General features: G+C 41.8%; 1 pseudogene; it reads right to left on the bottom strand.

Annotated features, from left to right (window-relative positions):
* Positions 1-36,289: 36,289 nt before the first annotated feature.
* On the bottom strand, positions 36,290-46,197 carry LOC144252203 (purine nucleoside phosphorylase LACC1-like; annotated as a pseudogene).
* Positions 46,198-72,089: the final 25,892 nt, after the last annotated feature.

Here is a 72,089-nt window from a genome sequence, read left to right as displayed (position 1 = left end):
CTTTGTCTAGAGTGAAAGCAGTTTTTATTTGCACTAAACCATTGAAGAACATTGTCACCTGATTAATCATTTCATAGATCCAGAGTTTGCAGACAGGACTCTGGTTTCTTCTGATGCCCTCGCAGAGCTAGTGCAGGACAGCAAACAGCTCCTGACTCTATGGACCTTTCAGTCTCCCCTGAAACTTAAGGACTGGCCTGCTCAGTCTTAGGAGGAATGTCGTGGGAAGTTCCTGTGTTTCATGCACTACCAGGTCTGTGGTAGGCATGCACTCAACCTAAAGATTGATTACCTCATCAAGTGATCTAAATAATATGTCTCCAGGAGATAAATGTGTGCAGAAATAGATAAAGGCAAAGAGAAATGTGAGGGAGGAGAAGAACATCTGACTCATCTTCATTCATGTTATAGAAACATTATCCTAGATTTTTCTTTGAATCACTGACAGGCCCTAGTCTCAGATTTTATACTTAGAATTCTGAGTTTTGATTGAATAAATGAAGAACATCTTTTCAACTAAAAAGCTGAAACTGCTATATGTAATTTCTTCTAAAGATGCTTATTTTTTGTGTACTCTATACAGTTATGTCTTTTTTACTTATGGTGTAAAACATGTAATATGAAATTTGCCATGTAGCTATTTTAAGGGTATATATACTCTATTGATGTTATGTATATTCTTGTTGTTGTAAAAAACTTTTCTAAAACATTTTTGTCTTATAAAACCAAAACTCAGTGCCATTGAATATTAATACTTCCCTTCCCCTGCCCCAGACCCCCGACAACCACCATCTGACTTGCTGTTTTTGTTAGTTTGACTACTTTAGATACATCCTATGAGAAAAACCATATGGGATTTGCCTTTTTTATGACTGGTTTACTCCATTTATCATAACATATCCTAGGTTCATTCAAGAACGACAGAATGTCCTTCGTTTTAAAGCTGATATTCTGTTGTGTGTAAATACCACATTCTCTTTGTCAACCCGCAAGTGTTTGCATTGCTTCCACAGGTTGGCAATTGTGAATGATGCTGTGATGAACATGGGTGTACAAATACCTCTCAATGTGCCTCTTTTAATTAGTTTGGATATAAACCAGAAAATGGAATTGCCTGAGTAGATGTAATTCTATTTTAGTTTTTTGAGAAACCTCCGTATTTTGTTCCATAGTGGCACTAATACCTCACATTCCCAGTGATCTGATTTATCTTCACCCACACTTGTTACTGTCTGATTTTTCTATGGCTATCCTAATGGGTTTGAGGCAGTAATGCTGTAGTTTAGATTAGAATTTCTCTACTGATGACTGAGTGAGTTTGAACATATGTTTATTTACTTTTTGGCCATTTGTGTATCTTCTTTAGAAAAGTATCTAATTCCTTGCTCCTTGTTAACTGGGAATTTTGCTGTTCAATTATAGGGATTTTTAAAATATATTTTCTGGATATTTAACCCTTGTGAGATATAGGGTTAACAATTTTTTTTTTCATTCTGAAATTGCCTTTTGACTCCTCTGTTGGTTTTCTTTTTCTTGCAGAATTTTTGATTATATACTTCCTGTGTCTGGTGTGGTTTTGTTGATAATGCTTTTGATGTCATATCCAAGAAATTAATCATTGCCAAATCCAATTTTGTGAAGCTTTTCCCCTATGCTTGCTTCTGAATTTTTATATTTTAGGACATTCTTCATTCTGTGCTATTTTTTTTTTTGTAGTGTAGAGTTCAGGTCCAAATTCATTCTTTTCCAGATGAATATTAATTTTTCCCAGGATCAACTATTGGAGAGAGATCTTTTCCATATCGCATAGCCTTGTTTCCTGAGCAAGTTGTTTTTAATTTGTAAGCAGATAACGAAATGAGCATAGAAATGCTTGGATGAACATAACACTTTTTGTTTTGGTAAGAGTTTGAACTTCTAAGAGCTTCCCTGTGTTGCTTAACATGGCAAAGAACCAGAACTGTTAGCCTAGAACTTTATTTTTGTGCATAGTTTATTTTTCAGTTGTTACAAATGAAACTCCTTAGTAGAATTGATTTTGACCTCCAACAGAAGAGGATCAATTAGATTAAATTTATTTAACTTTGACAGTTTCTGTATTATTTTTGTTTTATACCATAATTCTGAAATTGGAGTTTGTAATAGCCTTTATAAGATCAGTTAATACATTGTATATGGCATGAATTAAATGTGCTCTTTTGTGTATATATATTGGTGGGGGAGGGGATAAAACCAATTAATTTGTTGTATATTCCCCTAACTCCCACTTGGTGTTTAGCAGTGCATTAAATGAGAGATTAAAGAGATACTTGTCTTTTAAGAAGTAGATGGTTTAATAGAGGTGGTGCATGCATTTAATTATGATACATTATACAAACTAAATATCAAGAACTTCATACAGATGAAGGATGGGTTCAGAATAGAAGATGTTCTATCTGGTGAGGTCCCTAGGAGAGGTCTCTTGAAGAAAGGAGTTTAGCTGATGTTTGAAGGGTATTGAGAGCTATAACTGCATGATAATAGCTGATAGTTATTAAGTGTTTACTGTGTCATCACACACAGTTTTCTAAGTACTGAAATAACTGTTAACTCATTCTTCATTTAACAAATTGTTAAAACTTTTTAATCATGTGATATAGGTGTTATTATCTTCTTTTATTAAGGGGTAAACAAAGTCATAGAGATCACAAACTTACCCAATGTCACCCGTCTGGCAAGTACAACAAATTAGGACATGAAGATCTGTAGTCTAACCTCAGGGTCCATATTGCAACCACCTTGTAACACAGCCTCCAGGACTTAGTCTGTCCAAGACAGATAGACATAAATTTAAAATCAGGGTCAGAAAAATATGAGGAATCAATGGAATCTGACAGTGAAGGCAAATCTGTAGTGTGCTATACCAAGAAAGTTGGTAGGAACAGATATTAGACATAACCATTAGGGCAAAACGATAGGACTGTAAAAACTACGATGTACTTTGTTCTTAAATTTGGAGAGTGATGAAGAGACATAAAAGCTATTTTCCAAAGAGAGTGATGTGTTCAAAGACATGTTTTATGAAAATTAAATGGAGCAGTGTTTAGAATGCTGGGAACTCACTGGATATCACTTATGGTCATTTGATTGTGCGCATATTGGTGAAAGAGAAACTGAGACTCAGAGAGACTAAGATAAATTACTTCCCCATATCCTCCAAGTAGGGAAAATGAGACGAGACCACAAGGCACTAAAGCACTAGTTTCTATGGATCCAAACTTCCTGCCTACACACACACACACACACACACACACACACACACACACACAGAAGTGACTTGTCTTCAGTAATAGAGCGCCTATGAGGTGATTTCAGTACCTCAGGGGAAGAATAACAAAGGTCTCTTTTCATACAAAACAGTCCTAGATGGTCATCAGTGTCTTGGAACTTAGATAATCATCTTATTTTCACTGTCAGGTGAGTCTGGAAATTGGAAAAAGAAAAACTAACTAGGAACACACTGGAAGTATTAACAAATTTTTTTTAAAGGGATAAGAAATTAGCAAATAATTTAGTTTTGGTCCAGATGCCAGTTCAGCAGGACAGATAGATATGTACAAACAGCAGGGTGCATGTGTTGGAAGAAGTTCAGAAAGAAAGGAAGATGTAGATTTGGAAAGTGATATTCTCAGAGAAGTAAAAAAAAAAATTCATACTTTCTTTTGAACTTAATTGAAGGATTTTATCAGATCAAATCAACATGGCTCTATTTTTAAAGATTAGCTTAACAACCAGTCCCACCCAAATTGCAGATTGTTGAGCAAAATAAGTGTTGTGACTGTTTTAAATTACCAGATTTTGAAGTGATTTGTTATATGCAGCAATACAAAGTTGAAGCAGCACATAAGAATCTGTTTTTGGTTATTGTATGTGATAATTTCTAATTTTTGACCTGTAGTTTCTACTATTATTGCAGTGAATATGAATTATTTATATAGGCAAATGAATGAGACATTGAGGGAAAAAATGTATTTCCAGATGCAGCACAGCACTGTCAACACCTCTCCAAAGTGTTATAGTTAATTTGCTGTGCTGAGCCATCAACAGGTCTAGGGGGTCAAGAATAAATGGTTTTAGCAATAGAAAAGGGTTAAATTAAAAATAATAATAATTATTAAAATATATCAATATACATATATGAAGAATTAAAATTAATCATTACCGTGTTCCTTTGTACTATATACTGTCTCATTGTGGAGTCACTTAAAAATATGAGGGTACCTGTATGATATAACTATAATTAATTCATTCCTATGACCGTTGGCTATTCCTGTTCTCACTGTTAAACTAAAGTAGCAGAAAAATTATGTCTTATGATCAACACGCATGAAAAACATCTATTTATTTATTCATCTCCTTTTAAATAATAACTATAGAAACTGATAAGATTATTCCTGCAGTTGTCACACAAGAGCCTATAGATAAACTTAATATTATAAATTAAAGTGAACATGATATCAGTATGACAGGGAGTACATATGCTCATTAGATTTGAGTGTATTAAAAAAAGCAACAATATGTTAGGGATTGGTAAAATTATATTATGGAGGCAATCAATATAAATGTGGCAGTTTGGCTAGTGAGTAATTAGTATAAATAATGCTGACTTCATTTTAAATACTCAAATACTGAAGGAAATTGTGGAATCAATGGTTGGAAGCAGATGGATCATTTAATTTATTTCTCAATTACGCCGACACATTAGTTACAGGAATTTTCATGTCATCTATTTTTTATGGTCCATTTTATAGCCATGTTTATTGTTGTAATAAATAAATACATTATATCCTCTTATTAGAGCAGCAATGAAAATTTTTTTTATCAAAACACTCACATACTCACATAATGGAAGTAACTTACGGGGAACATTAGAGAGAATCTTTACCTAACACAAGAATAAGGCCTGTGGGTGGTTGATGCCAAAGAGAAGAATATGGTCAAAAGAAATGGGTAACATTTAGCCTTTTCAAAGGGGTGATTAATACTTGAGAAAATTTAAATCCCACACAGTCCTTCTAATAACCTGGGCACATTTATAACTGTGAATGTTTCCCAGCAACAAATTAGTGTTTCACACTACCATCTGGGATACAGATAGATTATAAAGTTATTTTCTCCATTTTAGACCTTCCCTACAATTGGTGATAAGAATTGTAGGGAAGGTCTAAAATGGTACCAATTAGGCTGAGTGGAAACATCCATAACAACTTGATATTTTAAAGCTTTATTCATGTTTCTAAGAGTATGAGGTATTTACTTATATGGAAATAGATGGTTTGTCCTCTCTTCTCAGAGACTGTCTATTAGGGTATGGTGGGAATGATTTTTCTATCAAACTTGTGGTATATGCTTTCTGAACACCTACAATTTTCCTAATACTATATTAGGGACTCATCCAATTTATTGTGCCCTGTGTTAACAGGGATTTACAGAAATAGAAGTCAATTTGAAAAACATTCTCTTTGGTTGATTGTCATTATTCAAACACAAATTTGAGTGGTCATTCTACTCATATATGATTTTCCTTGGCTATTGTAGCTTTGATTAATTGTTCACATGGGTGTCTTTTTTTCTATGACTTTTTTCTTTAAATTGTCTAGATGAGCCAATTTTTTTCAACTGTTAAAGACTTTAAGTTGGAATCAGATATAGGGAAGATGGACAGGTGGCACTACCAAAAAAAGTAGGTGTTTAATTCCAGACTTCCAGACCTTATTGAAAGTAATAAATAGTATGATAAAAGCTACAAAGGGAAGGTTCTCAGTTTCTATGTGTCAGTATAATAGGCAGATGTAACATGAAACAATGATATTTCAAGTGATACATGAAGAATGCATTACGCAATGAGGGAAAGAGAGGAGAAGAAAAGAGAACTATAGCCTTAGGAAATATTGTGTATGAAGATCATGTATAAATGAGGGACTTTCTAGTGTGGGAAGTGTGACCATGGAGAGGAGTAGGGGTGGGGGTGTCTTGTGAGTGGAGGTTGCTGGAACATACAATGAAATAACACACACCATAGATCTAGTATGGGACCTATTAGTGAAAAGGTGAGTTATATATATGTATGTATGTGACACACACATATATACATATATATTTTATATATACATAAATATCCATATATAAATACATATAAATAAACTAGTCTATGGAGGAAATAATAACTAAGAACTCATATATATATATATATATATATATATATATATAACATCTATTCACAAAAGTTTTGTAAGTCATAAATCATTTTCTTTCTATAAAAGTGAATTATGTAAACATGGAGAGAGCCACAACTTTGAGTCCTAAGAGAGAAGTTAGGGAGATGTCCAAGTGAGAATTTCTGTGGGCAAGCACAATTGTCCCTAATACTTACAATTCTTGAAAAGTATCAGGTTCCAGAAGAAAGTGGGCCTTTCCAGCCACCTCTGTACAGAAAGAGGCTGGACTAGTCAGTTTTGTATTAATATTTAAAAATGAGCACTTCACCATTGCTTCGTCTCTGAAGTCTCAGAGCCACCTTTTCTGCTTTCCTGAGTTCTAGTGGACGGATAACAGGAAGCAAGAGCGATGATTCTGATGAATGTTCAATTGTGGGAGTCGGGATGAATCGCCTGAGAGTGATTCTGGCGTACAACAGAGAAAATGCCAGAAGACGCCCAACAAGCTAGCAAGGGAGGAAAATGCTCCGAAGGGAGTGCCAGAAGCAGTTTACTCAGAACAGACTCAGAGACAATTATACCTGCTGGGAAAAGCAAGTACTTGTGGAAAGCAAAATAAGAAGGTATGAGGACCCAGGAAGGAAAGAGTGAGTTATCTGGAGCCACAGGATGCTGAAAAGGAAGTGTCTCCAGGCATAGGAAGAGACCAGCATCCCTGAGGAAGAACCTGCCTGTGATGAGAAGCAAAACATGGTGAGCTTTTGCATTCAGGAGCAAGGCTGTGATCTCCTGAACTCCTGACCATCAGGTGTATTAGCAAGTGAAAGGAAGAATTCACAACATTAAAAATTTAGGGATCATTGTTCTTACTACGTGCTATATATTCTGTTAGCATTGTTCTTGCTCTGTGCCCAGCAGCCTGTTAGATATTATAGATTTGTTGAGCAAGAATTATACTTAATGCCTGTATCTGTCTATGTATCCATATGCTTATTTTCAAAAACAAGTATTTTCAGATATTCTCTGTGTTGAACAGCACTACTTTTCCTTTGCTCCAGGTGGGACTACCAAAGAATATAGGTGTTTAATTCCAGACTTCCAAACTTTTTTCTCTGCATTTACACCCCCACACACATAGGGTTCCACTCTGGGAATCTCTCATCTGCTTTGCTCCATTACTATGTGTCTGGAAAAGCCCACCTTAATCTGTTTTCTGTTGAGTACAGGCCCCCAGCTGCAAATTCCCATCCTGTGTTTACCCTGAATCAGTCACCAAAACATTTGCAAAGCCCCCTGAAACAATAAGATCTATTTCCAAATATCTATATCCAATGTTTTTGGCTATTTGAAAAATAAAGTTTGTTAAATTCAATTTTTTATTGGATTCAGTCAAGAGGATAAATATACAATCTAATGATAAATGATTAGAATTACTGACAAATATGTCTTTATTTTACTGTTTTTCTTCCAGATATTGTTTTTTCTTTAAAGTGCACATTATTCATTGCATTCAGGTCTCTGGGTGGTTGGTTGTCAAGTGCCATGCCTCTGCAGAAAGGAACATTACTGTGGGTCAAAGCAAAACTGGATGAGTTCTGAATAAGTTTGCTCGGCATAGGGATTCTTTTACTTCACAAAGGATTGGTATGTAATGCCAATAGAATGACAGAGAAAGACAAATTTCAAGTCTATATTTAGGGCACACTGGAGGGTTTAAGAAGGATGTTGTCCCAAGAATCAGTGGCTGGGGAAGGAGAGTTAAGAGAAGATTTAGTTTTTATCAAAATCATTTGCAAATTTTTTTCACACATCCTGGGTACACTGTGTGACTCTAATCCCTATTTTACTTGGTGATGAAAACCATCACATTATTACTGCTAGTTATGTAAAGGCAACTTTGGCTTATAATGTATACACAAATGTATGACTAAATTATTCAAATCCAAATTACTCAGAATAGGTTGCAGAATTCCTTAGAGAAAAAGAGGAAAAGAATCACTGACTTGTACAATATAAAAATCAAAAGAGTCAAGAAACAGAAACTGCCTTCAGATGATGGGGTTGGTGGAGGGAAGACTTTTTGTTATTAGGAAAGAGATGGTGCTTGGAGCCCATCCCATAGTGCTAGTCTATAGCCCCACCAATTGGGATCTCCACACTGTCATTCATGCCATTCTCTGATCACATTTCACATTGCACAATGACACTTGTCCACTGTCATGTTGACAACTATCACTGCTGACATTTTGCACCTGTAGCTATCTTTTATTTCCCATCATTGTATAGGAATTGAACCAGCAGGCATCTTTTGAAACAGTCTATTGGATGACTTGCAAATACATACTGTGCTCTAGGTACCTGGAGCCTCACAAGTACATAATTAGTCTTTTGCTCATACATTTGAGTCTTGCCTGTTCTGGTTAAATTTTCTGTGTTGACTCCCCTAATACATCCAGCTGACAACTATCATTCTTGTCTTATATTTTAGAAAACAAACTAATAGTTCCATTCTTCAGACACATTTTATTGTATGTTATATCATTCTCATGTTATGGATATCATTTGAATTTTCCCAGGTATATATGGATCATAAACCTTAGCTAAATTCAATACAAATCTTAGGGATTCCATAAAATCAAAGGGCCATGTCTTAAAAACAACTATAAAGTTTTTAGATATTCACAGTTGTAATTTCACTTGTGTTTAAAAAAAATATCCTGTATGGTAGGATTTTATAATTATTCCATTTTAAAGATGAAAAGAATAGGGTCCAAGATTAAACAGCCAGCAATAGTTGGGAAATTCTGAGTGTAAATCTTTCTACTCTCCTTTGGTGCATTTTATATTTTTATTTTCATCTTTATGCCAATAACAAGGATTGAATCATACAGATGCCCACTAACTGTGATTATATTACAGGACATGAAGTACTTTACATTCAGTGGTTAATTAATAATGATACTTGCTGGGGATACAAAGATTAAACAAACAAACTGTCTCTTCTGCCATCAAAATATTTGCTGTCCGATAGAATCCTGTAAACAGACAGACTCTAGTGCTAACATATAGGGTAATGAATGAGCATAAAGAATTCTGGGTGGATCACAGATAAGGATAGTGATTATCTCACCCACTCCAGGAGAATTAGCTAAGGCTTTACCAAGGACTTTACAATTTGCCTGGATTTGAAGGATTAGTAGGAGTTTAACAGGTGAATAAAGATAGCTGAACATTTGCTTCAGGGAGAAAAGTATGCCCAAAAGACTGAGTTGAAGATTTCCCTCTGCTCTCTAAGGGCAACAAGAACATTTTTGTGTCTTAATCTTAGTGGCCTGATGTAGAAGTACTTTATAAGAGGAGACCAGGGAGATAGGAGCAGAGGAAAGAAATTATGTTTTGAGTCTAGTCATTAATTCTATATAATCCTATATTAATCCTGCTTTTCACCAAGGTACCTCCAAAGCTCATTAACAAAGGGAGGTGGTTACTCTAAGGAGAGACATAAATAATCGCCTTTTACATTTCTGAACCCTATGGTAGGTGGGTCACAAATTTTTTAAAATTAAATTTATGTCCCCAAAGTATAATGTGAATAAAGTACATTATTCTCCTTTTGCCAATGGCTAATCTGAGTCCAAGGGAAGTTATGCACTTGCTTCTCATCCTAATTCTAGTAGATAATGGAGCTTGATTCTCTCCTAGAATCCAGTTCAGAAACTTCTCCTGAGTCTGTTGGCAATCAGTAGGGTACAGATACACATACACACATGCAAGGGGACCTAATTGTGGAGAATTTAACAACAAAGTTTCAAACTGCATAACCAAGAACTAATGGACTTGAAGTAAAAAAAAAATCAAAATATATAATTAGAGCTAATGATTTCTACACTTTTAGATAATAGTAAAAGTGGTAAGAAAATTGTAGTTAGAACATAGAAGATGAGCAGTTTTAATCAGCTACACATAATTGCCAATCAAAAGTGAATCAAGAAAGAAGGTGAATTAAAATAAATAGAAAATATATAAAATTTGATGATGCAGCTAAAGTAGTGCTTATAGCAAAATCTATAGTCTAAATTGCTTATATTGGAATAAATGAATGGTCACAAAACAGTGATCTCAGCTTCATTTTCAGACACTAGAAAATGAAAATTAAATCAAACCTAAACTAATCAAAAGGAAGAAAATTATGAAGATAAAGGCAGGGTAGAATAGAGATGAACAAATTAGAATAATTTAAATATTATAAATATAGAATAATTTATATTCTATATAATAATTCTATTATAAATAGAATAATTTAAATATTACTTAAACAAGTAATAAGTTGATAAACATGTAACCATACTGGTAAAGGAAACTAAGATACATCTTACCAATATAAAAGATGAAAGAGCTGATATAACTAGACTACATACATATTGAAATGTTTATAAGGATATATTATAAATGAATAGCTACTGGTCATTTTAAAATTTAAATTGTGAACATAATTTTGTTTTACACATCTTTTTGCTGATTTCTTATAGGATACAATTGTGGTTCTCAATAATGGTCTGTATTATGGTTAGATTTTTACCTATTTGAAAGCATTCTAAACATGATCAACGCTATGCTTTTATGCCTCAATGAAACAATTTTACCACTGAGGGTACCATAGCTCTATCATTTCTGAGGTATGTTTTAGCACCTATGACTACTATTTGAAATATCATTTTTGAGACTAATAAGCATTTTTATTTGGTAGATAAAACATGTGACTTTTCCTCTTAGGAATGGATTAGAGCACATTAGAGTATCGTCACTAAGTTGTTCCCCACAACTGCAGCTGAAACTTACTGTTGTCAGTGGCCACCCTCCTTGCCTCATCCCCTTATTCAGTACATTAGACAGCCTAAAAGAAACATCTCGTTTCAGAAAGCTTTCCCATTGGTTTATGAAATAAGACTGATTTGCTTTACACCTCACTAGCAGTAATGTTTTAAAAGCAAAGGGTGACTTGAATATCTTTGTTTGTTCTTTTTCATAAGAAACAAAACTCATTTTTTCTCTTTCTAATGTGAATTATAAAAAGAACAAATTTCCTTTTTAAATAGAAAAGCTTTCTTCCTATTATTAAGCTTTCTTCCTTTCATTTCCATGGGGAATTTGGATGCTGAGATGATTCCATTTTTTTTCAATATTTCATCCAAGAAGAAATAGAAAACAATTATAGGCCTAAATATATAACAAAAAGAAAAAGATATACTCTGACATTGTTGATGGGAGAGCAAATTGGTACAACCAATATGGAAAGCAGTATGGAGATTCCTTAGAAAACTTGGAATGGAACCACCATTTGACCCAGCTATCCCATTCCTTGGTTTATAACCAAAAGGACTTAAAAACAGAACACTACAGTGATGCAGCCACATCAATGTTTATAACAGCAAAATTAAAAATAGCTAAATTGAGGAACCAACCTAGATGTCCTTCAGTAGATGAATGGATAAAGAAGCTGTAGTATATATATGTACAATATATTGCACAATCAATACAATGGAATATTACTCAGCATTAAAAGAGAATAAAATCATGGCATTTGCAGGTAAATGTATGGAGTTGGAGAAGATAATGCTAACTGAAGTAAGCTAATCCCCCAAAACCAAAAGCCTAATGTTTTATATGATAAGTGGATGCTGATCCATAATGGGGGTGGGGAGCATGGGAGGAATGGAGAAACTTTGGATAGGGCAAAAGGGAGGGAAGGAAAGGGAGGGAGCATGGGGATAGGAAAGATGATGGAATGAGATTGACATCATTACCCTAGGTACATGTATGAAGACATGAAAGGTGTGACTCTAACTTGTGTACAACTAGATAAATGAAAAATTGTGCTCCATTTGTGTACTATAAACTAAAATGCATTCTGATATAATGTATAATAAATTAGAACAAATAAATAAATAAAAAGTTGAGCTTTTTGTGGCAGATATTTTATATACTCATTATTGATTTACAATCAATGCTTTTAGTTGTTAATTGTTTTCTTTTCCTCTAGAAGTGTGATCTGGGCATTCAGTTAAAAAATACTTATTTGACATTTACTGTGGTTAAGTAATATCTCTCACCCTTTTCAAACAATCAATAATCAGGATGAGTTAAGAGGAAAATTATTCTTTAAAGGTTTTGTAAAACTCCACTGTATACCCATCCGGTCCTGGGCTTTTCTTGGTTGGAAGTCTTTTGATTGCATCTTCTATTTCATCTATTGATATTGGTCTGTTTAAGTTGTGAGTATCCTCCTGACTCAGACTGAGCAAATCACATGACTTAAGGAATTTATTGATGTCTTCACTATTTTATTGGAATATAGGTTTTCAAAATAATTTCTAATTGTCTTCTGTATTTCTGTACCGTCTGTTGTGATATTGCCTTTTTCATCCCGTATGTTAGTAATTTGAGTTCTCTCTCTTCTTCTCTTAGTAAGCATGGCTAAGGGTCTGTTGATCTTATTTATTTTTCCAAAGAACCAACTTTTAGTTTTGTTAATTTTTTCAATAGTTTCTTTTGTTTCAATTTTGTTGATTTCCGCTCTGATTTTAATTATTTCTTGCCTTCTGCTACATTTGCTGTTGGTTTGCTCTTCCTTTTCTAGGGCTTTGAGATGAAGTGTGAGCTCATTTATTTGTTGGTTTTCCTTTTTTTTGAGGAATGACCTCCAGGCTATGAATTTCCCTCTTAAAACTGCTTTCATGGTGTCCCATAGATTCTGATATGCTGTGTCTGTATTTTCATTTATCTCTAAGAATTTTTTGATTTCCTCCTTTATGTCTTCTGTAACCCATTGATCATTCAGTAACATATTGTTCATTTTTCATGTGATGTATGATTTTTCCTTCCTTCTTTTATCATTGATTTCCAGTTTCATTCCATTATGATCAGATAAAATGCATGGTATTATCACCACCCCTGTATATTTACTTAGGGTTGCCCTATGCCATAATATATGGTCTATTTTTGAGAAGGATCCATGTGCTGCTGAGAAAAAAGTATATCCACTTGATGTTGGTTGATATATTCTATATATGTCAGTTAAGTCTAGGTTGTTGATTGTGATATTGAGTTCTATTTATTCTTTATTCAACTTTTGTTTGGAGGATCTGTCCAATGGTGAGAGAGGTGTGTTGAAATCACCCATAATTATTGTGTTGTGGTCTATTTGATTCTTTAACTTGAAGAGAATTTGTTTTATGAACATCGCAGCACCATTATTTGGTGCATAAATATTGATAATTGTTATGTCTTGTTGGTGAATGGTTCCTTTTAACAGTATATAATGTTCTTCCTTATCCCTTTTGATTAACTTAGTCTTGAAGTCGATTTTATTCGATATGAGGATGGCCACTCCTGCTTGCTTACAAGGACTGTGTGTGTGGTATATTTTTTCCCAACCTTTCACCTTCAGCCTGTGTATGTCTTTTCCAATCAGATGTGTCTCCTGGAGGCAGCATATTGTTTGATTTGTTTTTTTAATCCATGTTACCAGCTTATGTCGCTTTATTGGAGAGTTTAAGCCATTAACGTTTAGAGTTACTATTGATGTATGGTTTGTACTTCCAGCCACGTTTGATTATTTATCTTCTTTTAGTTTGATTCTCCAAGGTTATCTTTCCCCCGCCCTCTGTCTTTATAGAGGCACTTCCCACTGATGGTTTTGGTTATTGTTTTTCATTTCTTCCAAGAGATGGTTTGTGTCATAAATGGAGATCAGGGTGGGGTCTTGGTTCAGCTTGGTTTGTGCCCTTTTAAGGAGATCTGGGTGGGGCCCTGGATCACCTTGACTTGTGCCCTTATAAGGAGATAATGGAGGGGCCCTGGTTTAGAATGGCATGTGTCCTTATAAGGAGATCAGGACAAGGCCTTTGGTTTGCTGTGGCTTTTGTCCTTATAAGGACAAAAGGATGGACCCTTGGGTCAGCATGTCTTGTGTCCTTATAAGAAGAACATCACAAGCTTTTATTTAATATGCCTTGCTTCTTTATTTGATTATCTTTCCTCCTATTTAGTTCATGATAGTAGTGAAACATTTCAATTCCCTAACCTCTCATGTTGGGTATGCTCTACAAGGACTTCCTTGTGTTTCCCATGGGGGTTCCATTTAACATGAGAAAGAGATGCCACTCTGGTGTGAATCTTTAGCATCATGACTTCAGTAGTATACAGATGAGGCTTCTGTACCTCTTCTACACCTCTCCCTCATTCATTCTTGTTACAGTGTTATTTATGCTATTTATTTGATACTATAGAAGAAAACTGGGGTGCTTTCATATTCTCTTATGTCTTGTAGAAAACAAAAAAGCACTAGCTTTTTAAAATAATTTTCACAAATTTATTTTACCAGGTTTCTTTCTGTCTCCTTCAAGATGTGAGTTCCTATCTAATATTAGTCCTTCGGTGCAACATGAAGGACTCCCCTCACACAGGACACATCTAGTGGGGACCAATTCCATGGGTTCTGGTTTATCATGTGCTCTGGTTTGAATGTAGGTATCCCTCCAAAATTCCTGTATTCAGTTCAGCCTCAATGTAACAGGATTGAGAGCTGGTTAGGCCAGAAAGCCCCAACCCCAGGGATGGAATGTGCACATTACAAGAGCTTCTCCAGTATATGCAAGAACCTGGTTCACTTCCCAGAACTGCACAAGTGTGGGAACACACACACACACACACACACACACAATTTCATTTATCAAGCTGTGCAGTGATGTTTGGCTGTATTTTAATTATCTCTCTTGTCTCTTTGACCAAAATATCCAACAAGAACAACTTGGAGGAGGAGAAGATTCTATGGGGCTAACAGTTCCAGAGGTCTCAGTTCCTTGATGGCTGACTCCATTGCTCTGCCCAAGGACAGGTAGTCCATCATGGAGTAAGGGCCCAGTGGATGAAAGATGCTCAGTCCAGAGCAATATAAAGCAGAAATCTTGAGCATAGATAGAATGAGGCCATTCAAAGCCACAAAGTGATTACAGATTTTCAGACTCAAAATGAAAAGACCACTGAATATCGTACAAATTTTAAATTCTAAACCAGTAAATATCAGTCTCCAAAACCCACTGAAGCAAAAAACCTTCCAGGGTCCTTTCTTGTTCTATTATGAAAGTTGGAAAGTTATTATGAAAGTTGGAAAGGTCCTGGAGGCCCAAAAGTGAGATGACCCCTGGGGGTTATGCCTGGGTGTGCCCGAGTCATTTCTGGCTCTGACCTCACAAGGAGCCACTGTGAGGCAATCTCAAACTGCGGGTATATAAGAGAGTGGCCGTGGCTGGGTTTTTTGTCCATAAGTACAGGAAGCTCTTGGTGGTGACCTGTCGGACTCCCAGATAGTTAGAGTGTTTGGTGGTGGTTGGTGGTTGGTGATTGGTGGCTGGTTGTGGTCTTTGGATATTGGGTTTTTTGATTTGGGTTTTTTTCTCCCTTTTGTTTTCTTTGCTTTCATTTTCTGTTTTTTTGTTTTGGTTTTTTGTTTTGGTTTATTATATATATATATTTTAGTTTAGCTAGCATCCTTGTTCCTGTTTAGGATGAGAGATCAGTGTAGTCAGAGCAGAGAAGCGCTGCAGGAGCAGAGCTCTTGCTCTGAGCCTGCCTTCACGGACCATTATATGGTCCTGCAGGACATTGGGGAAGGGGGCTTCGCCCAGTTGAAACTTGCCCGCCATCTTCTTACTGGGACAGTGGTTGCAGTGAAGGTCTTGGCAAAAGTAGCCATGAAATTCACCTTGCTATCTGAACCAGAGATGATGGCGGAATTAGACCACCCAAATGTGATCCACCTCTTTCAGGTCATGGAGACCAAGAAATACCTCTACCTTATCATGGAGCACATAGGTGGGGGAGAGCTTTGGGATTTCATCCCAGAAACTGGCATGGAGGAGGAGGAGGCCCGCAGACTGTTTAGGCAGATCGGGCAGGCTGTGCAGTACTGCCACCAGAAGGGCATTGTGCACCTGGACCTGAAGCCAGAGAATGTGATGGTGGATGACGAATGTAATGTGAAGCTCATTGACTTTGGCCTGAGCACCAGAGTCACAGCTGGAAAGAAGCTGAATAAATTCTTTGGCACTCTCCTCTATGTTCCCCCTGAAATTATCTGTCATCAAGAATATGAGGGCCCCCTGGTAGACATCTGGAGCTTGGGTGTGGTCCTCTATGCAATGCTCACAGGGATATGGCCATTTGAGGCAAGCACTGATAGCAAGCTGAAGAAACTCATCAAGTTGGGAAGGTACATCATTCCTTCACATGTCTCCAAGGAAGCCAAGAGCCTTATCCGTGAGATACTCAAAGCAGAGGCCCACCATAGACGAGGTAATGGGGCACCCATGGCTGACCCAGGGTGAGGAAGCTTCACCCAGTTCTCCTTGTGAGGTACTCCCCAAACTCCTGGACCTCACAATCTTGAAAACTATGATCAACATGGGTTATGACCACTATAACACCTGGGTGTCCGTGGTGAGAAGGAAATTCAATGATGCAATGGCCACTTACCACATCCTCCAGCACCACAGCACCCAAGGGGAGGCCTCCACAGCCCAGGTGAAGCCCAAGCATTACCCAGGCCCTAAGGATCCTCCCTGGGTCTGCCACAAGAAGTTTTCCAGTGAGCCTGCCCTTCCCTTGCCCTGTGAGCAGCAGCAGCAGCCTGCTAGAAGTGCCAGCATGCTCACCATCACTCTCCGCTGCTTCCTCAAGGACACACTGCCTCCCAGTCTAGCCTCCCAGCCTGACCCAGTGCCCAGCCCCTCACCCTCCCAAGAGACCTCCACAAGGCAACCCCCAGACAGAATCCTGGGTTGGAAGAGGGTAAGGAGGAGGATTGCCAAATGCCTCCGGCAGCTATGTTACATACCCTGCTTCCCTGCTTTCTGGAGAGTGCTCCAGAAAGAGAGTGGTTCCTGTGGAAATGCCCAGCCCAGACAGACATAACTGATGGACAGCAGGAAGATGCTAAGCTGTGCGGCTGCTTACATCATGGTGTGTAAGTGAGGTGTGCTGACGGGCTCAGGCTTCTCCACCCAGATCCAGGCAGGAGCGCATCTGCATCCACCAGAAGACTCCTCTGCCCCCACCTGCGAAGACACATCATAAGAGACTTTTCTCTGTGGAATACATCATAGAGTCTTTTCCCTGGGACACTTCCTTCCCCCTGCCCTGCTCTTTGTCCTTTCTTCCATGCTTTGGGAGAAATTTATTTTCATTTTTTTAACATTGTATAATAAATTGTTTCAAAGATTTAAAAAATTGCAGGTTTTGTTTTTTTTAGAGAAAGGCCTAAGGACTAGAGCCAGAGCCCAGTATCTATCCTCTCCAAGGCCTGGACCACAGTGCCTCCCTCTACTAATTATATAGTCTCTCAACTTGAGCCAGGGTAGATGGGGAGTCACTTGCCTCAAGCCAATGTAAATTGATGGAGATGCTCCCCTTGAGACAATGTAGACTTGATTCACTTTGAGCTGGTCCTCATCTTCTGGTTGCTCCAGATCTTTTCCTCATCTTCAGGCGTGAAGTGTGTGGGGACAGTGGGTTGCACAGGAGGCTTCCTGAACCTTCCAGCCCTGCCATCTCTGTAGCTCCGGCAGCTTCTTCCTGCCCTTATCTTTAGTGGTCAGAAATTGATAACAAAAACTACTTTTACTTTAGTAAAAGTACTCTATCATGCTGTTTTAACCATGTTATTATTTGTAAGCATGTTATTATTTGTAAGCCTCAAATCAAAGAATTACCATATTATTGTATTATATAATAAATATCGTAATATAACATTTTTCTCCAACCAAGTTTATCCAGAAAATTGCTTTCAAGATGCCAAATATAGCTGTGACAATTTTGTTAAAGCTTCATCCCAGGGCTTCATCCCAGGGTTTCATACACTGACTTACAGACCACTCACGTATAATCGAATCAAGCCATTATTGAAGCACACCGGTGGTGGCTGACCAGAACAATTGCAAGGGCACTCCTTATAAGCCTGAAAACCACAAAAGGGATGTTCAGGGGGTCTAGCCAATGCAAGCAAGCCAGGTTACAGAAGCAGGACAGTGCAGTCAAAGGAGGGAAGCCTAACCAATCACAGCCCAGTCACCCCTAGTTACAGAAACAATGTCCCATTAGGTAGTTCCTTGTTCTTAAAGATTTAGATAGCAAAAGAAAAAGAACATCTTGCCCCAGTCATGACTCTTCTACTTTGGCATGGTTGTTTTACAGGATGAAGTCATAAACCAAAATTGAGTGACATTTGCTTCTACTATCACCATTTTGGGGGATGGGAGCATTTAAAATAACTCCAAGTTTCATAGTTCAATTTTTAAAAACTTTAGTCTTATAATAACCTGGCTCCGTTAACACATTTTGTCCAGAGTGAAATGATTCCAAGGATGTCCTGAAGAGTTGGTCAGAAAGCAGCCCTAGCATGGACCAATTACTATTTCAGTTGAGAATGTTGTTTGCTTATGAAGACCATGGTCATACAAATGACAATTTTACTAGTAAAAGGTTTGTTTGTTGAGAATTTCTTGTTAACACTGAAGACTCTGGAAGCCAGGCTGCATGAGCTATAATTCCTGATTTAACCTCCAGTGCTTCACTTTCACAAATGTGAATATGAGCTGTAGTAGGTCCCTCAGAGAGGGCTAAAGTTTCAACTTTTAAGATGTAAGATGGATAATGCTCAGACCCAGGCTTGCCACCATCCCATACATGTTTATGAATATATAATTTAATGAATACATAATAACTTATAACATGATTATACCATCTTCAAAATAAGGCCCAGCTTTAAGATAGTGTTGTATTTAACTAAGGCAACCTTTACACTATGATAAGAAAGTTCCTTCCTGATCTGTCCCAAGTCCTAATCAGGATCACTAGAGAGTTCAGAAGATGTGAAATATTTTAATCACAAATGGAAGTTCTTCAAAGCCATTGGGTGAAATGAATATGAAGTTGTATAAAATATATGTAAATGTGACTGAAATATTTTGATGATATAAGAAGGAGAAAAGGAAAGAAGGGTGTCTTTAGGATGCAAATTTAGAAAAACAGAACAGGTTTGGGTTGCAGCTTGTATGGATTCTGGAGTATCAATATACCTAGTGGCTTTGGTCCTTGGCCCCATGCAGTGTTGCACTCTGGAAAGAGCCTTTCAAATTCTTGGAGAATGTGGACACAGCAGAGGGGCAGCCTGAGAACCTCCCAGTGGTTTGGCATCTTTCTACTTTGCACATGTGACTTGGAGTGAGAAGCAGATGAAGCTCCTTGCTCATATGATATCATCACAGCCTTCTTTGGAGAGTTTTAAAGTAGATGGCACTCTTATGAGAATAAACAGAGCTACCTTAAGAAATCATTGGCCATCCCTGTATATCATGAGTTTCCATTTTCAAAGATAGTGGCATGAGTTCCACCATGACGTATTGTCTGTTGACTCACTTAAATACCATCTCCTCAAGCTTTAATTTTGTGTTCCTTAAAATACCCAGTTACTCCAAGTTGCCCTAGGACTAAGGTTGGAAAATTTTACATGGATTCCATTTTTGGAGAATTACCATTTATATCACTGAATTGATGATCAGCATTTTTCAAACTTGTTTGTCACTGTATAAAACCAATGAATAATATTTAGCAGTACTAATGTTTGGGATACTTGATATTAAGTTTGGGATTGTTATGTTGTTTCAAATAGAGAATGCATATCCTTTCTAGTGTGTAAGACATAATAAGGGCTCAAAAAAGTACAATGATTATTACAAAGCTTAGTTGAAGGTCCTGCTGTATCCTGAGAAATGAACACTTAAAGAAGACTACAGCTGGATCTCCCAGCGGCTGCTGGGTGACACTATGGGAGGGAAGATGCTTGTTTCATCCTTTTCTTCTTACATGGTAGGACATTTGGGGCCAGTGGATGAGGTGATGTGAATCCAGATGCTGACTGCCTACAGCTGACAGCCTACAGGATACTCAGGCTCACCAGTTTCTGGCAGGGCAGGCAGGATGCACCACCTCTGGTACTCAGTCCCAGGTGTGTACACCAGCTGAACCAGGACACAACTTTGGTTTACTCTGAGTTGCTTTGATGTCCTGCTGGACAGGATATAGGGTGCCATTAGAATCCTGTCATCCTACACTGTGACTTCTTCAACTCCCAAGTGCCAGTGGATCTCAAGTCCCAAGATCTCTAAGCCCTAACTCAAGGTTTTGGCACCCACACACCTTATTTTCAAAAGAAGCCTGGTCAGGCTAAGAAAGAGACTCTCACAGAAGTTTCATGTAACATGAGAAATAGATGCTACTCTGGCCTGAATCCATAGCAATGTACAGACATGGCTCTCCAACCCTTCTTCCTCAGTTACTAATGTTACAGTGTTACATATGGAATTTATATGGCATTTATACCATGAAATAAAATTGGGGTGTTCTGATACGCTATTCTCACCCTTGTAGAAAAGAAAAGTAGCGCTAGCTTTACCAGGGATCTTTCTGCCTTTATCAAGATCTTAATCCCTATCTAATGTTCTTCAATGCAACATGGACCACTCCCCTCACACAGGGCACATCTAGTGGGGGCCAACTCACTGGGCTCTTATTTATTATGCACTATGGTTCCTAGATGGCTGACTCCATTGCTCTGCCCAAGGAAAGGTAGTCCATCATGGGGTAAGGGTCCAGGGGAGGAAAGCTGCTCAGTTCAGAGCAGTAAAGAAGCAGAAACTTGAGTGTAGACGTGATGAGATTTTTCAAAGCCACAAAGTGATTACAGATTTTCAGACTCAAAATGAAAAGACCACTGAAGTATCCTACAGATTTTAAATTCTAAACAAGAAAATATCAGTCTCCAAAACCCACTGAAACAAAAGCCCTTTCAGAGTTCTTTCTTATTCATATTATGAAAGTGAGAAAGGCCCTGGAGGCCCATAATGAGATAACCACTGGGTGGTTGTCTGGCTCTGACCTCACAAAGAGCCATTGTGACATTGTGAGGTTTGGTTTTTTTGTTTTGTTTTGTTTTGTTTTGTTTTGTTTTGTTTTGTTTTTGGTATCAGGGATTGAATTCAGGGGCACTCAACCCCTGAGCCACATCCCCAGCCCTTCATTGTATTTAAGGACAGAGTCTCACTGTACTGAGGCTGGCTTTGAACTCATGATCCTCCTGTCTCAGCCTCCTGAATGGCTGGGATGACAGGCTTGTGAGGGAGTTTCAAACTGCAGGTATATAAGAGCATGACCACTTCTGGTGTTTTGTCAATAAGTACAGGAAGCTCTTGGTTGTAACCTATCAGACTCCCAGATAGTTAGCACGTTTGTTGGTGGCTAGTGACTGGTGGTTGTGGTCTTTGAATATTGTAGGTTTTTAAATTTTTATTCATTTATTTTTTGCTTTTGTTTTTTTTTGGCTTTAGTTTAGTAGAAAAATGATACTATAGGGAAAAACTATAAAATAGCAGAAAGGGGAGATAAAAGTTTTCACAGTTTCATCTAGAACAACTATTATTAGGATTTTTTTTTCATTTTTTAAAATATTCCCATGTTTTTTGTGGGTTTTTCATGGTAATAATCATACTTGACATGCACTTTAATCTCTTGGACATTTTTGCCTTCCTTCATTGAAGATAAATCTTACATAGTCCAAGTCAATTGGCCTCATTGTGCATTATGAAAAGAATTGATTTAAGTGAAAGGGAACCATATGGCTTCCAAAGACTACAGGTCTATTTGCTCTATTTGTCTAGCACACAGTGCAGAGTCAGAGGGGATACACATGATTTTATATGGGAACTCACTGGTCTGTCTCTTGATTTCACCGTGGAGGTGGTATAATATTTAAGAAACAAAACAGAAAGTCAGGGAAAGCCACAGAAATGAGGTAGGGTACCGAGAACACTGAGGATGGAAAGTGGGCTTGAGGAATTTGGAAAGGGCATGTGTGTTTTTCAGATGTGAAAAACTATACAATGGTGATGAAACTGAAGAACATGAGGGGAAATCTATTTTTTACATGTGTGGTGTGTGAACCTGATGACAGAAAGGAGAATGTGTTGAGAGTAAATGGCAAGAAGTATTAACACTATTAAAATTCCTGTAGGCTCCTCTGGGTAGGCACTTACATTCAAGACAATACTTTTTCTTAAGATTTGATACCATGGCTAATTTCCTAGCCAAAAAGTTTGATGTCTTAAATTCTGTTAGAGTCAGACCAGAAATAGTAAACATTCTTGAGCAATACTGCCACCCAGTGGATGAATGTGCATGATGCACAAAACATTTGCAAAGGAAAAGACAAAGGAAGACAGTAGGGGGTTACCTCCATGATGTGAGGTTGAAGCTTTGTGTTCAGTGAAGGAGGCCTACCATGTGATCCAAAACTGATTATGCCACTCAGAATGCCAGGCCAGGTTTTACTATATATTTTCAAAGTATCCTGATAAACATTACCAGAGGCTTTGAGAATAAAAGATAAATACTATGGGATATGTGTTTACCACCATACTAAATACTAAAGTCTCATTTATGCTAATGAAACTTACGCCCATGAATTTCCAATAAGACAAGTCAAAGTTACTTATCTTATAACATGGCATAAAGAGGGCTGTCAAGGCATAGACTTGAGGTTCAAGTCATAATCCTCCAGGTACTGAGAGCTCTGACATAAAGTCTGACATGAATTACATTTGGAGCATAATAATTTAAATGCCCCTACATCTAAAAGCAAAATAAATGTTTATAGTGGGAATACATAGACAATGGATGGAAGCTGATCCATTTAAATAAGTAGTGAGGCAATGTTTACCTGGGGATTTCCTAATGGTTCAACTGGGAGGGTCAGAGCAATAGTTTTTTTTTGGGGAGTAACTCTACAAGAGTCATCTGGTATTCTGTAGACAAGTCCAAACCTACTCACTGTGTTATTTAAACAATAAGGACAGATTATATGGGATTGGAATGACATTGAAGGTCCAAGGAAATCATCTTATCTGAGATTTAATTTTTTGCTAATGTTCACATCGTTACAAAAATGTTTACCTATCCACTTCTAGGTAGAGAACTGCCAACTGACATTCTTACCAAGCCAAAATCAACTTTCTGATAATTCCCACTTGTTTTGCTATTTTTCTAACACTTGAGCATTTTCTACTTCACATACATGTTGGGTGTTATCCCTCTTGCCACGGAGACTTCTTTTCTCTGAGCTGATCATTTCTAATCCCATTCTTCCATTGACCATATTTGATTCTGGGTACCCTCACCTTCAGAATTGCTTTCTTCTGAACTTGTTTATGAGTTACTTTCCCAAATAGACTATGATACTCTCAGTGATTGTGTAGTGCCTTTAGAGCAGACTAGAAAAAGTACTTTACTTATTTTAGAAATATACTTTTTATTTTTTATTATTTTTAGCAAACTATGCATCCATGAGCTTTCTTGGCAGTTTTATTAGTTCCCAAAGCAAAATCCTGGTTTTTACCATACACTGCCACTAAGTCATATATTTCTCTATTCCTGTGGCAGAGGATGGAAATTCCATGTAGTTTTTTTTTTATCACAGGAAATATTATGCCAAGGAGATCCCATTCATCACAGTAGAAAGTGTTAGAGTGAGATCCTTCTTTATTCATAATTTAGTAGTTCTAGCAGGAAGTATAACTAATGTTGTCTTTACTTTCTGATTTATGAAATTCTTCTAGATAAACTATTTGTTCTTTCTGTTAATATATATGGCATATGACTCTCTTTGTTTCAATAAGTATCCAACAGTCAGATGCTTTTACCCCCTCCACCATGCACATAGGAGAATATAGACAATGTGCACCTGTTGCTTTGAAAAAGGAAACTGATATGTGTGTGTGTTTGTGTATGTGTATGTATTTTTTTAAGAGAGAGATGTTACCTTATTACTAGTAGGAGTATTAGTTTAATTTTAAAAATTATATAAGAACTATAAACAAACAGAAAAAATGAGAAAAATCATACAATGGACCCAGATACCCATTACTCAGATTCCACAATTATCAAGATTTTAACACATTTGTATCATCTATCCTTCTTTTGTTTCTTGTTATTAATAACATTGAAGCATGTAGTTGCAACACTTAGATAACATCAGCTCATCTCTAAATAGGTCAATATGTAGCAACATGGGTACTTTTTACATAACTGCCATGCCACTAGCATCTAACAAGATTGGCAATAATTTCTTGGTATCATTTAATAGCTCACTTTACTCCCATTTTCTCAATAAATCAGTCTTTAGAGTTGTTCTAATCATAATGAAAACTAGATTCACTCATTGTATGCGATTGACATGTTTCATAAACCTTTCAATCTAATAGTCTCTTTGTCATTATTTTTTTTTAATTTATTGCCTTTGATCATCAGCAAAAGTCAATCTTTAACCCACATCCTTAATTTGTGGTATCCTTTAACTTAATCCTCCCTCTCCATATTTCTTATAAACTGGAGAATTATTTCAAGGTGTTTTGTGTACTTCCTATTCCAGCAGATTGAGAAGCAGCAATGTCTACTTGCCTCCCATGTATGAAATCCTGTTAAGAAATTATTGATTGACTCTTTTCTTGAGCTAGCCTTATCTGTCTCCCTTTTTCCTTCCTCCTTAACCCTCCTTCCTTTCTTTCCTTCCTTCTTTTTGTCAAGAATATATGTTGAATTTTGTTAAGACTTTTAGATACCTATAAAAATGGTCACATGATTTTTCTTCTTGTAACTATGGCATGATAAGTTGATAAATTATACTAATGATTTTTTCTAATATTGAACCTGTGGCATTTCCATAATGAATGTCATGTGCTTATGATATATTCTTAATATTTTGCATTCTATTTGACATTACAGATCCCATTTAACCATATTTTTAAAAGATTTTTGCTTTGATATTCATAAATCAGACAGGCCTATAATTTTTTTAGTACTAGTTATCAGGCCTTCATTTTGACACATACATTAAAAAAAGAATTTGGAAATTTTCTCTTCTACACTCTGGAAAAATTTACATACCATAGGGTTTATCAGATCATCAAAGGATAACAGAATTTCTTGGTAAAGTCAATTAGGTCTAGAATGATTATCATGGGGAAAAGACAGACAGTAGCAGAGTTTTGACAACTTTTCAGAGTTTTCAAGTACTTTGTACAGAATTATTCCAAGTAGACTTTTTCTATTTTCTGTTTCAAACATTATTTCCCTGTGTCATTTTGCATTTTGTGAATTTGTATTTTCACCAATTAGGATGATTAACAGCTTATTTCTCTTCATTCTTAATCACCTTTTTTAATGTTTTATTTTGCTAAGTTGTCAATTTCTGCCATCATTTCTTCTCGATTTCTTCTGCTTTATTTTAGTCTTCATTTCTGTATTTTTGTTGAATATTGAATTCACTATTTTCATCTTATAGATAAAGGATTTTTATATAATAAATGTTTCTAGAAACATTGCTTCAAATGTATCTGAGTTTTGATGTTTTTTTTTTCATTTTTATTATTTTCTAGAACTGTAGTTTCCTTTTACTGTTATGTTGAGCAACACTTACAATACTGCTGTTCATCTTCATCTTTTTTACGTCCTGCTCTTTTTGGTGATATGGGCACATCCACCTATAGCTTGGGATTTGGAGGGATTTCAAGTCACCAACTTTTCTTGATTACTCTATCTTGTTAATCTGTTTAAATTTCACAGAAGGAGTTTTGAAGTGATGATTCAAGACTGCTGAAGAAAACCAGTGAGAATTATAGATACTTGTAAGACCAAAGGATACTGTCACAGAATGTACTAATAATTACGGAATCTGGGTGCCTCTATAGGGAGGTTCTTTGTTTGAAACAGATTTTGCAAGGATAGGTTTATAACCCAGAATCATTTCTTTTTATGCATCTAGAGGAGAAGATGGAATTTTCCCTTCATCCTGTGGTTTCTTTTATGTCCTTTGCCAGCAGGTTGAAGAGTCTACAGTTTCAAGACCAAGCACAAGAATCTCATTAGCAATGAGAAGCTAAAAACTTACAACATGGAAAGTGAAGAATAGAACAAAAAAAATTAATAAATGAAACCTGGAACATATAATGCCCCAGTTAGATTTCCAAGACCATAGCTTTTGAAGGAAAAGTGTAAAGTCAGAAAGAAAATGATGACTTCTTAGACCTTCAAATGAGTAAGATCTGCAATTAACCACTGGCTAATTTTTTTTCATAGTCTTTAAATACATGTGTTCTGTAGAAGGTTATGAATTGATATGTACATAAATAAAATAATATGGCTAAATGGGGAGGAGGAAAAAAGATTAAGCTGCTACAGATTCACTTCATATAAATCTTTTTATAAAACTTCATCTAAGTTGAAAAAGAAGAGATGTGATTTTTCTATGAAGTTAACAAAATGTAATGGGAGATTGTTTTCCTTCTGTGCGGCTCTTGTTGAGTGGCCAAAGCTGAGAGAAAGAGCTCCACACTCTACAAACAAACAAACAGGCCTAAAAAAAGTTTGCTAACAGGTGGGTCCCCAAATATCACGTGATTCCTCTAAAGCATCCTCTACCTGCAGAGATTAAAGCTTGGGATTGGGGAAGTTGGTAGGGCTTTTCTTAAAGAGTATTGTCAAGGTCTTGTGCATTTTCCTTCCCTTCACCCTCAGCAGAGCTAGGTGACAAAAGGGAACTAAAGCAACTGAAGAACTTTTGCTAAACTTGACCTGTGCTTCCCATACCTTGGGTGTGACCTATGTTTACTCTCCCACGTTTTTAAGTCTAAAGGAAGAGGTTGGCTAATGGTTAGAGCTCTCTGCAGTAACAAAGAAAAGAAAGAGGGCTATATATGAGGAATAGTCTGCACATCCAGAATTTCTTGGGGCCAAAAAGCCAGCTTTGTGTAGGCTTAGGAACCATAGCTAGGCTAGAATTATCATTAAAAGATTTTGCCCAAGACTATGGAAAGAGGCTGTGTAAAGTGTACTATCAAAGTAAGAGCTGAGAGGAAAACAGAATGGTTAGCTAAACGCCTTGTCTGAACGTGTGTGTGAAGAACGTAATTGGGAAGGCCTTCCACTAAACCAGCCTATCTCTCATCTTTCCCTAATATCAAAACTCTAGCATCAGTGAGTAGAAAACATTAGTTTCGTAAGAAAAACAAATATATTATGCCTTATTCCCCAGTGTTTGTCCAGTCCCACCTGGGAAGGAGAGAAGCTTTAAATTGAGATTAGATTAGACTTGTTAATATTCCAAACTTTACCACAAATAGGAAACAGTTTAGTGATAGGTAAAGAAACATAATCAAATGCCTTAAAATAGATCTCCTTTGGAAGTATTCATTGTTTGGAGTTCTTTTAATATGTTATTATCATTTAAATAAATTCAAATAAATATTGAAGATATAAAAGCACCTGGTTAAAAGTGGTTCTCAAAATTGGTTACACATTAGAATTATCTAATGACTTTTAAAAACCACTGATGCTTGTCCTACCCCAGATTATGATTTAATTAGACATCAGAGTTTCTAAATCTTACTAGATGATTCTATTGTGCAGCCAAAGTAATGAGTGACTCTAAAAATGTCTACCAAAAAGTATACATGTATATAGCTACATTACCCTCAAATATAAAGAGAAATTAATTAAAAGATGGATTTTTTCATGGAAAATACCTTGTTTTCTCTCTGGGCACTCTCCTAGAGATTTGATTAAATAGTTTGTATTCATTTCATTAAAGGCATATAAATGAGTAAGTGCCAAGGACAGGGTGTGATATAATATAAACACTGAAAATGTATTATATAGGAGTGGAAAGAAATACAGTTTTATAAAAGTTAATAATTGTTATTAACAGACAGGATTCTACAGAAAGCATGTATCTTAAAGTGGTATTTTAAAGTTTATACTGCTATACAACTTGGAAATAAAAATGTTTAAGGATAAATAAAGAAACATGGCTGTATGTCCTAAAACAGACCTTCATTAAGAGTATTCTTTCCTGACAGTGACCTTAATTTTTCCCTATGATTTGAATAAATCCACCTAATCAATAAGAATATGATAGATAGTACCTGGTGAAAATTGATAAAGAACACATACTCCAAAATAAAGTTTGTTTGTTTGTTTATTTGTTTTACCATTATTTTACCATCCAGACCTTACATTACATCATTAAAAGATTCTTTCCCCTCCATTCTTCCCTTTTTCCTTCCATAGAGCTAAAATGATTGCAATGTGATAATCTTTGCTAGATCATAAAAATATGAAGATAATTAAGACATGGTCCTGACTCTATGAAGGTTATATTTATTAGTAGGCAGGCAAACAGAACAATATTTACAAATCAACTCATTAGGAACTCTAAAAACTGGTACTCAGAATGGATAATAATGAGGCAAACAGCCAAAGAAAATGTTCTGGTAGAGGTGATCTTTGATCTGAATCTTTTTTTTTTTTTTTTGTACTGGGGAATGAACCCAGGCCTTACACATTCTAGGAAAACACTCTACCATTGAGTTAAACTCCACCTCTGATCTGACTCTTAAAGGGTGGTTATGAGTTCCTCAAGAGTGAAGATTCAAGATGGCAGATAGGAGGAAAGCAAAATTGCCAATTGGTTCATGGCTCAGGATTCAAGCAGTGGGAGTATTACTTCAGAGCAAAGTGGGTGAAATGTAGGGCAGAGTCTCTTAGAGACTCAGAAATTTGGGTGCATTGAACAAAGTACAAGAAAGAGTACATTGGAGCCAAGTACATTGCAGCAATGGCAGTGGAGCGGGTTCACCTCAGGGAGGAGGGATAAAACAAAGACAAACATAGTGGACAAATTTGGCGCACAAAAAATGTGGATAAGTAAAGCAGTCTTAACTTGGCTGATCCAGAGGCTGCATAGCAAACTGGTGTTTGGAAAGTGGAGAGAAAGCTGAGGCCAGAGTCATCTTGAGGCCACACTGCAGCTAGCTGCTGTAGAATCCTGGGAGACCAGAGCAAATGTTGCCATATTGTCCCAGCAAGCCCCTACCATATGGCATAGGCTGTATCTAGCAGAAAGTGAGTGGCATGAGCAAAGAGAAGAATGTATTCAGGGGGATTCAAGTCAGAAATACAGAGGAGAATACAACTAACTAGCATTCCCTGTGAGTCTGGCAGATCACATGACAGGCTGAAGAGGGTCAAGGAAACTGAAAAGGTGGGTGTTAATACACTCAGGGACTAAGCCTGGAAAGGTAGTATTTTGGGGTGGCAGAGTGTGTGAGACCTGTCGAGGACTAGTTCCCCTGTCCCACCAATACAATTTTTGGGAAGCACTTGAGATCCATACTCCCAGCAGAAATTGGTATGTACTAGGCCTTTGGGGTATGTGGATGTATTCTCCCACAATAGTTACCAACCAACAAAGCCCTAGGGTCTGATTAGACCTAAATCCTACCCCCAAAACTTCCCTCCCAGAACTCTGCAGAAGTCTCATCCTGGAGTGCATTGATCTGGTCTGTGCAGACAAAACTCCAATCAATAGTACTTCCCATTCCATCCTATCTTATACTGGTGAGAAGAGAAGTGGAGAGCTACTTCAATCAACTTCAGCTTTAGGCCACTCCTACTGGCAGCTCAGTGAGCAACACAAAAAGAGGAAGAGTTTAACAAGCCCTTGGAGAGTGTGCTCTCTTCCTCTCTCCTTCTTTCAACATAGCCCAAGTAAAAAATAGAAAGAACAGTCAGGTAGAGGCAGTGACCATTCATCCATGTTGACAGTTTTGACTACCTCAGTAAAAACAATTTACTTTTCATTGTGTGTGTGTGTGTGTGTGTGTGTGTGTGTGTGTGTGTGTGTTTTCTTGCTGTGCTGATCAGTTTGTGGACATATTTCTCACTCATTTTAAACAATTTTTTGTGTTGTCTTTTGATAGTTTTTTTGTTTATTTTGTTTTGTTCGATTCTGTTGTTTTTCTTTCTTTCTCCCATTTAACACCCAAATTCTCTTGTTCTTTTTTCTCACTTTATTTTTTCTTCTCCTTCTTTATACCCACCACTAGCTGCATCTCTTCTGCATTCTCTTCACATTTCAAACTTCCTAAACTTTCTTTTACTTTCCTATCATATTTTTTTCTTTTGATGAACTGTATTTTCACAATCTCTTAAAACTATTTGGTTTATATAATTATTGCTCTCACCATTCATGTTGTTGCAATTATTAGTACACTTGGTATACTTGATACTTACTGTTTACTGTGATACCAGATGTAGTTCATGGCTACTATTGCTTTTAATATTGGCAATTGCTGACTCATCTTTCCTGTTTTTGTGGTAATTAGTGTTGTAGATGTCATATAGGCAAGAGGCATTTATTTTGATGCTGTATATTGTTGGCTTTGGTTTTTGCTATTGTATGTTTCCCCCATTTCTGTGAGATGCTGGGAATCTATGGGTACACTATGTGTTCACAGGACAGAGGCATCACAATACCTAACTTCAAATTATACTACAGAACAAAAAAGTGCATGGTACTGGCATAAAAATAGACACAGACTAATGGCACTGAACAGAAGATACAGAGACAAACACACACACATCTACATCAATTGATCCTTGAGAAAGATTCCAAAAACATGCATTGGAGAAAAGATAGCTTTTTAAACAAATGGTGCTGTGAATACTGGTTATCCATATATAGAAGAATAAGACTAGATCCTTATCTCTCACCTGCACAAAATCAACTCAAAATGAATCAAATACCTAGGAAACAGACCAGAAACTATGCAACTTCTAGAAGAAAACAGAGTCAATAACCAACACACAGGCACACTAAATGACTTTTTCAAGTCAGACCTCTAAAGCTCAGGAAATAATGTCAAATGCTAATAAATAGGACAGCATCAAATGAAAAACTTCTGTACAGCAAAGGAAACAATTAGGAATGTGAAGAGAGAACCTATAGAATGGGAGAAAATCTTTGCTAGCTATACTTCTGATACAGGATTAATGCCTAGGGGGGAAATATATATTTATAAACTTAACACCAAAAAGAAAAAACCTGATTAATAAAAGCACAAATGAATGAAACAGACACATCTCTAAAGAAGAAATACAAATGGACAATAAATAAATAAATAAATGTTTAACATCATTAGTTATTAGGTAAATACAAACTAAAATGACACTGAGATTTCATCTTACACTAGTTACAGTGGCAATCATGGAGAATACAAAGAACAATAAGTGTTGGAGAGGATGTTGAGAAAATGAACACTTTCCCACTATTGGTGTAAGTGTAAAGTAGTACAACCAGCTTGGAAACCAGAAAGTAGGTTCCACAAAATGTAGAAAAGGAACCATCATATGACCCAGCTATAACACTACTTGGTATTTATCTTGAAGAATTAAAGTCTCCATACGATAGCAATACATGCATACCCATGTTTATACCATCACAATTCACAATAGTCAAACCATAGAACCAGGCTAGATGTCCATCAATGGATGAATAGATAAAAGAAAATGTAGCATACATACAATGGAGTTTTATTCAATCATAAAGAACAATGAAATCATGTCATTTGCAGGAGATGTGCATATACTATATATATTTTTTAAAAATTGCAAAAATGTATTCCAAGCACTGCAAAAAATACATATGTAATATGTGTACATATATATTTATATATGTAATATAATAGGGACTTGGAACACTATGTTTGTACTTAAAACTGTTTATCTAATTCAATGCAGAATGTTTATCACACATGTGCCACACCCATGTACACCACACCTAATGAGGCTATACACCACTCTTCAGCGTGACAATAAAATGTTTTGAATTAAATTTTTTTGTAGTTGTAGATGGGCAGAATGCCTTTATTTTGTTTATTTGTATGTAGTGCTGAGGATCAAACCCAGTGCCTCACACATGGGTTGTCTACAAGGGCTCTGCCACTGAGCCCCAGCCCCAGAAAATGCATATTCTATATTGACAACTGAATGTTGGCCATATCTCTGTAAGAAACTAGGGACACACATTGTGTTCATTCCCTTACATGTTTACATTGTATATACATGTCACTGGTATTAATATGCTAATTTAGTAGAAAGACTAAGTGAAAGCAATCTTGAATAAAGTCTTGAGTTCTAGATGGTCTTTGAATGCAATCCAACCTCTGTGGTCTGACCTAGCTTACTGGCCCATATTCTAGGAACTGGAAAAGTACAGAATGGCTAGAGTAAATGGTACAGACAAGGGAGTGGAAAGTGAAGAAGTCAGCAAGGGTGAGCTCTTGACTACATTTGCACATTTTAGTCAGTGTGTTCATTTTGGAGTAATTTAGAAAAATGTCCTGGAACAATATTTGGATTTTAAAATAATCAATGATGACAAGGTGATATGCAATTAGAAAGAAAAAAAAGGCTTATCTAGTGACACAGGTGAGCGATGATGACCTGAATGTCTGGTGGTTGAAATAGGAGCATAGGAACAGATGGTAGATATACTGAGCCAGTAGTGTGGAAAAGGAAGGGAAAAGGAAAGTGAGGCACTCAGAGGAACTCCAGGTCTTCTGGCTGGACAACAAAATGAATAATGGTTGAATTTTCTAAGATAACATACTGCAGCAGAGAGAAGCAGGTTTCAGTGAGGTAGAGTTAAGTTTGGAGGATGTTGTATTAAGGGGCCATAAAATGTGGCCAACAAGCAACATAGTCAAGAGTGGATAGAAAATTCAAAGAATGAAATTATCTGTGACTATGAAATATCAAAGATGAAAACAAGGTGATGGAGATAAGGAAACACAATCTTAAAGCTGTGATTCAGGAAAGCATTGGGAAAGAATGGTAAGATATAACTGAAGCTATGGATGATGCAAAGTTTTAATAAAAATATGAAGGCCGTTAACCATCAGCAAAGCTGATTTCTGTGAGTATTTCTCATGAAATGAGAGTACTCATTTGGTGTGTATGTGTGTGGGGGGGTGGCTGGTTGGGAAAAAAATGTGGTATTTTAGGCTATAGAGTCTGCTGGAAAATTTAATCATTTAATAAAATATGGTAACTGGACACTCCAGCCTTCTGAGAATTTGATGAAACAAATGAGCCTGCTCCAATATAGAAGGGACAGAGTTCACCTCAGATATCTGGCACAAGCCACAGGCAATGTGATGTAAGCATTTCTTTCTCTGCAAAGAAAATGCATCTAAATAAAGTATGAAAAACCTGTCTCAACACAACAGACATGTAATCACTGTGAGTTCAAACTAAATGTGTTAATCTGGAAAAAGCTATACTGGCAGATTTCTTTTTCCTTCATTAAGCAATGACCTAGCATAGAACAATGCACTCCTTATGGCAGCTTCCTCATTTTTGAAAGCAAAGTTTAAAAACACTGTCTATAATGGAAATATATGTGCTGTAGACCAGGTTACTATAAACACACCTAGTATGCATACCTGTCATGCTTCCTATTCTTTGCTGCACAATTTATTTAAAAAATTTATAGCAAAATCTATGATTTCATTGCAGCTAATATGGTTGTGTATATGAACTGACATTAGGTACAGCAATGAGGCTACATACCATAGCTAACATATGCACATTTCTTATTTGTATTTCAAACACACAGACCCATGCATAACACAACACATACCAAAAAAAAAAAAAACACAGATAACTGAACAATGTTTTTTTTTAAACTGATGGAATTCCATAGATTGGTAGCATTCTCTAAGAGTTCACACAAAAAAATTAAGATAACTACATTATAAATATAAATTTAGGGGGCTGGGTTTGGGTGCTGGGTAGGAGCCCCAGCACCACATGAAAGTAAATAAACAAAATAGGGCTTTGTGTCCATCTATAACTAAAAAAAATCTTTTACATATAAATTTAGGATAACCAAGCGAAAACATTTGAAATCCACTTTGAGATTAAAATAATGTAACTTATATATTACTGTCCTCTTATATTCCAGATTTTGAATTCATCAGTAGTTTATGTTTTTGTTTTATAACACAGTATAGTCTTCTGAATTCCCCCAAAATATCAACACATAAAAGTTGTTACTAACAATTATGCAGAAGATTAAGAGTTCCTAAATGCTTTTATCAATTTCAAGTAAAATATGTTGTGCCTAAGTAAGAATAATACACTCAGTCATGTTAAATACCATCCTCTCCCTTCCCCCTCCCACAAGAAAATTAAATGAAAATTAAAATTTGTTCAATTTCATGCAAAGAAACAGCAGAGATGCTTGTAGAAATTCAGCCACCTAGAGCTCAAGCCCTCTTTTTGCTTTATAAAGCACTGGAGTACAGCCACTATGCAATTCTTCACAATTTGAAATTATAATTAGATAAAGAGGACAAGGTCATCTCTTATGTGTCCTATTGAACTTCAGTTTGATAATTAGTACTTCCATAAAAGTACTATGAATTCATTTGATCTACCAATTCCTCTTACTAATGAAATGGCAACAAAAATCACTGATATGCAGTTAGTAGCAGTGCTTACATTAAAAACAAACTTTACTAGAAATAACCATTGTTTTGTACCCATATGTATATGCTTCTAAAACTAAGCACTCAGGTGAAGAGATCAATCTTTCCAGATAAAGGAAGGAGATGATGAAAGCAAGAATTGTTTAGATGATAAATTAAACTTCAGCTGGTAACCCACTAGATATGTGGTAATGGGAAGAACAGAATGAAATATCAGATTTTAGGTAAGTGTATTATTAGTAGCCAAAATAGGAAACAGTGTATTAAAGAAGGCTTTAGGAAAAAAAAAAAAAGTTGCATTTTTAACATGATGATTTTGAGCTACCTCTGAAATTACTGGCAGTGATTTCCAAAGAAAGCAACTAGAAAAAAGCATTCTGAGCTAAAAAGAGATACTGTCAAGACTTTTATATGGACAAGAGCATCTCTCTGTCTTGGAGGCCTTCCTTAATTATTTACACACCTATAATTTATTCATCCCCTCTCTATTTCTTTCTTTCCTGAAGGACATGCATATGCAAATATACACATTTGGCTGAGGAATTCTTATTAAATTAATCATATAGAAGAATTTTGTACTTTCTGATATCTGATAAAATAATAAGTAACGAATGCAATTGTATCCAATGTCAAGGTTAATTTAATTATAACATAAAAGTTCACTTTTATAACTTCATTTTGACTGTTTCATCTGAGAGATCTTAAAACTAAACATTTCAAAACATTAGAAGTAAATAATATTTCCTTTTAAAACCAAGAACTGAGATTCAAAACTTAAACAACTTTTGACAATGTCACATGATAAACGTAACTTCTCAACCAATTCCATTAATTTAGCTAGGTCAAAAGAAATATATGTCGCTTTCTTCTCTATAGTCTAAATATCAAAGTAGTCACAGATTTACAAGTAAGAAGAAATTCAAAACATCAGTTCATTTCACTTAGAATCATAACCACAGGATAATCTAAATATTATTTTCAAATACCTTCACATACAAAAATTCTGTAACCTTAGTATAGGTTATAGCATCTAAAAGTATATCTGTGCTCTTCAGCAACAGTTATCGTTAAATACAAGTAATCATTTAAATTAAATGCAGTTTTGCAAACATGTCTTGCTTTTTTGTAACTCCCTACTTTTACATCTGCATCTGTGTGAATTCCTTTCTATACCAGACCTGACATTCCCAAACAGAAGCAGCACCATGTCTCTAGGCAGTGCTTAGACAAGCATGGAGGGTTGCTGTTTTATTACTGCAATGACTGGGGGTGCTACTGGCATTAAGAATTGCAAGGGCCAAAGGTACTTTCAAGGATTATCTTATCCCCAATGTTAATAATATCCTTGCTTACAAATACTGACACTTAGTGAAAACCTAAAGACTCCTCAGGAACCTACCCAGGTACCATCTCCTTTGGGAATTTTACTCCGATTTGTATCATTTGATTTATATATTCCCTTTATCTGTTCCTATAATAAGAGTATGCAGGCTCCACCCCATTCATTACATTGATCACAAAGTAATATAATTAACTGCCACACCCACTAGAAAAATTCATTTTTTTCCTGTACTAAAAATTTAGGAAAATCCTAAGTGCTTAGTTAAGTATAATACCAGAGTGAGCAACCCCAGTTGCTTTTTTGACAGGATCTGTAAAAACTACAGGTATCCAGTCAGCACCAAGAGCTGCTGTTGTGACTCCTCTTTGGTTCAAGGACATTCCATCAAAAGATTCAGGCTCCTCCCTTCCCATTATCCCCACTTCTTTGGCATGATCAGTCTAATACCAAAGATACATGATAAAAAGGCTTTGAAAATGGGGTTTCTCATAATATAAGATTTTCTGAAAGTACTTATTTCAGTGAAAAATTGCCGAAGCCAAGTGCCAATGACTCGGCTTGGCACAGAATCACGAGCCACCACACAGCTCTGTAGGTTCAAACAGCAATTCTTTATTCCGGATCTCACACCAGCCTCCACACACGTTCAGGGGCAGTCTCGTTCTGCCGCACACTTCACCTACTCCACGAGGCTTTTTCCAAAATCCCATTTGAATCTCACGAGAACTCAACGGGAACAAGCAACAGGAACACCCTAATCCCAGCAGCAATAATCTTCAACCTCAACTTCCCTAAAACCCATATTCTTAAACCGGGAAACGCCTTAAATCGGGAACACCCTAAGCCCAAGGACCGGGATACTTCCTCAAACCTGCAGGATACTTCCTCAAACCTGGATCCACCCTCGATCACCTTGAGCAGGGTCATCTTTCTCAAACACACAAGCAAGGTCGCAGCAAATTTCCAAGGCAAGTCCATTTAACATGGGGTACACTGGCAAGGATTACGATGCGTCAATACCTACTTGGTAATGGCCCTCAGCATCTCCCCCCTTCTGATTAATTAAACAACAAGCAATGTGGCTTAGGACCGTGCCTGGTAGGTTGTCCAATTCAACATGTGGTTCTTACCCGTCATGGGAGAGCTGACCTTTGGGCGTCAACTTCCTGTCTTAGGTTGAATCCACTGCAACCAGATCAACCCGTCACTGACTACCGGTCCAGCATTCAGCCATGCTTGTGGATAGGCCTAAGCACCAGTGGGGGGGTGAGGTTCTTGCCTCACCTCTGTTGGCCCCCAAATTTTAGACCATCACTAGTAGAAGGGAGGAAGACACAGAAATGCCAAGACACCAAGCCAATTGACGGCTCCTTTGGAAAAATTGCGTCACTGGTGACACCATCAGCAAAGATGCCAGTGTTACCACAATTAACATGGGGTGCGCTGGCAAGGAAATTGCATCACTGGTGACACCATCAGCAAAAATATGCCAGCAGTACCACAATTCGCTGCACCAGACGATAGTTCACAATGCATGCAACTGATATATAGTCCAGGCAAGTTCTGCAGGCAGTTCAAAGTGGAAGAGTCTATCAATATGTCCATTTCCTCCCAAAGTAAATCAAGTCCTTGATTGAGCATTACTTGTTGAGTTATATTCATTGATGCATCAGTTTATACAGTTTACTGTGATCATAGAAGCTGTAGTTTGGTTTTCTTAGTCTTCACAGGCACTGGGATGGAGATGGGAATTCTGGCAATGATGTTAAAGAGACATTATCCTGAACAGAATTATTAAATATAATGAAAAGGAAAAGTGAAAGTAAACAAACAGATCTGTTAATCACTTTTAAAAACAATAGTAAGCAAACAGATCTGTTAACCACCTTTGAAAACAATCATTAACAGCTGTTTACCTAATTTAGATTAAACCACTTAAATCACGTGAATAAAAAAAAAAAAATTCGGATCCATTTTTTCATGAGCGCTCCTCAAATAAAAATATGGACATACACACATACTGACATGCAACACAAAACAGTACACACATAACATACAACACATAAGACAATAATAAGTAAAGGCCTTGTAGCTATACCTAAGTGAAATCTCCATTGCAATGTTTAAAAACTCCACAGTCAAAAAATAAAACACAGTCAAAAAACAAAACTGATCAGAAAAACATTAACCTAGGTTTGTATGAGCTCAAAAAATAAAATAGAACTTTATGATGTGGGAAAAATGCAATAATAAAATAGATATTGAAAAAAAGCACCGTGGTTAATCACTGTCGCAGATGTAAGAATAGCCAAGCTGGAGCTCTGGATATCAGCTGTTATGGATTTCAGTCAAATCATCTTCTTTTTCTGTAGAAATTGTTTTGGTTAACCTCTCTGGAATCCAAATCGGCTGCTGTTCTCCCTGTGGGAACACACAAACGGAACCCCGACTCCAGACAATAACTGGGTCGGGACCTTTCCATTGTCCTGTTAGAATATCTTTCCAAAGTACCTTAGGCTTATGTACATTTTTCGGATACATATGTCTTTCCGCAGCACTAAGTCCTGATGAATCCAAATTTAGAAAGTTTAGAGTAAAAAGGGTTATTTTAAGTTTATCTTTGGGGGATATATACCCCTTTCCAATTCCCTCTTTTTGCTTTAATAAGTACATTTTAATAGTTTGATGAGCTCTTTCAACTATGCCTTGTCCCTGTGGGTTGTATGGGATTCCTGTTATATGAGTAATACCAAAGGATGAGCAAAATTGTTTAAAAGAGTTAGAAGTGTAACCAGGACCATTATCAGTTTTTAACTGTTTAGGAACACCCACAGTGGCAAAATTTTGTAAGCAATGAGCTATAACATCTTTAGTTTTTTCTCCGGCATGAAGGGAGCCCATCAAAAATCCGGAAGAAGTATCAACTGTAACATGTAAATATTTTAATTTTCCAAATTCTGGCAAGTGTGTGACGTCCATCTGCCAAATATGGTTAGGTATCAGTCCTCTAGGATTGACTCCAAGATTAACTTGTGGTAAAAAGGTCACACAATTTTGACATTGTTTTATTATATGCCTGGCTTGTTCCTTAGTTATTTTAAAACGCTTTTGTAAAGTATTAGCATTAACATGAAACCTTTTATGAAAATTTGTAGCTTCTTCTACAGTAGAAAAAATATGTATATCATGTGTAGTTTTATCTGCTAAATCATTGCCCAAACTAAGGGCTCCAGGCAATCCTGTATGTGCCCTGATATGTCCTATAAAGAATGGATCTTTTCTATCCCAGATTAGACTTTGTATAGTGGAAAACAAAGAGAAAACAGTAGAGGAAGGGGAAATCCTACCAGCATCTTCAAGGGATATAATAGCGTTAACTATATACTGACTATCAGAAAATAAATTAAATACAGAATCTTTGAACATCAGGAAAGCTTGTAAAACTGCATTAAGCTCTACCTTTTGAGCTGATTGTTTGGGAACTAAAAATGTAAAAGTTTGATCAGGGGTAACTACTGCAGCTGTACCATTATTAGACCCATCAGTGAATATATTTGGAGCATTCACGATAGGTGTTTTTCTTGTCATTTTAGGAAAAACTACAGGATGCTTAGACCAAAAAGACAACAAAGGATTAGATGGTAAATGATTATCAAATGAAACATTTGATTTACACATGATTATTGCCCATGTATTTAACTCATTAGCTAACTCATCAATTTGCTCCATAGTATATGGAGTAATAATTTTATTGGGAGAAATTCCAAACACTCCCTTTGCTGCTTTTATTCCTTTGAGTATTAATTGTCCTACAGCCTCAGGATACCTAGTAAGAATAGTGTTAGGAGAGTAAGATAAATGTATCCACAATAATGGACCTTCCTGCCAAAATACTCCTGTAGGAATATTTTTTGTTGGTAGTACGATAAATAATAAAGGCAAACTTATATCAATTCTATCTAAATGCATATTTTCCATATATGTTTCAATAATTTTTAATGCCTTTCTAGCTTCAGGAGTTAGCATTCGGGGTGAATTTGGATCTGATGGACCTTTTAGAATATCAAATAAAGGTCCCAACTCTCCTGTTGGTATGCCTAGATAAGGCCTTATCCAATTTATATCTCCCAACAACTTTTGAAAGTCATTAAGTGATTTGAGTTGATCTACTCGTATTTGAATTTTAGGTGGACGGACCATGGTTGAGGATAATAGAACTCCTAAATAATTAATTGGAAAATTTAATTGTACCTTATCTATTCCTATCTCTAGATTATAATTTTTTAACAAGTTTGTAAGTGTGGCATAACATTCCAGCAATGTGTTTTTATCTTTATGTTCTAATAATACATCATCCATATAGTGAAATATTTTTAGTTCAGGATTTTGATTTCTAAGTGGCTGGATTGCTTTATTAACATATATTTGACACATAGTCGGACTGTTAGCCATTCCTTGAGGGAGTACTTTCCATTCATATCTCTCATCAGGACCTTCATGATTTAATGCAGGGATAGTAAATGCAAAACGTGGACTATCCTCGGGATGAATTGGAATCGAAAAAAAGCAATCTTTAATGTCTATAGCTAAAACATGCCACGTTTTTGGTAAAGCAGACAATTGAGGAATCCCTGATTGAGCAGGTCCCATAATAACCATCTCATTATTAATTGCTCTTAAATCTTGTAATAATCTCCATTTACCCGATTTCTTTTTGATGACAAAAATGGGAGTATTATGGGGAGATACAGAAGGTTGTAAATGTCCTTCCGCTAATTGTTGTTTGACCAGATCATGGGCTACTTGTATCTTTTCTTTAGTCAGGGGCCACTGAGGAACCCACACTGGTCTTTCTGATTTCCAAGTAATTTTAATTGTCTCAGTGGCCCTTTCTGAAAATCCAACCCATGTCTGTCTGTTCCTTGATCTATTTGAATTGGTGCTGCTATACCTTGCTCTTGTTTTCCTAATCTTTTTTCTTTCCTGATACCTTGTCTAGCCCTAGTAGTGGGCGCATTAGGATTGATGTTATTTGTTAACATCAAACCTAGTTGATCTAGGACATCTCGTCCCCATAAATTAATAGGAAGGTGATCCAAAACATATGGCTGTATAGTTCCTTCACATCCTTCAGGATCCTTCCAATCTAATACCATAGCACTTCTATGGGGATTAGTCGCCACTCCTAGGCCTCGAAGCGTTTGAGTGGCTTGTTGTAATGGCCAATGTTTTGGCCATTCTTGAAGAGATATGATGCTAAGGTCAGCACCTGTGTCCAGCAGGCCATTAAACTCACGACCCTGAATATTTAGTTTTAGCATTGGGCGAGAATCTAAATTTAAAGACAACATAGCCCAATCTACACCTGTGGAGCCTAATCCCCTGGAACCTCTTTCTACATTAAGACTAGAGAACTTATTATGTAGGCTGGGTATTATTAACAACTGTGCTATTCTATCTCCAGGTGAAATTACTGATATACCTCCTGGAGAACTAGCTATAATTTTTATTTCACCTACATAATTGGGATCAATTACCCCAGGACTTATCATAAGTCCTTTTAATGTAGATGAACTACGTCCCAATAATAAGCCTACTGTTCCTTGGGGAAGAGGTCCTTTTATTCCTGTAGGAATGATTTGAACTCCCATCTCTGGAGTTAATACTGCTCTGGCAGAGGCGCAGATGTCCAACCCTGCGCTCCCTCGGGTTTGTCTGATGAGGGATTTAATGGACAATGTGTCCTGGGCACCACCCTTATGGGGTTGCTGGGTTCCTCCACTGCCCCGTATATTTGTGGTTGTGGGCCCCGGAGCATTGGGCCCCCCTGTCCGTTTTTTGGCAATGAAGCCTGATGCCTTTCTCCACGATATCTTGGGTAAATACCTGATCCTTCTCCGTTTTTTGATAAGGGAGTACCTTCTATGGTGGTTTGAGAACGGCATTCATTAGCCCAATGTCTCCCTCTACGGCATCGTGGGCAAATACCCGGTATTCTATTCCTTTGATTTCTAGTTTTGTTAAAACCTCCTCTTATGGGGCAACTCCTTTTAAAATGTCCTGTTTGTTCACAATTATAGCATGTTTCTGGCCTGGCATCTAAAGCCTGTTTTACTGCAGCTGCCATGACTTGCCCTTGTTCATTAACATCTCTACATAATTTAATATATGTGTTTAAATCTTCATGCCTCCATGGTCTAATAACCTCTCTGCAGCAACGATTTGCTTGGTCATAAGCCAATTGTTTTATTAATGGCATTGCTTGTTCTGTGTCACCAAAAATTTTGGCGGCCGTTTGAATAAGCCTATCTACAAAGTCAGCGTAAGGTTCATTAGGTCTCTGTAATACCTTAGATAGCTGACCTTGTAAATCTCCATGTCCTTGTAAAGTCTTCCATGCCCTAACTGCGTCTGCAGCAATCTGTGCATATACAGCAGGATCATATTCCATTTGTTGCCGCTGACCCTCATAATCTCCTTTTCCTAGCAGCATCTCTAGATTTCTTTGAGGGTAACCGGCTGCTGCATTTCGTCTAGCTGTCTCCCTGCAAAATTCCTCATTGGCAACCTTCCATAGCAAATATTGTCCTCCATTTAGCACAGATTTACACATGCTAGCCCAATCTGCTGGCGTCATGTCCAAGTTAGTAATGGACTCCACCATGCTTACTGTGAAAGGGGCTTGAGGACCATAGGTTGTTACAGCCTCCTTTAACTGCTTCACTGTTTTAAATTCTAAAGCACGGTGAATTCGCTGCCCTCCTACCTGTTCAAATACAGGGCATGCTAATCTTTGAGGTCCTGTCTCAGGATCCCATCTATCAACTACGATGGGGTTTGAGGGCCATTCAGCTGTCTCCATCGGCGGGGCTGATGGTTGAATTACACCCTCTGGTAATAAAACGGAGTTAGTAACAGCCTTTTGTTGTGGCCTTTTTCCTAATAACCCCTTTTCCTTTAAATTTTCTTCCTCTCTCTGACTAGCTCGAGAGACCTTCTCTTTTCCTTGATCTAAAATGTCTTTCTCCATGGTCTGAACCTCTAACAATTTACTTAACAACTTTTCGGTTTCTTTTTTACTAATTTCTAATCTTCTATAAAGATAACGCAACCCAATAAGATAACATAAGAAAAAACCGCAACTGAATGAAACAAAAACTGAATAAAAATTCGCTGTATCAATTTTCTCTTTCTCGGGGCTAACAAACTTCAAACCTTGAGCGAACCATTTTTCCCAGTTTGCCTGAGAAATTTCTAGGGACAGGCAACTTGAAACAAAAACGAAATAAATCAAAACAAGAACACATTGTTTTTGGAAATGGTCACCCATTCTCTCGCCTTCCCTCAGGGGCGAGCAATTTACTCACCTCCAAATTTCAGATGTTCCGCGTACGGGCCACCAAATGCCGAAGCCAAGTGCCAATGACTCGGCTTGGCACAGAATCACGAGCCACCACACAGCTCTGTAGGTTCAAACAGCAATTCTTTATTCCGGATCTCACACCAGCCTCCACACACGTTCAGGGGCAGTCTCGTTCTGCCGCACACTTCACCTACTCCACGAGGCTTTTTCCAAAATCCCATTTGAATCTCACGAGAACTCAACGGGAACAAGCAACAGGAACACCCTAATCCCAGCAGCAATAATCTTCAACCTCAACTTCCCTAAAACCCATATTCTTAAACCGGGAAACGCCTTAAATCGGGAACACCCTAAGCCCAAGGACCGGGATACTTCCTCAAACCTGCAGGATACTTCCTCAAACCTGGATCCACCCTCGATCACCTTGAGCAGGGTCATCTTTCTCAAACACACAAGCAAGGTCGCAGCAAATTTCCAAGGCAAGTCCATTTAACATGGGGTACACTGGCAAGGATTACGATGCGTCAATACCTACTTGGTAATGGCCCTCAGCAAAAAATCATGTAAGCAGCATAAATTACTAGAATTCAATAAATCTCTCTTCAATACAAAATACTAAATGCAATATGTCTGCATGTTTTATTCAAAGGAAACTAGGTCTTAACACTTAACAGTTCAATAAAGTTCATCCTGAATACCTCATACTTGAAATGGGTACTAGTCTTCCAAAAAGCAGAAATTTAACATTTTAATAAGGAATTTAAATTAATTATCAAATTAATAAATTCAAATTAATTATCAAATTTATTTTCTTTTTTTTAAAGAGAGAGAGAGAGAGAGAGAGAGAGAGAGAGAGAATTTTTAATATTTATTTTTTAGTTCTCGGCGGACACAACATCTTTGTTGGTATGTGGTGCTGAGGATCGAACCCGGGCCGCACGCACGCCGGGCAAGCTCGCTACCGCTGAGCCACATCTCCAGCCCCCAAATTTATTTTCATAGACTCAAATAAAGCTAGAATTTTGTAAGGAACAAGACATTATTTCTTATGATGCTAGTGTTTAGAAAATAATGGCTTTTCTTTCTTACCATTCAGTAATCTTTCTTCTGTATCAAAAAGGGAAGTATTACTATACCAAGAACTAACCATACTTTTAGAATTGAAGTGCTCCAGATGAGAAAAGAATCCATATGTGTATATATATAATGAGATTTATATAAAAATATGAGATTTATGTAAATATATATTTGTGAGATTTATATATCTCATAAAATTTGTCTTTAGGCTATGATATATGAATCCAAGAAAAATAACTACTAAAATTTTAGATAAAATACCAGAAGCAAAAGAGAAATAGCTTAATTAAATTCCATGTAGTTACTTGTATGGTGTAAAAATATGGTTCAAAATATGAACCAAAATTTTACCTTTATTTGATAAAATTTTTCCACAGTAAATCCTGTAGTATTTGCCAACCTATGTAGATTTTCTTGAACAACTACCTTGGGATCTCTTTGTTTGGAACTACTGAAGAGATTGAATGAGCTAAGAGTTGGTATATAAGATTCCCACCTGTTCTTGTAGTAAATCCATGTATGAAAATATCTGTTGAAGGCAAGTAATGAAGATTAAAAAGATGCTCTCCAAAAGACTACAAAGCATTACAAAAGCCAGTCTCTCCAGAAGATCTCCCTTACCACTTCAACCAGCTCTTATTTATCTGGCTTCTAATTTTGACAGCACTTTGTACCTCCATATGTTCTTATTACCTACTGCTGTTTACCTTCCATATGGGATTACTGCTCTTCAAAGGGTATCTTCTGTCTCATCTGTCTTTTTCATACCAACAGCATACAGCTAACAGTAAATACTGTCTCCACCAAGAAGGAAAATTGACTATGTTAAATTTTACCCTTCTGTGAAAATATTAATGAGAACTTCTAAATAAAATATTTCCAGTTTTATAAATTGCATCGTAAAGAAAGGCTGGAAATTTTGCTTAAAGCTAAATTTGTTTAGAACAAATTTGTTTATTTAGTATGGCATTGAAGGAGTCTTCCCTTGTCACCCCTGACCCACAAGGCCATCCATAACACACATAGCAAATGATGCTAATGAACAATAAGTGAACACAAGAAAGGGTGGGGAGAGGTGAGCAACCTCTGAAGAATGGATTTTCACATATACAGAAAAACAACAGAGAATGTTGAATATACCTGGGATCAAAGGATATGTGATAATATTCTCCTTTCAGTGTGATAATTCTCCTTTCAGTGTTGGCAAACTTCTCAAATATGTTTCTATTTCACTCTGGATTTCTTCTAGCTCATGAGCTCTGTTTGTGTTTATCTCAGTGGACTGTTTCAAAAGGTCATCCCTCAAATTTACCTGTAAATGTTCAAACTCAAAATTGTAAACCTCAGTGAAGAGATGATCAATAAAAGCCTTCATTAAGGTTTTCCTATGTGCAGGTACAATTACCTTAATGCTGCTCAGATTTTTTCATCATCTATTTTTTTTGTTTGTTTAATGGTATACAAGGAGGCAGTCATGCTGGGATTGTTAACAGTCTCAAATTCTCTCAAGAGAGCTAACAATCCATTGCTTGTTTCTAGTTCGCAATTATCATGTTCACCATCTCTTTCACAGCTCATGTTACTGCAACCCATTATGCAAAGGAACCTGGCCTTAGCAGTATGGTGGTATTGGATGGCCTTCAATGTCTTCAATAATGTCTGACTGCAGTATTCCTGATAGTTCAACTTCAAACCAAAGAGATCAATCAAAACTGCTTCTGCCATCCTTCAATAATATACAAAGTTTTTCAAAGAAGACTTCTGTGCCAAACAAATTACCTGAAAAAAGAAAAATTGGTGCATATAAGAATACAAAATAATATCAATTTTCTAACGCTTACAGCAGAAATTTGTGGTCAACAACAACAACAACAACAACAACAACAGAAAATAATTAATTGCCTTGACCTCAAAAAGTAACGAAAATAGGGTTGGGGTTGTGGCTCAGTGGAAAAGTGCTTTCCTAGTAAGTGTGAGGAACTGGGTTCCATCCTCAGCACCACATAAAAATAAAATAAAGATGTTGTGTCCACTGAAAACTGAAAAATAAATATTAAAAATTCTCTCTATAAAAACAAATAAATAAGTAAACAAATAAATAAACAGTCATTGTGTCCATCTACAACTAAAAAAAAATTTTTCAAAAAGTAGAAAATTACTTGTTGACTTAGAAAGTCCTGTTTTTTAATTACAAGGTGTCAATCTATCTGCTCTATCATTAGTTCTGCATAATTGTTAAATTGGGTCACATCCCCCATATGAAATACACAGCCTTAAGTTCATGTTTCAGAGGTTAACCTGAAAATCGAATTTTTGTGGGAATGAAAGGAGGGACTAACGGATTGCCCCTCAGTATGTGCACACTGGACAATGTCACTTACATGGCTGCAACTTGACTCTTACGTGCTTCCTAGCCATCTGGGTATTATTTTTTAAAATTAATTAATTTATTTATTTTTCACTTGGTATCTTTTTTTAATCAAATGGGGTATAATTTCTCATTTCCCTGATTGTACAGGTTGCAGAATCACATTGGTTATTATTGATTAGCAGCCAACTCCTCACCTTCCGCCCATCTGGGGTTAAAGATCTCTCCCTGGTGCGAGTATGGTTACCCCTTTGCCTTGACCCTGTTCTCCCGCTGCCCCTCGTCCTCTCAGCTCCAGCCCAGGTTCATTTCGACATCTGTGAGAGGTTGGCCACCGGCCTTCGCTGGCACCATGGATTCCCACCCCGCGTGTCTGTCACCATGGAGTCCCTGTCCACCGTGTGATGCTTGGCTCCGGAGCAAGGCCGCAGCTCTGCACCCGTCAGGCTGCTCCACCCACAGCTCTCAGCCCACTTAGGGCTTTGGAACCTCTGCACACTCTCACACCACATGAGGACTCCCCTTCTCGAGCCTCACACTCGGCTGCTCGGCCACGACCCACAGCCTCAGTCCGGAGCCCCCAGGCCGCTGGAAACCGGAAGTCGCGAGCCCCACGCACCTTTACCCTCACCGAGGCCCCGGGGCCCCAGCAACCTCCACGCCAGCTCCGGGTGGAAACCCAAAGGCAGGGGCTGGGGCCGGGGATACCCAGGACGGGTCGGAGCTGAGCACCCACCGCTGCTGAGCAGTTCTGGGTCAGATCCGCCCCTGAGGTCGCAGGCACAGAAGCCGCAGCCGAGGAGGACTTTCTGGCTGAGCCATGCGGGTCCGCGGTATGGAGGAGGGCAGGCCAGATAGGAGAGAGGGCGGCGGTAGAGGGGGTGCCATGGAGTGGTCGCGAGGGGGGAACGGTGGGTCCTGGGAGGGCCTGGACGGCGGGCCTGGCGGCCATGCGGTCGCGGGAGCATGGCCCGAAGGACTCCAGGCTGAGGGCGAATCCTCTGAGCGGGCTGGATGTTCCCGCAGCTGGCGCTTCCCAATGACCCACTGGTGGTCGGGACACTTGGTTTATTGAGTCCAGGCCTGATCCTGTCACCTTAGCTTTTAGCGACAAGTCCCATCCAAGGTTCAAGGAATAGGCCTCAAGGGGGAGATTTTTTAGTGTATTTTTTGTTTGCCTTTTGGTGATTCTACCTTTCTTGTGAACAAGGCCATCTTTCTTGATTTATTCTTTATAGATTATTTAGATGCATAATTCCTTTTGAAAAAACAATGGTCTTCTTCTCAAGCCATTCAAATAAAGGGTGTTCTTTGGATAGGCCACATGACTTCCTCTTTACATTTGCTGTTTGTTCTACTTAGGACATCCTTCTTTTTGTAAGCCTCTTTAGGTAACTGCTGCTTATTCGATCTTCAAGCTCAAGCATAGCGTTCCTTGAATTCCCATCCTAGGTGCAGAATAGTTTCTTGAGCATTTTGTTCATATACCAGAAACCCTGTCTTAGATGCAGTCCAGACCTCTATCCAAACAATAAATTGAAAAAGTCGGTTTGAACTTTATGTTATATAAATTATATCTAAGCAAAGCTTTTTTAAAATAGAAAATAACAGTTACCCCAGAAAATCAAGAAAGAGTGTAACATCAAAAAATTTTATTTTTACCTAAAACAGCTGTCTGCTTATTCACCAATCTATTAAGAAAGCCCAGGGCCTTTTCTTTGCACATGGTCTACTGATTGGAGTTCTGCATTTTATCTCTGGCATAAATCATATAGCTAACTCACTAGTAAGATTTCCCAAGATTTTGTTCCTTTAAGAGGAAAATAATTTAAAGGCAGTTGTGAAGTAATCTGAGTGCAATTTTAATCTTTATAATCTTTAAAAGTTATCTCATACAGCTTTATTGGATCTTTCCAAAATATTAAACATAGTTTTTAAATAAATGCAAAACCTTATTTCCATGCTATTTTATTTATTTATATAATATATAAAAGCATAATATCAAATATAAGTGGCCTAAACAGACTGGAAAAAAATACAAGTAACTCATAGGACTGTACATCTGGTAGTGCAGAAACAGGCACCCTCAATGGAGAGTACTTTGCTAGCCAAGAGCATTTAGCATGATATGGGAATTACCCACTTAAGATTTACAAAAGAAATAGGGTTAATTGCTTAGAGGTCAAGTGTAGAGAGGCTAGCAGAACATCTACTGTGCTTCTCCATTTTAATTATTTGACTATATGTGTTCTTCCTCATAGAGATTTAGAACATTTATTCTGAAGACAGAGATTGGGCCTGTCTTTTCAGGAGAACTGCTGGGAAATCCCCAGACATTCTTATGCTAACATGTAAATTTTATGAAAACAAGTGGAGTTTTTAAAAAATGTTAACAGTTGTTTTTAAGGCATTTGCACTACAGTTTATGGATCTTTAATGAAAAGACCATGTAACAGATAAAGTTTTCCTTCATAAAACTTGAACTAGTTTCCTGGGGCTCCCAAACCAAATTACCACAAACTAGATAGTTTACAATAACAAAAATTTCTTCCCTCACAGTTATGGAAGCTAGATTATAAAACAGAGGTGTTGACAGGACTTTGTACCCTTTGAAGCTCTCCTTGCCTCTTCCAATTTTTGGTGACTTCAGACATACCTAGCCTGGTGACTACTTGACTTGGGGGTCTGTGCCTTCATCTTCACTTGGTCTTTCTGCGTGTCTGAGTCTCAAGTTGCTCTCTACCTTTCTCTTATAAGGACAGCTTGAAAATAAATGGAAGATCAATCAAGTGAGAACAAGCAAAGGCTAGTTGTTCAGAGGTTGCAAGGAAGTCTGCTACTATCTGCATTTTAGCTGAGTCAGAGGCAGGCAGTGAAGTGGGTATGACTTGATTGGAGGTATAGACATAGGGAAGCTACAGGCAGGCTACTTAGAAGTGAGGCATCCAATATGATTGATCAGGGGTGTATATTTGGTGTTCTTTGGTTGGTTCCAAATTGGAAGCAGAGGTAAGAAATAGGGAAAATATCATCATTAATCAGGTAGTGACTATTTTAGGGCAACTGTTATATTTGTTTTTCTGGGTTGTTACTAGAGAGAATGTTCTGACTTCCTGCATGTCTGACTTATAAATAACAATTGACTTCCTGGACTGCTTACTGTAGGTAGTGAATTGGTTTCCTGGATAGGTGGCTGCAGATTTTTTCTCAGAGTTCTCTTTTTTAATGGTCTGGCCATTGTATGGTTACATATTTATTCTTACACCTTTCACTGAATTTAGGGCCCACAAAAAATCCCTTAACCAAACCACATCTCCACAGACCACCCCCCCTCTTCTTCTTTTCCACACATAGGGTCACATTCATGGGTTTTGAGCATTAGGACATGGAGGGACATATCTTGAGATCCACCATTCAATCCACCAAAAACTCTTCTTGGTTTAAAAATGATGCTTGTTTGTTTAGAAGACTAAACAAAGACTAAACAGAACAAAATAAAAATATTATCCCTTACTGTCCTAAATAGATAGGCAGGTAGGTTATGACTAGATTTCGTCAAAGATCTATTTCTATCACAAAGGCAGGGATGGATTTTTTGCAATGGTTGCCTGGGCATTCTTTAAAGCTTGAATTGGAGTTTCAGACAAACCCTTTAGGCTACATTCCTAAATGAGATGTTTTGGTAGGCACTAACAAAACATGTCTATATTTTGAGAGAAACCCCACCTTTGGTATGAAGCTTGATGGAATATGTATAACATATAAATACTGCCTCCATTATCTTAGAGAGCTAGAGAACAAAACAAATCTTTTCTGTTTCTTTCTGTTTTCAATATCCTCAAATTTTAATTTCATTGCCTGGCCCAAAAATGGAAAGATCACTCATTTCAGTAGATTCTAAGATACTGGGATGATAGGTATATGATAAAAATTTCATGATTTGATTTATTAATTCCTTTTGGTTGACAGCTGACTATGTTCTAACTTCTAAAAATGTGGTTGAAAGTTCTGGGCTGGGGCTTTATCTCAGTTGTAGAGCACTTGCCTAGCATCTGTGAGGCACTGGGTTCTATAAACAGCACTACATAAAAATAAAATAAACATTGTGAAAAAAATTCTTTCTTAAACTTTTTTTTTTAATTTTTTATTTATATATGACAACAGAATTATTATACTTCTTATTACACATATAGAGCCCAATTTTTCATATCTCTAGTTGTATTCAAAGTATATTCACACCAATTCATGTCTTCATACAAGTACTTTAGATAATAATGTGATCACATTCCACCATCACTTCTAACCCCATACCCCCTCTGTTCTCTTCCCACCATTCTTCCCTATCTAGAGTTCATCTATTCCTCCCACGCTCCCCCTCCCTAGTCCACTATGAATCAGCCACCTTATATCAGAGAAAACATTTGGCATTTGTTTTCTTTTGGGGGGATTGTCTACCTTCACTTATCATTATCTTCTCTAACTCCATTCATTTACCTGCAAATGCCATGATTTTATTCTCTTTTATTGCTGAGTAACATTCCATTGTGTATATATGCCACTTGAGAAAAAAAATCTATTCACCTGTTGAAGAGCATCTAAATTGGTTCCACAGTTTAGCTATTGTGAATTGTGCTACTATAAACATTGATGGGGCTATGTCCCTGTATTATGATGTTTTAAGTCCTTTGGGTATAGAGCCAGGAGAGGGATAGCTGGGTCAAATGGTGGCTCCATTCCCAGTTTTCCAAGAAAGTGCCATACTGCTTTCCATATTGGCTGCACCAGTTTGCAGCACCACCAGCAGTATATGAGTATACCTTTCTCCACACATCCTCGCCAACACTTATTATTGTTTGTATTCATAATAGCTGCCATTCTGACTGGAGTGAGATGAAATCTTCGAGGAGTTTTGATTTGCATTTCTCTAATTGCTAGCAATGATGAACATTTTTTTCATATATTTGTTGATTGATTGTATATCATCTTCTGAGGAATGTCTGTTCAGGTCCTTGGCCTAATTGTTTTTTTCTTTTTCTTTTTTTGCTTAGCTTTTTGAGTTCTCTATATAACCTAGAAATTAATGCTCTGATGTTTGAGGGGTAAAGATATGCTCCCAGTATTTAGCCTGTCTGTTTACCTCACAGATTGTTTATTTTGCTGAGAAGAAACTTTTTTCGTTTGAATCTATCCCATTTATTGATTCTTGATTTTAATTCTTGCACCAAAGGAACTTTTTTAAGGCAGTTGAGACCTACTCTCACATGATGGAGATTAGGGCCTAATTTTTCTTCTGACTTACTCTGTGTTTCTTGTCTGATGTCCTATCATTTAAGTGTTCTCCTCTGTTGGTGACACTATCATTTGAGTTTTCATTTGGTTTATCATTTCCATCTAAAAGGCTTATATAGAGAAATTCCTTGGATTAATTGATGTTTATTTTATATCAAGCTACTTTGCTGAATTCTTATGCTACTTCTTTTAAATTTCTGGTGCAATATTCTGGCTCTTCTAGGTGTGGAAACATATCAGAGGCAAATGGTGCTAATTGATGTTCTTCTTTTCCTATACATATCTTTCTGACTTCCTTTGTCTCTCTATTTTCTCTGGCCATTTTTTTCAAGAAGTATGTTGAATAGAAGTTTTGAAACAGAGCATTCCTGTTTTGTTGCAGTTTTTTGAGAAAATGCCTTCATGTTTTTGTGTTTAGAATGATGTGGGCCTGAAGCTTAGCATAGGTAGCCTTTATGATGTTGAAATGAGTTCCTGGTATCCCTAGTTTTTCCAGTGTTTTGAAATAAAGGAGGTGCTGGATTTTGTTAAATGCTTTTTCTTTGTCTATTGAGATAATCATATGGTTCTGATCTTGAAGTTTATTGATGTGATGAGTTACATTGATTGAATTCCGTATGTTGAAACAACCTTGCAGAGCTGGGATGAATCCTACCTGATCATGGTGCACGATCCTTTGGATATATCTTTGTATGCAATTTGCCAGAATTCAACTGAGGAGTTTTGCATCCATATTCATTAGAGACATTGGTCTGAAGATTTCTTTCTTTGAGGTATCTTTGTCTGGTTTTAGAATCATGGTGATAGTAGCCTCAGAGAATGAAGTTGGGAGTACTCCCTCTTTTCTATTCCCTGAAATGATTTTAGGAGTATGCATATTAGTTCTTCTTGAGAGGTGTTGGAAAACTTGGCTGTATATCCATCTGGTCTTGGGCTTTTATAAGTTGGCAATCTTTTGAAGGCTTCTTCTATGTCTTCACTTGCTGTTGGTCTTTATCATTCGTGCATATCCTCCTGCCTGTCTCTAGGCAGGTCTTATGACTGTAGTAATTTACCAATTCCTTCACTATATTCTATATTATTAGAATATGGTTTGAAAATAATTTCTCATTATCTTTTGTATTTCTGTAGTGTCTGTTCTGATATTTCCTTTTTCATCATATATGCTAGTAATTTGGATTCTTTATCTTCTTCTCTTCATTAGCATGCCTAAGAATCTTTCAAACTTATGTATTTTTCAAAAAGAACCAATTCTGAGTTTTGGCAGTTTTTCCAAATGTTTCTTTTCTTCTGGTTCCATGGATTTCAGCTCTGATTTTAATGATTGCTTGACTTCTACTGCTTTGGCTGCTGGATTGTTTCTTTTTCTAAGGCTTTTATGTGTATTGTGCAGTCATTTACTTGTTGACTCTTTCTTCTTTGAAGGAATAAACTTCTAGCAATGCATTTTCCTCTTATTACTGCATTCCTGGTGTCCTAGGAATTTCAATATTTTGTGTCTGTGTTCCCATTCACCTCTAAAAAACATTTAATCTCCTCCTGGATGTCTTCTGTAACTCATTTTTCTTTCAGAAGCATATTGTTCATTCTCTATTTGAGGAAGGAATTTTTCTTCCTTCTTTTATCATTGATTTCCTATTGCAGTCTATTATGATGGGATAAAATGCATAGTAGTAAATCTTCTCCATTGTATTTGCTAAGAGGTGCTCTGTGGCATAATATATTGTTTACTTTCGAGAAGGATCCATGTGCTACTAAGAACACATGTTGTCCATTTGATGTCCTTGGATATGTTATATATGTGAATTAAGTCTAAGTTACAAATTGTGTTATTGAGTTCTATAATTTCTTTAATCCAAATTGTTTGGACGACCTTTCCCATGGTGACAGAGGTGAGTTAAAATCACCCATGATTTAGGTGCTGTGGTCTATTTGACTCTTGAACTTGAGTACAAATATTTAGGTGAACATAGCTGCACCATGGTTTGGGCATAGATATTAGTGATTGTTATGTTTTTTAGTGTATGGTTCCCTTGATCAGCATATAGTGTCCTTCTTTGTCCCTTTGGATAAACTTTAGTTAGAAGTCTACTTTATTTGATATGAGCATGGACATCCCTGCATCCTTCAAAGTTTCATGATAGTGCTATTGTTTTTTCTCAACTTTTCACCTTCAGTCTCTTGTTTTTCCCATCAAATGAGTCTCCTGTATGCAGCATATTGTAGAATAATTTTTTAAAAAAAAATCCATTCTACTAGCTTATGTGTTTGGAATGGTGAGTTTAAGCCAATTACATTCAGGTTTACTATTGAGATATGGTTTGTATATCAAGCAATATTTGTTTTTGTCATTTTAAATAGTTTGATTTTTTCTCTTTCATTAGATTTGAATATGGTGTACTCTCTCCCACTTTTGGATTTTTATTGTTATTTTTTCATTTCGTTTTCATGAAAATTTTGCCAAAGATGTGTTTAATCGCCTGTTTTCTACCTGCAGATTCTCTTAACTTTTGTGTATTAAGCAGGTTTTTTTTTTTTTTTTCATCTTCAAACCCGAAGCTTAGTCTGGCTGAATTAAAATGTCTTCATGAGAAAACAGTATCTTTTAGCATTGTAAATATATTGTTCCAGAATCTTCTAGCTTTCAGGGTCTGTGTTAAAAGATCAGCCTTTAACCCAATTGATATATGCTTGTATGTGATTTTCTTCCATTCTCTCGTGGCTTTTAAAATTTTCTTCTTGTTCTGTATGTTCAGCATTTTCATTGCAATGTGTCTTGGTGTGGATCTTTTTCACCTATGTCTCCTGTAATGTTCTAGGATTTGGATTTCTTTTTCATTCTTCTTTTCTGGAAAATTTTCTAATATTATTGCATTAAACATATTGCTTATTCCATTGGTTTGGACCACAATACTTTCCTCTATCCCAAACACTCTTAAATTTGTCTCTATGCTATCAGATATCTTTTGCATGATCTTCTTTTTTTTTTTTAGGCTTCTTGTTAGTCTCTTTGTGCTGTCTACATTTTATTCAATATGACATACTCTGTGTGTCTTGTCTGATATCCTATCTTCTAAGAGTTCTCCTCTTCTGGTGACACTCTCATTTGAGTTTTTAATTTGTTTATCATTTCCATCTCAGAGGTTTATATAGAGAAATAGAAATTTCTATGATTTATTGGTGTTGATTTTATACAGTGCTACTTTGCTGAATTCATTTGCTAGTTCTAGAAGGTTTCCAGTGCAATTTTCTGGGTCTTCTAGGTAAAGAAACACATCATCGGCCAATAGTACTAATTGATGTTCTTCTGTTCCTATACATATACTTGGATTGTCTTTGTCCTTCTAATTGCTCTAGCCAGTGTTTCAAGAAGTATGATGAATAGAAGTGGTGAAACTTCATTTCTGCCTTATTGCAGTCTTTCGAGGGAATGCATTCATTTTTCTGTGTGTAGCATGATGTTGGCGTGAGGCTTTGCGAAGGTCGCCTTAATGATGTTGTGATGAGTTAATGTTATCCTTGTGGCCATCCCTGATCTCTCACGGCACCTGGTTCGAGAGGTTTTGCCCCCTGAGCGGGAAGTCCCCTGGACCCTGGCTGCAATGGTAGGTCCCTTCAACACCCTGTTCGAGGGGTCTCTCCCCTAGAGTTGGTAGTCCCCTTTACCCTAAGTGCTGCCATACCTGATCTCCCCAACATCTGGTTCGAGAGGACTCTAACCTAGAAGGGGGAGTCCCCTTAACCCTGGGTTTGGCCATACCTCATCTGCCCCCGGCACCTGATTGGAGAGTTTTTGCCCCTAGAACGGGGAGTCCCCTGGACCCATGCTGTGGCTGTACCTGATCTCCCCCAGCATCTGAGTTGGAAGAGTATCGCCCCTAGAGTGTTGCCATACCTCATCTCCCCCTGGCATCTGGTTCTAGGGGTCTCTAATCAAGACGGGTAGTCCGCTGGACCCTGGCAGCGGTTGTAACTGAAATCCACTGGCACCTGGGTTCGAGGAATCTCTACCCTAGTGTGGGGAATCTCCTCGACCCTGGCTATGGCAGGTGCTCCTCCCCCAAATCCCGGGTTCAAGTGGTCGCTCCCCTAGAGGGGTTAGTCTTCGGGACACTGGATGTCGCCGTACCTTATACCCAACCAGCATCCAGGTTCGAGGGTCTCACCCCTAGAGGGGATAGTCCTCTCGACCATGTGTGTGGCGGTACTTGATATCCACCTGGGTCCGAGGGGTCTCGCGACTAAAGGGGAGTGTCCCCTGGACTCTGGGTGAGGTTGTATCTTATCTCCCCCTGGCACCTGTGTTCGAGGGGTCTCGACCCTAAATAGGGGCCCCTGGACCCTTGGTGCTGCCATACCTGATCTCCCCCCAGCACCAGGGTTCGAGGGGTCTCGCCCCTAGAAGGGGGCTTCTCTGGGCCCTGGGTGTGGCTGTACCTGATTTCCCCCCAGCACATGCTTTGAGGGGTCTCGCTCCTAGAGGGGGGAGTCCCCTGGACCATGGGTGAGGCCGTAACTGCTCATCCCAGCACCCGGGTTTGAGTGGTCTTGCCCCTAGAGGGGAGCGTCCCCTGGACACTGGGTGTGGCCATACCTGATCTATCCCCTTTACCCAGGTATGAAGGTTCTCATCCTTAAAGAGAAGGACCCCTGGACCCTGGGTGCAGCTGTACCTGATCTTACCTGCACCCGTGTTTGAGGGGTCTCTCCCCTAGAAGGGGGCGTTTCCTGGTCACTGAGTGAGCCGTATCTTTTCTCTCCCCTGCACCTGGTTTGAGAGTCTAGCCCCTAGATGGGGGAGTCCACTGGATCCTGGTTGCATTGGTACCTGATTTTTCTCTGGCACCCAGGTTCAAGGGGGCTCTCCCCTAAAAGAGGGAGTCCACTGGACACTGGGTGAGGCCGTACCTGATCCCCCCCCCCACCGTGTTCGAGGGGTCTCACCCCTAGTACGGGAAGTTTCTTGGACCCTGGGTGCAGCCGTACCTGATCACTTCTCGGCATATGGGTTCAAGGAGACTGGCCCCTAGAGGGGGGCGTCCCTGGATCCTGGGTGCTGCCATACCTGATTCCCCCCAGCATCTGGTTAGAGGGGTCTCTATCCTAGAAGGGTGAGTCCCCTGGAAGCAGGGTGTGGCCTTACCCGATCTCTCCTGCCACGAGGCTTCAAGGGATCTCGCCCCTAGAGTGGGGATGCTCCTAGACCCTGGCTTCTTCGGAAGCTCCCCCGATACCCGGGTTGGAGGGCTCTCTCCCCTAGAGGGGGGAGTTACCTGGACCCTGGGTGCAGCCGTACATTATCTCGCCCCGCATCCGTGTTTGAGGGATCGTCCCTAGAGGGGGGAGACCCTCACTTTGTTTGCGGAGGTACTTGATCTTCCCCGGGGTTCAAGGGTTCTCGCCCCTAGAGGGAAGAGTCCCCTGGACCCTGGGTGCTGTCGTTCCTGATCTCCCCATGGCCCCAGGATTCCATGGGTCTCGACCCCAAAAATGGGGGACTCCTGGACCCTGAGTGCAATAGTACCTGATCTGCCCCCCCCCCCGGCACTCGGGGTTAGAGGGGCCTCGCCACTAGACGGGGGCGTCCCTGTACAATGGGTGCAGTTATACCTGATTTCCCCCCGACACCCAGGTTCGAGGGTTCTCGCCCCTAGAGGGGGGTGTTACCTGGACTCTTGTTGGTCTTACATGATCTCCCCTCAGCATCAGGTTCGAACGGCCTCATTCCTAAAGGGGGTGTTCCCTGAACCCTGGGTGCGGCCGTACCTGAACTCTCCCAGGCACTGGGCTTTGAGGGATCTCGCGTCTAGAGAGGCAATTTACCTGGACCCTGGCTGTGGCCATACGTGATCTCCCCCCGTCACATGGGTTCAATGGGCCTCGCCCCTATAAGGGGGTATCCCCTTTTCCCTAGGTGCAGTGGTAGCTGATCACACCCAGTACCCGCTTTACAGGGATCTCTTCTCTAGATGGGGGAGTCCCCTGGACCATGGGTGCGACTGTACCTGATCTCCCCTGGCATCCTGGTTCATGGGGTCGCATCCCTAGAGAGGGGTGTTCTCTGGACCCTGGGTGCAGCCTTATCTGATCTCACCTGGCACCCTGGTTCATGGGGTCTCATAACTAGAGAAAGGTGTCTTCTGGACCCTGGGTGCAGCTGTTCCCGATTTCCCCCGGCAACTGGTTCAAGAGTTTTCACCTCTAGAGGGGTGAGTCTCCTGAAGCCTTGGTGCGGCTGTATCTGATCTCCCCCTGGCATTCGGGTTCAAGGTGTCTCTAACCTAGAGAGACTGGATCCTGGGTGCGGTGGTACCTGATCTTTCTTTGGCACCCAGGATCAAGGGGTCTCTCCCCTGAAGGATGTGGCCATACCTGATCTCCCTCGCCAACTGGATTTGAGGGGTCTCACACCTAGAGTGCAGAGTCCCCTCTAATATGGCTGTGGCAGGAGCTCCCCCTGACAGCTGGTTTCAAGGGGTCTCTCCCCTAGATGGGGGAGTCCCTTGGACCCTGGCTGCGGCCTTACCTAATGTCCCCCATGGCATCGGGGGTTGAGGGTCTCGCTCCTAGAAGGAGGAGCCCCTCAACCCATTGTGCAGAATTACTAGATCTTCCCCGGGGTTCACGGGGTCTTACCCCTAGAGCAGGGAGTCCTCTGGACTCTGGGTATGGCCTTACCTTATCTCACCCTGACACCCAGGTTCACCTTATCTCACCCTGAAACCCAGGTTCGAGGGGTCTCGCCCCTAGTTCAGGGCGTCCCCTGGACCCTGGGTGTTGCCATACCTATTTTTCCCCTGGCACCCGGTTCTAGGGGTCTCTCCCCTAGATGACGGAGTCACCTATACCCTGGATGCAGCCGTACCTGATCTCCCCTCGGCATTGGGTTTGAGCTGTCTCGCCCCTAGTGTGGGGAGTCCTCTGGACGCTGATTGCAGCGGGAGCTCACCCTGACACCCGAGTTCAGAGGATCTCTCCCCTAGAGGGGGGGGGTCCCCTGAACCCTGGGTGTGGGGTTAATTGATCTTTCCCTTGCATCCAGGTTCTAGAGGTCTTGCCCCTAGAGGCTGGAGTCCCTCAACCCTGTGTGCGGTGGTACCTGATCTCCCCTCGGTTTCAAGGGATCTCACCTCTAGAGAGGGGAGTTTTCTGGACAATGGGTGCAGCAATACTTGATCTGTCCCCGGCACCCGGGTTTGAGGGATCTCTTCCCAAGAGGGGGGATTCCCCTGGACTCTGGGTGTGGCTATAGGTCATCTCCACGTGGCACCCAGGTTTAAGGAGTCTTGTCCCTAGAGGGGTACTTTCCCTGGATCCTGGGTGTGGCCATACCTGATCTCACCCCAGCACCCGGGTCTGAGGGATCCCATCCCTAGAGAGGGGAGTCCCCTGAACACTGAGTGCGGCCATATCTCTTCGAGGGGACTTGCCCCTAGAATGGAGTATCCCATCATCCCTGGCTTCAGCGGGAGCTCCCTCCAACACCCAGGTTCGAGTGGTCTCTCCCCTAGAGGGGGAGTCCCCTGGACCCTGGGTGCGACTGTACCTTATCTCCCCCTGGCATCTGCTTATGAAGGTCTCGCCTCTAGAGGGGGGAGTCCCCTTGACTCTGTGTGGGGCAGTACTTGATCTTCTCCTGGGTTTGAGGGTTCTCGCCCCAGTGGGGAATGTATCCTGGACCCTGGGTCCGGCTATACCTGATCTCACCATGGCTCGTGGTTTGAGTTGTCTCTGCCATAGAGGGGGGGAGTCTCCTGGATCCTGGGTGCGGCCTTACCTGATCTCCCCACAGCATCAAGCTTGAGGGTTCTCTCCCCTAGAGGGGGGAGTCCGCTGGACCCTGGGTGCGGCCGTACCCAGTCTCCTTCAGCACCCAGGATCCAGGTGTCTCATCCCTAGATGGAGGAGTCCTCTGTACCCTGGGTGCCACAGTACCTAATCTCCCCCACCCCACCCCACCCCCGCACCCCTGTTCGAGGCATCTCAACCCTGGGATTCCCCTGGACCCCGAGTGTAGCTGTACCTGATCTCATAATGACACCTGGTTCAAGGGGTCTTGCCCCTTGAGGGGGGAGTCCCCTGGAACTTGGGTGCAGCTATACCTGATCTCCCCCCCCAGCATCCATTTTCAAGGGTCCCGCCCATTAAGGCAGGACCCCTGGACCCTGGTTGCTGCCATACCTGATCTTCCCCCTGGCTTCATGTTCAAGGGGTCTCTCCCCTAGATCGGGGATTACACTGGACCCTGGGTGTGGCTGTACCTGCTCTCCCCCCGGCACCCACATTCCAGGGTTCTCATCCCTAAGGGGGGAGTCTGTTGCAGTCTGGCTGCAGCAAAATAACTGGGGGATGAAGAACAACTTATGTACGTTGATACAGCAGGAGTGGGAGCTGTTTTTTTGTAGGACAACAGAGGTATTTATACATTCCACACAGATTATCTTAATTAACATGAACTAGATACAGCAGTCAATAAGAAATCTCCACACTTAATGGCTCCCTAGTGTTACTTCACAAACCACTCCCTCTGGCAAAATGCCAGGCGCCATCCTGACTTGTTTACAGACTCTAACAGGAGTCCCCTGGACCATGAGTGCAACCCCACCTAATTTCCCCCTGGCACCCCCATTTGAGGGGTCTCGCCCCTAGAGGGGGATGTTTCCTAGTACCTGGGTGCCACCGTACCTGCTCTCACTCTGGCACTAGGTTTGAGATGTTTGGCCCATAGATGGGGGAGCCTCCTGGACCCTGGGTGCGGCCCTAACTGATCTCCCCCAAGCATCCATATTGGAGGGGGGGTCTCGCCCTTAAGGGGAGGACGGCTGGACCCTGGTTACTGCCATACTTGATCGCCCCCCCACCCAACAGGTTCGAGGGGTCTCTCCCCTAGAGTCGGGAATGCTCGGGACCCTGGCTGCCACCATACCTAATCTCCCTCTGGCACCTGGTTTCGAGGGGTGTCGGTAGTGGGGGGTGGGGGGTATCCCCTGGTTCCTTGATGCGGTCGTACATGATCTCCCCTCAAGCACCAGATTCAAGAGATCTCCCTCCTAGAGGGGGGGAGTCCCCTCATCTTTTGTGTGGTTTTACTTGATCTCCTACCTGGTACGAGATGTCTCGCCCCTAGTGGGAGAAGTCCCCTGGATCCTGGGTGCGACAGTACCTGATCTTCCCCAGCACCCGAGTTCCAAGGGTCTTGCCTCCAGAGGAGGCCGTCCCCTGGTCCCTGGATACAGCCGTATCTGACGTCACACTGGCACCCAGGTTTGTGGGTTCTCGCCCCTAGAGTGGGGCGTCCCCTTGACCCTGGCTGCAGCAGGAGCTTCCCCGGCACCGGGTTCGAGAGGTCTCCCCTCTGAGGAGGGAGTCCTCTGGACCCTGGGTGCGGCCATACCTCATTTCCCCCCCGCATCCGGGTTCAAAGGTCTCACCCCTAGAGGGGGGAGTCCCTTTGACCCGTGTGCAGCGGTACATGGTCTCCCCCGGGGTTTGAGGGTCTCTCCCCTCGAGGGGTTAGTCCCCTGGACCCTTGGTGCGGCCATACCTGATCTCCCCTTGGCACCTGGGTTTGAGATGTCTCAACCCTAAAGAGTAGGACCCCTGGACCCTGGGTTCTGCTGTACATGATCTTCCCCTGGCACCATGGTTAGAACGGTCAAAATCCTAGAGGGGAGCATCCCTGGACCCTGGTTCATCCGTACCTGATCTTTCCCCAACACCCGAGTTCGAGGGGTCTCGTCCCTATAAGGGGGCATCCCTGGGTGCAGGCGTACCTTATCTCCCCTAGGTACTGGGTTCCACGGATCTCGCCCCTAGAGGGTGAAGTTCCCTGGACCCTGGGATCGGCCATACCTTATCTCCCCACTGGCACCCAGTTTCGAGGTGTCTCGCCCCTAGAGGAGACCAGCCCCTGGACCCTGGTTGCGGCCATAACTGTTCTCCCATGGGAACCAGGTTCGAAGTATCTTTCCCATAGAGGTGGGTGCCCCTGGACCCTGGAACCCCTGGGCCCTGGAACCCCTGGAACTGTTCCTCAATACCCCACAGCACCTGGACCAAGGGGTCTCTCTCCTAGAGGGGGAGTCCTTTGGAATCTGGGTGTGGCAGTACCTGATCTCCCCCGGCATCCGTGTTGGAGAGGTCTCATCCCATAATGGGGAGACCACTGGACTCTGGTTGCTGCCATACCTGATATTCCACGGCATCAGATTCGAGGGGTCTCTCCCGTATTGGGGCTGTCCCCTAGATCCTAGGTGAGGAAGTACCTGATCTCCCCTAGCAGCCGGATACCAGGAGTCTTGTCCTTAGAAGGGGACGTCCCCTGAACCCTGGGCACGGCCTACCCTGATGTCCTTCCATCACCTGGTTCAAGATTTTCCCCTCTAGATGGGAAATTCCTCTGGACCCAGGGAGCAGCCGTACCTGATCTCCCTGTGGCACCTGTTTGAAGGGTCTCACCCCTAGATGGGGGAGACTCCTGGACCCTGAGTGAAGGAGGTATCTTATCTCCCACTGACACCCGGGTTCAAGTGGTCTCCTCCCTAGAGAGGGGAGTACCCTGGATCCTGGGTGCAGCCAAACCAGATCTCTCCTTGGCAACCAGGTTCGAGGGGTCTCGCCACTAGATGAGAGAGTCCCGTGGACCCTGGATGCAGCTGTACTTGATCTACCTCTAGCACCTGGGTTCAAGGAGTCTCGTCCCTAGAGGGGGGCTTCCACTGGACCCTGGGTGCAGCCGTACGAGATCTCCCCCAGGCAACGTGTTTAACAGGTCTCGCCCCTAGAGGGGGGAGTCCCCTGGACCCTGGGTGCAGCCATACCTGATCTTCCCCCTTCACCCGGTTACAAGGGGTCTAGTCCCTAAGGAAGGGGACCCCTGAACCCTGGGTGCGGCCGTACCTGATCTTCCCCGGCACCCTAATTCCATGGGTCACGGCCCTAGAATGGGGCATCCCCTGGATCCTAGGTGCGGCTATACCATATCTCCTATCCACACCCGGGTTTGAGGGGTCTCGTTCCTAGAGGGGAAAGTTCCCTGGACCCTGGGTGCGGCAGTACCATACCTGGTCTCCCCCTGGAACCCAGGTTCGAGGGGCTTTTCCCCTAGAGGGGCAAGTTTCCTGGTCCCTGGTTTCAGCAGTAACTGATCTTCCCTGCCACGATGGTTCCAGTGGTCTCACCCTTAGATGGGGGCATTCTCTAAGTGCGGCCTGGCACCCCTAGGGGGGAGTTCCCTGGACCCTGGGTGAGGCAGTACCTGATTTTCCCAGCACATGGATTCCAGCAGTCTCAACCCTAAAGGGGTGCGTCCCCTGGTCCCTGGGTGCAGCCATAACTGATCTCCCCTGGCACCCGAATTCGAGGGGTCTCTCCCCTAGAGTGGGTATTTCCTTCTACCCTGACTGCGGCGGGAGCTCCCCTTGGCACCCAAATTCCAGGGTACTCTCCCCTGGAGGGGGCAGTCGCTTGGACCTTGAGTGCCGCCGAAGCTGATAACTCCGGCACCCGTATTTAAGAGGTCTCATCCCTAGAGAGGGGCGTCCAATGGACCCTGGGTGCAGCCGTACCCGATCTCCCCCCGGCACCTTGTTTGAGAGGTTTTGCCCCTACAGGGGGGAGTTCCCTGGACCCTGGGTGCTGCTGTACCTGATCTCACCCCAGCATCATATATTAAGGGTCTCTACCCTAGAGGGGATGTCCCCTGGACCCGGGTGCGGCCGTTCCTGATCTCCCCTCAGGACCAGGGCTCATGTGGTCTCGCCCTAGAGGTGGGCATCCCCTGGACAATGGATGCAGGCCTACCTGATCTGCCCTGCGCATCTGTGTTTGAGTGGTCTCTCCCCTAGTTGGAGGAATTCCCTGGACCCTGGGTACCGCCATGCCTGATCTCCCCACTTCATGCAGGTAAGAGAGGGGTCACCACTAAAGAGGGGTCCCCAGGACCCTGGGAGCGGCCATTCCTAATCTCACACCAATCCCTGGTTTTGAGGGGACTTGTTCCTAGAGGGGGGAGTCCCCTGGATCCTGGGTGCAGAAGTATTGTATCTGATCTCCCACCCTGCACCCAGGTTCGAGGGGTTTTGCCTCTACAAGAGGGAGTCCCCTGGATCCTGTGTGCAACTGTACCACACATTATCTCCCTCCAGAACCTGGGTTCCAGGGGTCTCTTCCCTAGAGGAGGGTGACCCTTTGGCCTAGGTTTGGCGGTACCTGATCTCCCCCAGCACCCAGGTTCAAGGGGTCTCTTTCTTAGAGAGGGGCTTCCCCTGGACCCTGCGTGAGGCCATAGCTGATCTCCCCCCAATACCTGGTTTGAGAGGTTTTGCCTCTAAAGTGGGGAGTGCCCTGGACCCTAGAGGCCATATCTGATCTACCCCTCGCATCCGGGTTCAAGGAGACTCGCCCATAGAAGGGAGAGTTCCTGGACCCTGGGTGCCTCCTTAACTGATCTCCTCCTAGCATTTGTTTCAAGGTGTTTCTACCATAGAAAGGGGGGGAATTCCCCTGGATCCTCCCAGGTGAATACCTGGGAGCCAGAGGTCTCATCCCTAAAAGACGGAGTCCCCTGAACCATGGTTGCTGCTGTGCCATACCTGATTTACCTCCAGCTCCCAGGTCAATTGTTTTCTTCCCTAGAGGGGGAGTTCCCTGGACCCTGGGGGCGTCCATACCTGATCTACCCCCCGGGCACCTGGTTTGAGTTATTTTGCCCTAAAGTGGGAAGTCACCTGCACCCTGGGTGTGGACTTATCTGATCTACCCCAGCATCCATATTAGAGAAGACTCGCCCATACAGGGGAGAGTCCCTGGACCCTGGGTGCTGCCTTACATGATCTCTTACCGGCATCTGTTTCAAGAGGTCTCTATCCTACAGGGGGGAGTCCCATTTACCCTGGGTGCGGACATAACTAACCTCCCCCGGCTCGCGGTTTTGAGGGGTCTCACCCCAAGTGTGGGGAGTCCACCAGACCCTGGATGTGGCGGGAGCTGCCCCTACACGCGGGTTCCATGGGTCTCTCCCCTCCAGGGGGCAGTCCCTGGATCATGGGTGCGGCTGAACCTGATCTTCCCCCCCCCCCCTGGCAACATGTTTGAGAGAAGGGAGAGTCCCTTGGACGCTGGGTGAAGCCTTACCTGATCAGCGCCCGGCATCAGTTTCGAAGAGTCTTGCCCCTAGGGGTTGTGTCACTGGACCCTGGGTGCTGCCATAGTTGAAATTCCCCTGGCATCTGGTTAGAGGCATCTCACTGCTAGAAGGGGGTGGTCCCCTGGTCCCTGGCTGTGGCCATACCTGATCTCCCCTGGTACCCAGGTCCCGCATGCAGGGAGGAGAGCAGGGGCCTCACCACTAGAAGGGTGATTCCCGTCGTCCTTGTGTGCTGTGGAACCTAATCAACTCCTGGATTCAAGGGGTGTCAAACCTAGATGGAAGTGTCCCCTGAAGCCTGAATGTGGCAGTACATAATCTTCCCCAGCACCCAGGTTCCAAAGGTCTCCTCCCTAGAGGGGGTATCCACTGGTCCCTGGGTGCTTCTGAACCGGAACTCTCCCCTGCATCTTTACACTAGAGGTGAAAGTCCAATGTACAGTGGGTTTGGCAGTACCTGTGCTCCCCCCAGGACCAAGATTTGAGGGGTCTCTCCCCTAGATTAGAGAGACCCCCTCAACAATTGCTGTGGGGTGACCTCCCACCAACACCCAGGTTTGAGGGGTCTCTCCCCTTGAAGGAGGACTACCCTGGACCCTGGGTGTGGCTGTACCGGATCTCCCCCCAGCATCCAGGTTTGAAGGTCTTGCAACTAGAGGGTGGAGTCGCCTCGACGCTGTGTGCAGTGGTACATGATTTTCCCTCAAGTTCGTAGGGTCTCCCCCTAGAGGAGGGAGTCCTCTGGACCCTGTGTGCAGCTCTACATCATCTTCCCCCTGCATCCGGGTTCGAAGGTCTCCCCCATAGAGGGGGGAGTCCCCTGGACCCTGTGTGCGGCAGCACTTGATCTTTACCCGGGTTCCAGGGGTCTCGCCCCTAGAGGGGGGAGTTCTATGGACCCAAGTTGCGGCCGTACCTGATCTCCCCAGCACCGTGTTTGACGGTCTAGCCCTTAAATGTGGGAATTCCCTGGACCATGGGTGCGGCAGTACCTGATCTTCCCCCTTCACCAGGGTTGGAGAAGTCTAGTCACTAGAGGACAGAATCCTCTGGACCTTGGTTGTGGCCATACCATACCTGATCTCCCTCTGGCACCGAGGTTCGAGGTGATTCACCAATAGAGGGGGTAGATCCCTGGACCCTGCGTGCGGCCGTACCTGATCACCCTCCTGTACCTGGTTTGAGAGTTTTTGCCCCTAAAGTGGGGAGTCCCCTGGACCCTGGGTCAGCCGTATCTAATCTACCCCCGGCATCCATATTAGAGGAGATTCGCCCATAAAAGGGCCGGCATACCTGGACCCTGGATGCTGCCTGCAGTAACTGATCTCCGCCTGGCATCTGTATTAAAGGGTCTCTAACCAAGAGGGCGGAGTCCTTGGGAACCCAGGTGTGGCCATAACTGATCTCCCCTGGCTCCCGGATTTGAGTGGTCTCGCCCATAAATTGGGGAGTCTCCTCGACCTTGCCTGCGGCTGGAGCTCCCACCGACATGCGTGTTTGAGGGGTCTCTGCCATGGAGGGGGGAGATTCATGGATGCTGGTGCGGCATTACCTGATCTCCCCCTATACCCAGGTCCCAGGGTTCTCACCCCTACAAGGGGCGCTCCCTGGTCCCTGTATTCGGCCGTACTTGATGTACTTCTGGCACCCGGTTTTGAGGGGTCTCATCCCTAGAGGGGGGAGTCCCCTGGACCCTGGGTGGGGCCCTACCTGATCTCTTCCCCAGCAACCATGTTTGAGAGAGGAATTCCTTGGTCACTGGGTGCAGCCATACCTTATCTCTCCCCTTCACCTTGGTATGAGGTGTCTGACTCCTAAATAGCGGAACCCCTGGACACTGGGTGCTGCCGTACCTAATCTCACACCAACCCCCGGCTTTGAGGGGTCTCTTCCCTAGTGGGTGGAGTCCCCCTTGTTCCTGGGTGCAGCCGTAATGTACATGAACTTCATCAGGCATCTGGGTTTGAGGGGTATCTCCCCTATAAGTGGAGTCTCCTCCACCCTGTGTGCGGTGGTACTTGAGTTCCTCCGAGTTCGAGGGGTCTCACTTAGATGGGGGAATTCCCGGACCCTGGGTCCAGGTGTATCTGATCTGCCCCTGGCACCCGGGTTCGAGGGGTCTCGACACTAAATAGGGGGAACGCTGGACACTGGGTTCTGCTGTACCTGAAATTGCCCTGGCATCTGTTCTTGCCCCTAGAGGGGGATATCCCCTGGTCTCTGGGTCCATCGGTACCTGATCTCCCCTGGCACCCGGGTTTGAAGGGTCTCACCCCTTGAGGTGGCGTCCCCTGGTACCTGTGTGCAGCCATATCTGATGTCCCCCTGGCACCCAGTTTTGAGTTGTCTCCCCCTAGATGCAGGCATCCCCTTGACCCTGGGTGCTGCCCTAGCTGATCTCCGCACACACGAGTTTTGAGGTGTGTCACCCCTAGAAGGGAGAGTCCACTGGACCCTGGGTGCGGTGGTACCTGATCTCTCCCCAGAAACCGGGTTCAAGGGGTCTCACCTGTAGAGGGGGGAGACCCCTCTTCCTTGTGTGCAGTGGAATCTAATCTCCCCCCTGGTTTGTGGGGTCTCACCCCTAGATGGAGGTGTCCCCTGGACCCTAGGTATGGCAGTACCTGATATTCCCCATCACCCGGGTTCCAGGCATCTCCTGCATAGAGCGGGGTGTCCCCTATTCTCTGGTGCGGTTGTAAACCTGCTCTCCTCCCTGCATGTGGTTTGCGACGTCTCTCCCCTTGTGTGTGTGTGTGGGGGTGTCCCCGGATCCTGGGTGCTAATGTACCTGATCTCCCCCCTGCATCTGGTTCAAGTGGTCTCTACCCTGAAGGGGGGAGTCCCCTGGACATTGAGTGCAGCTGTACCTGATCTCCCCCTGGGACCCTGGTTCGAGGGTTCTCACCCCTAGAGTATAGAGTCCCCTCGACAATGACTACAGCGGGAGCTTTCCCAGACACCCAGGTTCGAGGGGTCTCTCCCCTGGGGGGGGGGAGTCAACTCGACCATGTGTGCTGTGGTATTTGATTTTCCCTCAGTTTCGTGGGTCTCGCCCCTAGAGGGGGCAGTACCCTGGACCTAGGTTTCGGCCCTATCTGATCTACCCCAAGCACCATGTTTGACGGTCTCACCCCTAGATTGGCTAGTTCCCTGGACCATGGGTGTGGCAATACTTGATATCCCCCATTCACCTGGGAGCGAGAGGTCTCGTCCCTAAAAGATGGAGTCCCCTGCACCATGTTTGCTGCCATGCCATACCTGATCTCCCTCCGGCTCCCAGGTTCAAGGGGTTTCATCCCAAGAGGGGAGAGTTCCCTGGACCCTGAGTGCGTCAGTACCTGATCTCCGCCAGGACACCTGGTTTGAGTTGTTTTGCCCTAAAGTGGGGAGTCACCTGCACCCTGCGTGCACACATATCTGATCTACCTCGGCATCTGTATTAGAGGAGACTCCCCATACCAGGGAGATTCCCTGAACCCTGGGTGCTGCCTTACATGTTCTCTTCCCGGCATCTGTTTCAAGAGGTCTCTACCCTACAGGGGAGGGTCCGCTTTACCCTTGGTGCAGCCTTAAGTTATCTTCCCGGCTGCCAGGTTTGAGGGGTCTCACACCAAGGGTGGGTAGTCCACCCAACCCTGGATGTGGCGGGAGCTCCCCCTACATGCGGGTTCCGTGGGTCTCTCCCCTACAGGGGGCAGTGCCCTGGATCATGAATGCAGCCATACCTGATCTTCCCCAAGCACCGTGTTTGAGTGGTCTCGCCCCGAGAGGGGAAAGTCCACTGGACGCTGGGTGCAGGTGTACCTGATCTCTCCCCCCCTCCCCCGCATCTGTTTCCAAGAATCTTGCCCCTAAGGGGTGCATCCTTGGACCCTAGGTGCTGCCATACCTGAAATTCCCCCGGCATCTGATTAGAGGCATCTTGCCCCTAGAAGGGGTGGTGCCCTCGTCCCTGAGTGCACCCGTACCTGATCTTCCCTGGAACCCGGGTTCCAGGGGCCTCACTGCTAGAGGGGTGATTCCCGTCGTCCTTGTGTGCTGTGGAACCTAATCTCCTCCTAGATTCGAGGGGTTTCGAACCTAGATGGAGGCGTCCCCTGAACCCTGGTTCCAGCAGTACATGATCTCCCCCAGCACCGGGGTTTCAAAGGTCTCCTCCCTAGAGGGGCGTCCCCTGGTCCTTGGTTGCATCTGGACCGGATCTTCCCCCTGCATCTGGTTCGAGTCGTCTCTACCCTAGATGTGGGAGTCTCCTGTACACTGGGTGCGGCCGTAACTGTTCTCCCCCTAGATTAGAGAGACCCCTCAACTATGACTGCGGAGCGACCTCCACCCAACACCCAGGTGTGAGGGATCTCTCCCCTTGAAGAAAGAGTCCCCTGGACCCTGGGTGTGGCTGTACCGGATCCCCCCCCCCCCAGCATCCAGGTTCGAAGGTCTCGCAACTAGAGGGGGGAGTTGCCTCGACCTTGTGTGCAGTGGTACATGATTTTCCCTCAGGTTTGTGGGGTCTCCCCCTAGAGGGGGGAGTCCTCTGGACCCTGTGTGCCGCTGTACATGATCTCCCTCCTGAATCCAGGTTCGAAGGTCTCCCCCATAGAGGAGGGAGTCCCCTCGACCCTGTGTGCGGCAGTACTTGATCTTTACCCGGGTTACAGGTGTCTCGCCCCTAGAAGGAGGAGTTCCCTGGACCTAGGTTTCAGCCATACCTGATCTCCACCGGCACTGTGTTTGATGGTCTAGCCCCTAAATGTGGGAGTTCCCTGCACCATGGGTGATGCAGTACCTGAACTTCCCCCTTCACTCGGGTTGAAGTTGTGTCACTAGAGGACAGAATCCTCTGGACCATGGTTGTGGCCGTACCCTACTTGATCTCCCTCTGGCACGGAGGTTCGATGTGTTTCACCAAGAGTGGGGAGTCCCCAGGAACACCGGTGTGGCCGTAACTCATCTCCCCCGGCTTCCGGGTTCGAGTGGTCTCCCCCATAAATTGGGGGGTCTCCTCGACCCTGCCTGCAGTGAGAGCTCCCCCCAGCATGCATGTTCAAGAGTTCTCTACGATCGATATCAGGTACAGCCACACACAGGTTCCAGGGGACTCCCCCCTCTAGGTGAGAGACCACTCCGACTCATGTGTCTGAGGGAACTCCCACCGCAGCCAGTGTTCAGGGGACTCCCCACCCAAGGGGCAAGACCTCTGGAACACAGGAGCTGTGGGATTTCAGTTACAGGACACACCCAGAGTCCAGGGGACTACCCCTTCTAGGTTAGAAACCCCTGAAATAGCTACTGGGGGGAGATCAGGTACAGCAGAACCCAGGATCCAGGGATGCCCCCCTCTATGGGTGAGCCTCCTCAAACCCGGATTCTGGGGGGTAGATAAGATATGGCCACACCCAGGGTCCAGGGCACTCCCCACTTTAGGGTCAAAACCTCTGGAACCAGGTGCTGGGCGGAAATCAGGTACTGCTGCATCCGGGGTTCAGGTAAAGCCCCTCACTAGGGACGAGACCCCTTGAACCCGGGTGCTGGGGGAGATCAGGTATGGCCACACCCAGGGTCCATGGGACGCCCTCTTGAGGGGCTAGACCTCTCGATACTGGGTGCTAGGGGGACATCAGGTAGGATTGCAAACAAAGACCAGGGGACGCCCACGCAAAGGGTGAGAACCCTCAAATCTGGGTGTCTGGGGAGATCAGGTACAGCCTCACCCAGTGTCCAGGTGTCCCCCTCTTTATGGGCGAAACCCCTCGAACATGGGGATGGTGAGAGAACAAGTACGGCTGACCCAGGTTCCAGGGGCTCCCACTTCTAGGGGCAAGACCTCTTGAACCCGAGTTGAGATCAGGTACCACTGCACACAAGGTCGAGGGGACATTCCCATCTAAGAAAGAGACCCCTCAAACCCGGGTGGTGGGGTGAAATCAGGTTCGGCAGGATCCAGGAGACTCCCCACTCTAGGGACGAGATCACTTAAACCCAGGTGTAGCGGGAGATGAGGTATGGACACACCCAGGGTTAAGGAATGTCCCCCATCTATGGGCAAGACACCTCAAACCAGGTGCCATGGGGAGGTCAGGTATGGCTGTACCCAGGCTCCAGGGGACTACACCTGCTAGGGGTGAGAACCCTCAGACCAGGGGCTGGAAGAAAGTGAGTTATGGCCGCACCCAGGGTCAGGGGCACCCAACTCTAAGGACGAGACACCTGGAACCTGGATGTGTGAGGTGATAAGGTATGGCTGATCAGAGTGTCCAGGAAATTCCCCCTCTATGGGCTAGACCCCTGGAACCCCATGCCTAGGCGAGATAAGGTACGACTGCACCCAGTATCCAGAGGACTCTCCCCTCTAGGGACGAGACCACTGTTAACTGAGTGTCTGTGGGAAATAAGTTTCGGCCCCACCCATGTTCGAGGGAATACCCATCTAGGGATGAGACCCCTCAGACCCGGTTGTTGGTGGGAGAAAAGGTTCCATCGCACCCAGGGTCCAGGGGACGCCCCCCTCTAGGGGCCTCACCCCTGGAATTTGGGTGCCGGGGAAGATCAGGTACAACCACACCCAGGGTTCAGGGTACCCCCTATTTAGGGGCGAGACCCTTTGTACCCAGGTGAAGGGGGGAGATCAGGTACGGCCGCACCCTGGGTCCAGGGACACCCTGCTCTAGGGGTGAGTCCCCTCAAACACATGGAGGGGAGAGGTCAGGTACGGCAACACCCAGGGACCAGGGGACATCCCCCTGAAGGGAGGAGATCCCTGGGACACGGGTGCTGGGGAAGATCAGGTACTGCAACACCCAGGGTCCATTG

The sequence above is a fragment of the Urocitellus parryii genome, unplaced genomic scaffold, assembly GCF_045843805.1.
Source record: "Urocitellus parryii isolate mUroPar1 unplaced genomic scaffold, mUroPar1.hap1 Scaffold_37, whole genome shotgun sequence".
Classification (NCBI taxonomy): domain Eukaryota; kingdom Metazoa; phylum Chordata; class Mammalia; order Rodentia; family Sciuridae; genus Urocitellus; species Urocitellus parryii.
The sequence above is the reverse complement of the archived record's forward strand: the minus strand, read 5'-3'. Positions and strand labels throughout refer to the sequence as shown.